This window comes from Thunnus maccoyii, chromosome 10 (genome assembly GCF_910596095.1).
Source record: "Thunnus maccoyii chromosome 10, fThuMac1.1, whole genome shotgun sequence".
Taxonomy (NCBI): Eukaryota; Metazoa; Chordata; class Actinopteri; order Scombriformes; family Scombridae; genus Thunnus; species Thunnus maccoyii.
This window is the reverse complement of record NC_056542.1, coordinates 33,335,894-33,407,982: the sequence shown is the minus strand read 5'-3', so window position 1 is coordinate 33,407,982 and position 72,089 is coordinate 33,335,894. Positions and strand designations below refer to the sequence as shown.

Here is a 72,089-nt window from a genome sequence, read left to right as displayed (position 1 = left end):
CACTTCTATCTACCCCTGATGGTGTCTGCTGAAATTTTGGTCTTCAATTTATCATAATGCTGTTTGAATTAATAAACAAATACAGAAAACAGAAATAGTCATGTGCAGTCATCCTTCACTTTGTTCAGAGTTCCAAGAGAACCAGTGCAAATCTGTTAGATTTGTGGTGCTTCGATACGATGATACGATGCCATATACCATACTGCATCAGTGAAGACAATACTGCACATCATACAATATAGTAACATACATCAACAAATGCCTGTATTTATTTCCCATGAATGTGTTTATTGCCTCCTAATGTATTAATAATTTGATAAATGCTAAAGATTGTATCATCATTATATGATTGATATTTTGAGTAATAGCCTAACAGTTTTGTCAGGTAGAGTTAAACTGCAGCCAAATTAAGTGTTCTGTAAACACGATCAATAAAATTTTTCTTTTCTGAACTTAGTGACAAATAAACAGCGCCTATGAGGTCTCTTTGACTCACTGCATGCGTCTGGTACCAGGCAGAGTTCAGGAGATGACTGTGTAATGCTGCTATCTTAGTAAATCAGATGCTGATACTGATATGCACATAGAATAGGGCCACAAATTCAATGAAAACCACAGCACGCATTTCCACCATTTTCTTAGTAAAACTGGCCCTGAACAAATTTTTTTTCTTGGTTACTTGTTTGGTAAAAACGTCCCTCTTTGCTCTCTTTATGTCACTGTGATGCAGAGAGGATGCCTGACCTAAAGCCATTTTCTTTCCTTTCTCTGTGATTTCTGCTCAGTACTCCCTCCCTCTGACACACATTATTCCCGATTCCCTCTGGCTGTAGCTCACCTGGTTCACCTAAAGGTGAAAAGTAATCTGTCCAATCTCTCACAGCCTGTTCCATCACATCCTGTCAAAGGGAAGTCCCTTGGTCCTGCACACAGCCTACAATTACATGTTTGTCTTGTGCAACAAGAAACTAATTTATCATCTGTGTGTTACACTTTCTATGTTGCTGAAAAGCTGGCAAACAGCAGAGTTGAATCATGAACTGAAAAAGTCTATAAATACACAATCAAAATCATCTAAATATATTAAGACTTTAATTACACTACATGTTAAAATAAAAACTACAGTTATGTAATGACAGATTTCTTGAGAGGATATGGGTTGAATCAAACACTACACTTCATATCCTATAGGGAATGTGAATGTCATCAACAACTGCACAGCACTTCTCTGCTATATTGAATACAGCACTTCCTTGGCTTTTGCCTTTAATGTGTGATTGAAAAGTCAGTTAAGTAACTAGTTGTACCTCTGTTGTGTTGAGTGGTGCAAAGACTATTTTTCATTTGACTACTTTTCCATCGCTGTTTTAAACTTAGCCTGTTTGACTACTAAAAAAATCTTGATATACTTTATTAACTTAATCAATTCTAGGGTTCACAACGAAAAATGAAATGATCAAGGGTTTAATTCTTTCCGAGGAATACTTTCCCAGGAAAAGTGTAATATCAGATTACAGTTATCTGTAGCACCTACCAGAGGGGAGAAGTTGGAACAGGTTATATCCATGGCATGAGGGGTCTGCAGTGCTACGTCCTGCCTGTTTCCTGACTCTGATGTGTCAGCTGTGGGAAACACTGTCTGTGAAACAACAAGGATCCTGGACAAAGACACTGAATGAACATCGGAAGCAGACAACATTAGCTGCCTGTGAACATCAGACCAAAACCACTGACAGCATTCACCAGGAAGAGGTTATTTCTGCAGTCTTCACTAGCTTGTACAATTCCAGCATGAGAGCTCTTGAGAGGTTATAAAACATAATTGTTACCATTGATTTCTTTACCTCAACCCGAACAGAGCCCTAAGTTCAGCCAGATGTTGCGGAGATACTGAACAAAAACAAATGTTGTGTATCCTGATACCATTTATGGTCAAAATTCATTCAACTGGTTAAAATGTTGTTGCCTTTCCATGACAACTCATTGTTTTTCAGAATATTTTGGACATTTTTATATACATACAGTACCAGTCAAAAGTTTGGACACACCTACTCATTCATAGGGTTTTACTTTTTTCTACATTGTAGTACAATACTGAAGACATCAAAACTATAAAGTAACACATATGAAATGAACAAAACAAAACAAAATATGTTTCATATTTTAGATTCTTCAAAGTAGCCACTGTTTGCCTTGATGACAGCTTTGCACACTATCTGCAATATCTTAACCAGCTTCATGGGGTCATCGCCTGGAATGCTTCTCAGTTAACAGGTGTCGAAATTAATTGGTGGAATTTCTTGCCTTCTTAATGCATTTTGAGACCATCTGTTATGTTGTGCCATGGTAGTGTTAGTATTGGCTTTGTTGGTGACAGTGTTGGAGAATTATTTAGAATACAAGGCAGGCACACTCAATCAGCATGGTTACCACAATATTCTGCAGCGACATGCCATCCCATCTGGTTTGTGCTTAATGGGACCGTCATTTGTTTTTCAACAGCATACTGGCCCAAAACACATCTCCAGGCTGTGTAAAGCTATTTGACCAAGAAGGAGAGTGATGGAGTGTTGCATCAGATGACCTGGCCTCCATAATCACCTGACCTAAATCCAATTGAGGTGATGGTTTGGGATGAGTTGGGCCACAAAGTGAAGGAAAAGCAGCCAGCAAGTGCTGAGCAGAAAACCAGGCTGCTGCTGTCCACTATACTATGCAGTTCAGCAAACTCTGCTAATGGGGTCATTAGTGGAGCTGTAATTTTAACAATTTTTTTTTTAAAAGGAAGACTGAAACATTAAGCTCGGGGCTAATAACTTAACAAGACAACACTCGCTAAGACAGAGTCAGACAGCCTGCTTACAGTCACCACTCCGGCAGTAACACAGAGACTTGTCAACGGAGTTTGGACAGCAGGATTTACTTGGATGTTGTTCCCAGACAAAGCTGACTTGGGCTGAAACTTACCAGAGCTGATACACCTGCAGTGGGCCCAGTCCTGTGCTCTCAGTGGTAAGTGTTTTATCTATTTCCTGTATTGGAAATCTGCTGTTTCACCGCTGCAGGCTCCTACGGAGTCCGAGCGAGTAAGTTTTCTCACTCTGTCTATCCCTGTCATTTGTTGGCTGTGGTCGTCCCTCTTTTACAGCTCCACTAACGACCCCATCAGTGGAGATTACTGAAATGAAAAGTAGAGTGGACAGCTGCAGCCTGGTTTTCTGCCGGCCGCCCAACAGCAGCAGCCCTGCAGCTAACTGTCCACAGGCCAGCAGCAGTGCCTCAAGTCCAGCCCGTGGCCTAGAAGCAGCAGCCCCACACCCCAGCAGTAGCAGCAGCAGCCTCGCACTCAGCTCTTGCGACCCAGCAGCAGCCAGCCTGTTGCCCATTAGCAGCAGTTTCACAGCCAGGCAAGATGTTGTTTGTTGTTTATTCAAAATATTCAAAATATTCAATAACATTAACACCACGATTGATGAAGCTCTGCAATGTCAGGCTCAATTGTGTTCCAACTTAGCTGACATCCAAATTGACTTAACTGAGGAACCAGTGAGACCGCTGATGGTTCAGAACGTTTTACTTGCCTTTTTAGCCTGCACTGCTGGTTACAGAACTTCTGTTTTGCTACAGGATATTGTTTCATAAGCATCTTTGTTTTGTTCTGGCCCAGAGAGGACCTGTACAAAAAGGACAGTATTCATCCAAATAGAGTGGGGGTAAAGCAACTGACTTCAGGCTGTTTTAATTCTATAGCATCACTGGCCTGATAATTACCTACATCTGAAAACAGTTTGTCAAATCGCTGTTGCCCTGTCCCCCTTAGATAACACTTATATAACTGAATCTGTGCCTGCTGACTCTCTGAGCCATAATTCTGTTGTTATTTCCTGTAATTCTGATCCTTCTCTAAACATTCCTAACTGAGCCTACTCCATTCTGTCTAAATAATCCATATACGTTTAAAACCAGAAAAGGCTTAGGATTGATTCATTAGAATATTAGACGTCTACTCCAGCACCAGGAACTTGATCATATGAATTTACTAGTCTCTCAAGCAGATCCAGATATTTTGGCTCTTTCCGAGACATGGTTTAAGAATAGCATTAGTGTTTCTGAGGTAGCCGTAGATGATTATAATCTCTTTAGAACTGACAGAATTGAAATTGAAAAGAGGCGGCAGGGTGGCCATTGATGTCAAATCTTTTTTTTCAGTCTCTATTCAACACGCTGTTACATACACAGATGTTTTGAATTGATTGCCCTAAACATAAATAGTGGGTCTAATAATTCCATTGATGAAATAGGGATTTCTGGACTTCCTTCAGCTGATGCTAGGTCTATTCATTATCTAGTAGAGTTACTTTCTCAGTATACCAACTCTGATATAATTCTGGGAGATTTTAACTCTGATTGGTTGACTGAATATCTTTTTGTATAATGGTGTTCCTCAGACTTGGCATTGATTCTACATGTCTCTGGAACTCTTCTGGAGGGATGAACACCATTCTTCTAATTGAGTGTTAAATTGGGTCAAGATCTGGTGACTGTGAAGGCCTTAGCATATGATTCACATCATTTTCATGCTTCAGTGACCCCTCGTGCCCTATGAATTGAGGTGTTGTCATCCTGGAAGAGACCACTCCCATCAGGATAGAAATGTTTCATCATAGGATAAAGGTGATGACTCAGAACAACTTTGTATTGATTTGCAGTGACCCTTCCCTCTAGGGGGACAAGTGGACCCAAACCATGCCAGCAAAATACCATCCACAACATAACAGAGCCACTGGATTCCCTCACTGTAGGAGTCAAACATTCAGGCCAGTTTTCCTTTTAATTTGTCAACCATCTGTATGTTTGATTGGTCATCTGGACCACATCACACTCGGTCTAATGACTAGCTGTCACTGCAAGTCTCTAGAGTTGCACTGAGCTTGGAAGATCCACTTTTTCTTTAGTGTCTGACTGCCTGGAACTCTTTGCAGAGCACCCTAAAAATTGGTACTTTAGTAATCCTTGAACATTTTAAATCTGTGATCACCAACCACTTAGCTTCAGTTTGTACTTGTTTAAATTGATTTGTTTCATATTGTGTATCTTTTATTATTGATATACTTGTTTTAATTGATTTGTTTTTATATCTTTTATCGTATGTCCTTTATAAACATAAAAAATTCCCCCTCTCATGGGGGGTGGTTTGTCTGTCTCAAGCTTGGGTCCCCAACAGAGGCCTGGGAGTTTGAGGGTTCTGCCAGTATCTTAGCTGTTCCTACGACTGCCTTCTTCTGGACAGAGACCTCAGATGTTGTACCTGAATCTGCGTATCACCACTGCCTTCTTCTTCTGTTGTTTGTCCATCAACACAATGTCTGGTTAGTTAGCCATCACCAGTTTGGATCTGGATCTGGAAATCCCACAGGATCTTAGCTTGGTCATTCTCAACCACATTACGAGGTGTCTTCCATTCTGACCTTGGGACTTCCAGCCCATACTCAGTGCAGATGTTCCTGTACACTATGCCAGCCACTTGGTTATGGCGTTCCATGTACATTGTTCCTGTCTGCATCTTACACCCTGCTATTATGTGCTGAACTGTCTCAGGAGCATCTTTGCACAGCCTGCACCTGGGATCCTGTCTGGTGTAGTAATCCCCACCTCTATTGATCTTGTACTAAGTGCCTGTTCTTGTGCTGCCATTGATTAGTGGCTGTGGATTAGTCTTATCTTCGTCAAAGAAAACATAACTGTTTTAGTATAGCTGTAGTCAATGAAAACTGTTGACATTTTAGTCTTTTTTTTTTAGCCATCAGCTTATATTGAACATTTTAGTCAATCTAGTCTAGCCAAAACCAATATTTTTTTGTCATTTTAGTCAAACTTATTTCACATAAGATTATATCTTATCATTATCTGATGACAAACACAGGTTGAATGATTGAATACAGCTCCGCAGAAAGTGTCTGGTCTGATGGTATCAATTTAAGGAATACATCCAGACATGGAACATGTTCTGATTTGCATATTTATTTTGAACCAACACAATTGAACAACTGGGGCCCAATACTCTCTTTACAACTATTATAAAACAAAGAGAGATGTACAGAGAATAAAACATTTTGAAACTGAGTTTCTGGTTGCCCATAGTACATGATAAACGTACCTTTCTGTTCTGAACAACGGAAATAAAAGTAGTTAGCCTAATTAAATTGCAAAGAATACTGTACACACACCTACTGCAATCTGCTTGCATCAAAAAATAAAATAAATAGATCTGAGGTCAGTGTTAACAGGAAAAGGAAAAAAATGTGCCCCATGGACTAAATAATGATATAAGGTTAACAAAATTGCTGTCTAGTAAGCTAGTTCACATGGCATCAATATTAGAGGTTAAACAAGGCAAAGATTGCTAGAATACCAACAACCATGGTAAGGAAAGGTAACATTATACACTGCATTTTTACTCTACTTTTCCTTGTACTAGGGATGTGCAGAGGGCCCAGTATTTGTATTTCTATCTATATTTGTTGAGGCAGCAAAATTATTTATATTTGTATTTGTATTCCAATAAAAGTGGAAATAGGTGTAAAAATCCAGTTTTTGTTTTTATTACGCTTTTAATTTTAGGATATTAAAGTGTTAAAATAAGTGTTTATGAATAAACTACCTTATGAAGGAGGTCCCCACACCAGGTCTCAAACCTGAGTCTCCCAGATCACAGACAACTGCGCTGACCACTGAGCTAAACCAACTGCATTACTGACATGCAGACAGACCTCTACTTATTTATACACCCATAACACAGAGACAGCACAGCATGTAACACGTAGGGAGGAACTTCAAAGGCGATTCTTGCTTTGCACTTTTCATTTATTGCCTATATTTTTTACAACCTAACTTTGTGGAAAGGAGAAGGGGAACAACAGGTTATGGAGAGTCCCTTGTAAGCACTTGGCTTGTGGCAGTAGCTCAGCTTTATCTCTGGGGAACACCCCCAACTCTGGGAGTAATGTCCGAATAAGGAAATGTGCATCATGTAGCAGGTGGACGTGACTCCCCTAGTTGAGACCTGCTGATAGATGTAACAGAGGAGACAGAGTGAGATGGCGATGTAATTGACCTGCGCACTGGTATTTAACATGTTCTTTTTTTTTTCTTCCCAAAAACAAATAATTTTTAAAATATTTCTATGAAGTAAATGTTCGTTTTGCTAAATAATGTATTTGGAATCGGGCCGATACAGGCCTTGTAATGGCTCGCATTTTACTCATACTATATACACATAAACGTGACGTGGAGTCTATTTTCCTCCATTTTATGCGTGTAATTACAGTTATTGTGTATTGGGCTCTGAATGCTTCCAGGTGACCTACACTGAACACTGCACCTGAATGCCTTCAGTGTAGACCATAGACGGAGCACTCACTGCTGCTGCTGCTCTGTTAATGTGCTGCTCAGGCTACGCCTCCTGTGAGTCTAAAATATTCTGTCTCCACTTTTTTGTCAGTGAAAATAAAGAGAAAGTTTGGTAAGGTTTTTTTTTTTTTAACTACATTTTAGTCTCATCTTTTTTCATCAACAGTATTGCATGTCGATATAGTCACAGTGAGTGTTTAATGACATCAGTACCATCTAGTCATTGTCTCATCTTAGTCATTGAAAAAAAGTTTGTTGACGAACATATTTAGTTATAGTTTTCAGTAATGAAATTAATATTACTGGTTGAGAGAATGCCAAGAGCATGCAAAGCTGTCATCAAGGCAAAAGGTGGCTACTATAAGGAATCTCAAATTTAAAACATATTCTGGTTTAACATTTTTGGTTTACTAGATGATTCCATATGTGTTATTTCATTGTTTTGATGTCTTCAGTATTAACTTTAAACATACCAACTGGGGTACACAAAGGCCCCAGAGGTTAACTTTTTGTCAAATCTCACAGGTGCTTTATTCTATCATTCCAGTTTCTCATGACTTTGTCAATCAATTTGTTCTGATTGACTTCATATCATTGTTTTCTGTTTCTATTTTAATTAGTGCTTTTTAAAAAATACCAATGTATTGTTCTGGGGGACCACAGTCAAAAGCACCCAATTCCACCTGCAATTTCTATTAAAGAAAAGTATGTATTTTTTACACAATATAAAAATTAACTGTAACTGTCCTAAAATAATAATAATTGGTTTGTTTCTTTCAGATGACATTAATTACAATCACAACATAACATTAATCACAACATAAATAATGTTTTGAGAAGAAATAAGTTAACATTTTCCTATGACGGTTGTTTCTTACAGTAGTTTATTCTTGGGGTCCCCAGTCAGTAGTCTTTGTATGTTAAATATGTTGGGAGGATCAGGGTAGATTTTCTACATACAATGTAGAAAATAGTAAAAAATAAAGAAAAAACATTGAATGAGTAGATGTGTCCAAACTTTTGACTTTTGTTGTACATGCACATGCACAACATAATAACACAACATAAAGACTTCTGTATTTTAAAAAAGGTTTAGGCAAAAGCTACAGCTTCTTGTGGCAATTCTTTTTACAACACATCCTATTTCACATCAACAGGTAACATAAAACAGCAACAAAAACAAACAAACAAGACAAATAATGACCAAAATAACAGTGGCAGATGTGGAAAGACTGGAATTAGTGTTGTGGAGATAGACATTATACCAAATTTATAAAGACATATCAAGATGAAGACATGGGGAATTTAGCATTACCCCGGGGACAAGGCAAATTTCAAATATGTTTAAATAAAGGCCACTGAGGTTACAAGTACCCAGACATCTATTTGATAATTTACAGCATTTAAGAAACTTTTATAATCTGCTAAATTATTGAATGCCTACTAAAAGCTATTACAGGTAAAGGTATTACAATGCAAAAATTAATTCACAGTGATCCAACAGGAACTTGAAAGGAGACTAGTATACTTCTGGGTGTAGAACATGTCCTTTTCTTTATCCCTGCGTGTACAGGTCAGCCTGTGAAGAATGAAGTGGCCATAAACATGTTTGACTGTGACAGCACAGCTGATAGCAGTCACTGTGATCCTCTGTCAGTGGACCTGCATGCTGCTCGGCAGCACTTCCAAACTTATCAGCAGCCCTCATCTCTGTTTCAATACAACTTAATTTTGTTTTCTTTGTTGATGGAGTTTAAAGCTGCACCAGGGAAGAGTTTGACAAGATCATAATGTGGGCTTGTCCTATTTACATACTGTAGCTTTTCCCTTTTGTCCTAGTGAGATTCTGTTTGGACATTGGTTGGAAACACACACAGAGTGTGACAAACTGAAACTTCAAAACAACTAAAATATGCTTTCAAACGGCAGTGATCATTCATAGAACAGACACTTCAACAGCAGCTAAATGTAAGCCTCCAATTACATTCTGAGCAGAAAACATGTTTTGGTTTCCTGACATTCTGGGACATGATTTATTGGGATGAAAGTCCTCATAATTCACACCTCTGCAGATCTCTCAACATGCAAACTAGCAGCCAAAGAGAGTGCCAGCTGAAGCAGACATTTGTTATCTAACCCATTTCCACAACACTAACTCCTTGGGAAGCTCATTCACCATGACACAAGTTATCAACTTGACATTTTTTGGTTTCATGTTAATACTATGAGAAGCTGCAGCTGTTTTGGCTCCAGCCTAGTTTAATATTTTTCTAACTAAAAAGCAACATTTGAAGCCTAATTCCAGTTTATTTTAACCGGATTTAAATATGGACATTGTGGCTATATTGGTCATGCTAACTTTGCATTCTCCAGCTCCGTTATAGAGATTTGAGGAAACAAGGACTTGTGCAAAACAAAATATATCTGGGAAAGCTGCTGAGCATCCTACAGCTTTCCAAATAAACATGATTTATGCAACAACCATTTCCAAACTTTGTCTCAGAGTCTGAATGAAAGTAAACACAGAAAAGCTGCCCGAAACAGCTATTATGGATAGCTGCATAGGGATCTCCTGACCAACACAACGACCTGTTACCCCTGCAAGTTACCCCTACATCTGGGGGTCAGTTTGTTTACATGTGAGGTTATGGCTAGCTTAGTGTGTGTTCGTGGTAGCGAAGTAGACAAGTTTGTCCCCACAAGTTTCCTAATTGCACAAATATGGCAAGACACAAACTGCGTATTTTTCATTGATTTACATATTGTTATCCCTCACACTGTGTTTTACATGTTGCAGATGATGTTGATAAGCTCTGCAAATTAATTTGTTGTATTATTCAGCTGGGATCACTCACATCCTGGACACTTTTCACACTTGATTTTCCAAGTCTGGCACATAGCCTGAATATAAAAATGGACGTAGTGTGTGACATCACCTGTTGGTTTCATTGATGCTGGCTGAAGCCCAGAGTTGTATCTTATAGTCGGCACTACCTATTCCATTTAGAGCCAGGACCTTACATATAAGGAGTGTGGGGTGTTGCCTTTCACACTCTGGAAACATGCCACACTACCTCAGCCCCGAAGCTAATGCTAGCTTACTGGGAACACTGAGGGCTGCCGGAGCCGGGGAGAGCAGCAGGTGAACCAAATGTCAGCTGTCAGTCAACATCCACGACAGACATCAAAGCCACTATGAGTCTTAAAATCATATTAATTGAACAATAATTTCCAAAATGACCACCAGAACACCTATTAGAGGGCTTGAAGAGATTGAGACCATAATGACTCGTTGAAAAAAATTACCGACTTGGTATTTCTAGACAGAAGTTGAAGCTTTTTGAATGGGAGTCAGTTAGAGCATCTGATGGCTGTCAATGGCACTGTAAGGTTCATCAACATTGGCTTCAGCCTCAAGCTGTGGTAGCTGCCACTTGGTCTGGCATCAACAGGTCCCACTCTGAAGAAAACATTTTCCTCTTCACTTGGCAGGAGAGCAGTGATCACAGGAAAACCTACCTCTGCCTACATTTTTCATCTTTCCTCTTCCATTTGATTTAGCTCCTCTCTATGTATTCCAGATGGCCATAAAAGTGAACTCATTCATGATCATCCTCATAATAGTCTGCAGGATAACCCGTCATTGCATTTAGCTTTTTGCCCTGATACACAGTACTGTGCAAAAGTTTTAGGCACTTTGATGTTTAGATTCTTATCGATACTGCAAGGTGTCTGATTGGTCAAGCCCAAACATGCAGCCAGAGTTATAAAGAACTACCTTCAGCGACAAGAAGAACAAGGAGTCCTGCAACAGATGGTATGGCCCCCACAGAGCCCTGATCTCAACATCATGGAGTAAGTCTGGGATTAACATGAAGAGACATAAGCAGCTGAGACGCCAAAATCCACAGAAGAACTGTGGCAACTTCCCCAAGATGCAGGAACAACCAACCTGCCAAGTGCCTGAAAAACTGTGTGCAGGTGTATCGAGGAGAACTGCTGCTGTTTTAAAGGCAAACTGCTCACAGCAAATATTGATCTCATTTAGGATTCTTGTGTTTACTGAACTTTGTATCAAGTTAACTGATAAATGAAAACTATTTATAGCAATATTTTTGAAAACATCCTCACTTTACTTTTAGTGCCTAAAACCTTTGCATAGTACTGTATGTTGTTTTGTGTGAGTCCTCGTTTCCCTGAATGTCTATAAGTGAGCTGTCGTGTGCAAAGTTAGCATGATCCATATAGTCACAATTTGATGGGAAATACATAAGGTTGAAATAAACTGTAATTATCCTTTAATACTGAACGTATGGATCAGTGGTGAGGTTATTAGTTTAAAGAATAAGTTTAAAGTTAAGTTTGTCTTAAAACAACATTGTGTACACAGAAACACTTTTTGGCTGCTACAACCACTCTGCCTGTCCATACTGGTTCATAGGAGACCCTGTCACAAAATCCAAACAGATCCACACTCCTCGGTGTGTGTGTGAAGAGGGCATTCTACATCATCTAAAGGTCCCCTGAGGTTTGACCTTAACTGGGTTAAAGACATCTGATGCAGTCCGTTGCATTATGGGATACTGACCATACTGGTTATGAAGCGTGTGGTACACAACAAGCTTATCTAAGATTAAACACACAGTATGTAAATTCTGTCGTTAAGAATCTCTCAGTCAAAACAATAAATGGAGTTTGATGACGTTATGAAGTAGCGTGGGATCATGGGAGTTGTTATCTTCATTGTTAAACAACCAGCTTCTCCCAGGTAGGATTCCTTCAATGTTCATCATTCAGAAGGTTTTTACTGTGAGCTGAATTATCCACAGATGTCTCCTCCTCTCCAAAACAATCAGACCCACTGATTAAAACCAGTGAAAACAGTGAATAAAGCAGTTTCACGTTAAAAATCAATGTTTCTCTGATGCTGTTCAGTGGACACAGGACATCCAGGAGGGGCTGTTAGCCGAGCTGCTGCTAACGCTTGCTCAGTTTGTTTCTTTGATAACTTAAGATCCAGATGTCCGATGACTAAAATCCTTCATCCAATTAAAAGATATGGTTAAAAACAACCAAGATCTAAAAACTTTTTCATAAAACTGTGGTTTAAAACTGAATAAGAGTCAATTTATGACAGTTTCTGGTGGACAACCACAACACTGACGTATTATCTTGTGTATACTCTTTGGTAGATGCCATTGTGGCAACCACAATGGAGATGCATGTGCATACACTCTTTGGTAGAGGAGGTATGATGCCATTGACAGGCGACCAAATGAAACAGACCGTAACTTTGATTAAAATTTCTCTGGGTTTGAAAATTGTTGGAAACTCAACAATACATATGACATAGGTCTAGTTGTTTTTAAACATTTTAATGAGGAACAGTTACATATTGTAGCTTTAAGCTCATTATAATCACACAGTTTGTTTGAGTAGCACGATATCATATATATATATATATATATATATATATATATATATATATTATACAGACTGAATATCATTGTATGTTGGTCTCTGATTCTCATTCACCCAGTGTCCTTTGCTTGCAATTCAATTCAAAATGCATGAATACACTGTGTACTGTGGTTTGCACACACGTTGTGTCTGTGTGTGGAAGCAAACTCACTGTTTTCCAGCATCTCTCTATCTTGTTTTTGCTACCTGCAACGTCTGCAGTGATAGCAGCTCTTTGACGTTTATCTCCACCAGTGAATGATGGGGGTCAAGTCTCCCACTCCTCCCCTCTCTCCTCACTCACACTATAGCACAACACCATCACCATCCTAATCAAACAACACACTCTGACTCCACCAACACAAAACATCCAGTGAAAACTAACCCTGAAGGTAGTAATAACTGGAAGCTTCTATGCACATATGTGCATGTATGGTGGCCCTTAGGTGTAGAGGATAATGACAAAACAGCCATTCATATCCAACATGACAGAATATCTTTGAACAGAGTCAGGGGTTATGATTTTATGATTGGAACATGCTATCGCCATGAGAAACACCCAACGCTTACAAACAAAGGTAACCAGTTAACAGGAAAACCAGCTGATTTTTAACACCAGTGATCACTTCTTCCGCCATACTCTCTTGTGCCCAATTCCACAGCATGATATTCAGCCTCATAACAGTAGTGGCATCATAGCCTATATATGACTCCAACATTATATCTTAAAACTAGTTTGTTTATTTTCAAATACATTTTAGACTTTTCTGTCCATCTGAGAATCAAGAGTTTCTCCTTTGTCAGCAGAATCATAGACTTTATCCAAAAAAAATAAGCACCATTTAGTTTGTTGCAGAGTTTTCAGTTCTGTCTCTGTCATGGTTCATCTGCCACAGACACAACATAAGCCATCATCTGGCACCGGTCAATGCTGCAAAGCCACTCCGGCTGCGAGGCCCTTATTTCAGCTGCAGCTGTAACGTAGCTCGTGTCATAATAGTTGTGTCTGATACCATATACCGATACAAAATTTGGCTCTGTAACAGTAGCACCACATCTCTGATTCCAACATCATATCATGAAACAGCAAAAACAATATAAAATAAAATATTCCTCTTCATGCAGCTGGATGAAGATACAGGGAAGACAGAGGAACCTTAAATGTCATTCATATATAGGTACCTGCCACAGTAGAACCATAGGAATCATCTTGAAAATTAGTGAAGTCACCCTTTAAAAACACATCAATAAGAAACTGTTGCACTGGGTGACATGTGGATGCAGTGCTTCACTGGCTTCTTGTGCTACATCTCAACCTCTTGCCTTTGTATTGAAGTTCTTTCAGAAAATAATGTAGCACAAAGTTAAGAGGTTGTGCACAACAAGCTAGTTAGATGCTCTGTAAACGGAAATGTGTTCCTGCACATGCTCAGTGGCAACTGCCTTACACAGAACTTCTCTCCGGAGACTGAAAATGTGATGCGGTTATTAGTCTTTGGAGCCATTTCTAAACAAACTAACGTGACCGTAATCTTCAGAGCAAAAAAACATGTCACCCAGTGCAGCAGTGTGGCTCACTGACGCGTTTAATAGTTTTGGACAAGGGAGGTCTACGGCACAGAGGAACAAGATAGATCAGGCTTTGGATGCACACACAGTACTTGTCGGTAGAATTGATTCAGTGTTGGGTCACATGAGAGTTGTTTGCCAGCTGTATCCTTTAACATGCATATGGCATACTGAACAGAAATAGCAAACAGAATTTCTTGTAGCAAAATAATGGCAGTCCCGCTACCCTAGGGAAGATACACTCCCTTGTGCATAGTCAAGAACAAATTTAACTTAACTCAATCTTAATCCTGATTGGTTATGACAGGTAGCCAGAGCAAATCCTATCCATACCTTCCAGTGGGGGCTCAGCAGCACAGAGGAAACATACTATCCACATCTGTTGAGGAACTTGACAGACTTAATTTATTCCACTTGTTTATCAACCACACTGGGGGTCAATCAGAGGCAAGATCATCATTCACTGCCTAAAATGAGCAAGTAACAGAGTAACTGCTTGGTACAGTGATGACTTTCCTGACTCTTACACCACTGAACTGAAGAGGTAGAAAAACTGTGAAAGACGCCACCTACACTACAGTTATCCCCAAATATTTCTCATCCTGCCAGTGACAGCCTTCTCACGTGAGTGATCTTTCTCTGCCATGAGGAGGATGACATTTGTCAGAGCAGCATGAGCAATTCACAGGCTGACTCTGCTGCATGTTCACAGTCACACAACTCTGGATCTGGAGAGGGTTCTGATCCAGCACCCTTCATAAAGGGTTTATAAGTATAAACAAAAGATTTTTTAATGGTTAATAAATCATTTACTGAGCCTTTACATCAGTTATAAGCCATTAACCCTCTGATGGACAACATGAGTCAAAAGTGACCCAAGGAAAAGATTGTGTTTAATATTTTCCTCTTATTTTAATGTTATTTTTGCATACAAAACATTTTTGTATCACTACCCCATAAATGCACAACATAGGTCAAAAATGTATGTATTCTCAATGGAATTTGATAGGAACCCTTCATTTTTTTACATGTGTTTTAGCTAGCTAGCTGATGGCCTGTTGTGTTTTAGCTGTTAAAGTGAGAGAGAGAGTTCTAACACTCTTGGCAGCAAACTGTTGACCTGTTGTATCCTACCAAGTAAACATACATCCAAAAAAGAATACAGTTCTTTGAAAATATGATGTAGGGGTCCACTTGAAAATACTGTACTGTGTTTTGTTCCATATTGACAGTGTTGCATGGCTGATCAAAATCATATCAGATCAACTCCTGACATGGTTATAGACGTGCTGCTTGCTGGACAAGTGCAAGACGAAGACACAATTCAGAGCACAGATTCAGTGTCTGAAGTCTCTGAAGATGATCTCAACTGTGTTCCACAGGGTCCAAATGTAGTGAGTGTGCCTAGGGGATCGGCTTCACATGATGACTCCACTGATGGAACAGAGGATTCCTCTGATAAGTCTTCGGAAGAGGAAGTACCCCCAGCTCACTCTAATAGATTGAGTAGGAAGGGGTCTTGTTGGAAGGAGGATCCCCTGCTCAGGCAAGAACACATGACAACCTGAGGAGCTGCCCAATGCCTCTGATAACTTTATGACTGAGAACATCACTGAGGAGGTTGTAAAATGCACCAATTCAGAGGGACAGAGAGCAGCTGCAGCAGAAGTCATAGAATGGAGATTCATTAGAGAAGAGGCATTTCTTGGTTTGACCCTCCTTTCAGCTGTGGAAATGAGACGTGTCCTAACAAGAGCTGTTTGTGGATCCAAAGCAAAATCCAATGTATAAGGCCACAATGAGTGTCAGGAGATATGATGACATCTGTTGCATATGAGGACATCCAAAGATTTCTGTGGTTTGATGACAAGAGGACCAGGGATTTGCGCCAGCACACAGACCACAAGGCAACTTTTAGGTATGTGTTGGACTGTTTCCTGACCAACTGTAGAGTGAAGTTCATCCCCAGTTACTGTGTCACAGTTGATGAGCAGCTTGAGCCATTCCGAAGCAGGTGAAAAGTAATTGTAAAATACCATGTCATTCAAACTAAACTAAAAGTGTCTTTTTTTTAAACAGAGTCTTGAGAGCCACCAGAGACCAGAGAGTCCTGGTGTCTTCAGAGTCAGTCCAGGATCCTGGACATACAGAGGGCTGAGAAAGAAGCTCTCATCCATCAAACAGAGAGGTTGTGTGTTTCAGAGAAAGCATGCACCAATGCTGTTCTGGATAGACTGGAACTCCCCATCCAGCTGGCCATCTACCTTTACCTCAGACCCCACAAGTGGTCCCAGATGTAGGCCTGAACCCTCTGTTCCAGGATGGAGGATCAGGTCTATTTCAGCTGTACCTCCTTTTAAAGAGGAAGTGGTCAGTAACAGCTGGATGCCCAGGACCCAGAGACACCAGAGGAGTCCTGAAACACAGTATGAGGATGTGGTGAAGGTCCATCTTGGCAGTGACCAGAGCTCCAGCCCAGCAGCTTCCATCAGCTCTACACACTCAGCTCAGTGGATACTCAAACTCTCAGTGAGCTGAGGGTCCTCTCACTGATTGGAAGCCCTGTTGAGGTGTCACCACCTCAGACACCCTTCACTCCTACTCCTCCTCCTCCCCCAGCAGCTCCACGACCCTGGAGAAGAGTGAGCTACAAACTTTGAAAAAGTCCTAACCAGGAACCCCAGTTTCAGTTATGCTTGAGGATTATTTTACTCCTTTTTGTTTCATTCTCTGTTGGGGTCATACAGCTTGGATATTTTTCATGTCTTCGCCTCAGTTATCTAAAGACCCCCTTTTAAAGGGTTATTCATACATTTGCACACCTCTAAGCCCTGCAACTGATATTCAATCAACCTATATGAGGGAGATAAATTCTCTAACCTGATTTCATATTGGTGGCAGAAGGTTTCAGAGGATTTTCTTAAATAAAAGGGGATATAACACCATATAAGGACAAGGTACTGCAGTCTCTGTCTAACCCTGTGGAGAGTCTCTCCCTCTGCTTCAGGCTGCTCAGGTCAGACGACTGCTAAGACTCTGACATCACACAGTCGGATACTTTTCAACCTGCAGGAAACAGCTGTCTCTTTTACCATCTGAACATGTGTTTGACCTAAAGTCAGGGTGTTATGCTTTAAATACTTTGGGAAATTATGATTTGCTCTATTGTGTTTATTAGTGAGCTTTACAGTTGCAAATGTATGAGGGACATTAGTGTTGTTACAGTTTAGTTCTATAATACTGTTACCTAAACACAGGAAGAAGGAGATAGAAGGATTGGGAAATGCCTGAGTTCTGGCACAGCACCATCCAGACACACTGAAGGTCAAATTTCATGACATGTGTCTGGCTGTTATAGAATGGGTACTGTAGACATTTTCCTCTTTGTCTCTCTGTTTGTGTCTCTTTGTTTCACTCACTTCTCATTTGCCCTCTTGTGCACATGTCTATGAGTGTGCACACTCCAGTACATGCATCTGTGTCAGAGGTATGACCATTGACTGGTGATGTTCATTCTTATTCTCCAGGTTAATAACCTGCGCTCTTTAGTGGTCTGTGCAGCAATGGACACCATCAGTGATCTTTATGTCCACCTGCAGAGAGACATAGACACTCAGGCAGAGAGGATAGGCCATGCTCTGCTGCTGAAGATTGCAGTCAGCTACAAATGTCCTGAGTCCTGAGCACTCTACTAATGCAGGGCTGAGGTAAAGAGGTTGAGAATTTATGACTGAGTGTAGCTGCAGCATGATAAATTAAATGAAATATAAGGTATCTCAATTCCCTTAATTGCATGCATGTTTCCCTCATGTGTGTCTTATCCTCACATCTTATAGTTCCTCACTGAGGAGAGAGGGAGAGATTTGAAGAAATGGGGAGTCGAGGAAACATGTTTTTAGTGAAATCAGATGCACATGAGAGAAGTTTGCTTTCAGGGCTTTCTGCCAGAAAGCCTTTCTAACAGAAATCCAACCCCTTTCCTCCAGCCAATAGAATCAAAAAAAGCTTCAGCCAATTATGTACCATTTTCACTTTCACCACAAATCCAGGTCCCAACCAACCATCCAGAGCTTGCTTCATTGGTAAGTATTAAAGTTATTGACGTTAAACAGTGTAATTAAATACAAAATACATATTGGTTGTTGTGTATCTCTGTTATCATTTAAAAGAAGAACTTTCTTACTTTGTTAGGTTTTAAGTATGAAGAACTTTCATACTTAAAACCTAACATTAAGTATGAAAGTTAACAAGCTAACTAGCTAATGTTAGCCTGCTAACTACATTTTTGCAGAAAATGCTAAGTTAACATTAACATTAGCCCCTTGGCAGTTGAAGGCAAATTTAATTGAAAATTTTTGACCAGTCTGCTGAATTAAAAAAAGCGTTTGATCACTGGCAGCTAGTGAGATAAACCATCTTTTGGTAAGAAAAGTTATTGATGTTAGGGAATAATAATATCACTTGTATTTCTGTCAGAAAGGCTAGTGCATTTACTATGACTGGTAGAGGATTAACTATCTTTCATAATCATCCACTACATTAAAAGGCACTGTTTAAATTCAATTATATTCATTTCCAATTTTTGTTGACATTGTCACAAAGGTGATAATTCTGCTTATATATTATTGAGGTTGTAGTGGGTGATGGTGGTTGTGTGCTGGAGTGCATTTTATTGAAAAGAGTTAGATTTCTGTTAGAAAGGCTTTCTAGCAGAAGGCCCCCAGCAAACGTCTTCCATGTGCAAATGGGATGTCTTTGTATGTCATCAGTGTATGTATGGAAGAACTGACCTGCTCTTCTGAGGTTCATTGACATGACAGGGAGACGAGACACTGTTCTCCAGGGTCGTGGAGCTGCTGGGGGCGAAGGAGTGAAGGGTGTCTGAGGTGGTGACACCTCAACGGGGCTGGAGCTCTGGTCACTGCCAAGATGGACCTTCACCACATCCTCATACTGTGTTTCAGGACTCCTCTGGTGTCTCTGGGTCCTGGGCATCCAGCTGTTACTGACCACTTCCACTTTTAAAGGAGGTACAGCTGAAACAGATCTGATCCTCCATCCTGGAACAGAGAGTTCAGGCCTACATCTGGGACCAGTTGGGGGCTGAGGTAAAGGTAGGTGGCCAGCTGGATGGAGAGTCCCAGTCTATCCAGAACAGCATTGGTGCATGCTTTCTCTGAAACACACAACCTCTCTGTTTGATGGATGAGAGCCTCTCTCTCAGCCCTCTGAAGAGATTTCTCCCTCCACCTAAATACAATGGAGGTGAATGGAATGTAGTTCATCCTACTTACAGTGTTGGAAAATGACCTGGTCCTGGTTATTCTGGATTATCCACAGAACTCACTGAACAGAGACAGACAGAATAGTCAATGGGTTTACTCATTATCTTACTTGCCTTTGGTATATCTGAAATACTGTCAGTGTACCATGTAACTCATTTCAAAGTGTTCTTCTGAACGGTTCTTAATGGTTTGGATATGTGCAGGTCTGCTGCTTTACACTCAATAAATCTGGTCAGAGTGCTCAGTGAGATTTTCCCTTTATATGAACTACTAAACACTGCTAATATTATATTCACATTAAATCCTCAACTGAGGACCTTCATGTTGTAGATGGACAAAAACCAACCTTTCCCATCTACTTTAGCAGATTATAATAAACAAATCCATGTTATTTAGCCTATAGGCCTTTTATTCTTTGTGTACATTATACCTACTACATCACAACAAAAGTGAAAAAAGTCATCAAAAGTATTAAATCAAAATAAAAAATATTTTACACAGTATATTATTATTATTGTTGTTGTTTTTATTATTGATAATAATAATTAGAAGTATTCCTTAAATTGTCATTTTATAGCCTCAAGTCTCTTATTTCATCTTTCCTCACTCCTTGATCCTCATTGAATCAGAGGTCATTCTGGTCCACCATCTTGAAGGCCATCTCAATCTTATTTCTGCTCTGAGGACCAAGAAGGATCTCTGAGGAGCCATGAGCAAAGATACACCACATATCAGTTGGATATCAGTTATTGATTGGATGCTGCAGCTGATCGGACTGATCTTATACATCACTACATCACTGCGGTATCATACTGGAGTGAAGACAGATAACAGTGTAAGCTCTAACGTTTTTTTTTGTCATGATCTGTTATTTCCCCCATTAACCTTTATTATGGATAAAGTTATATTCAGCAAGAAACACTTTTTAAACACATTTATATTTTATATAATTTGCCATCATTTCCATTCACGTGAGGCTGAAAATTCCTGAGTGTCGGGTTTGATATGAGTTACATAATTTCAATTTTCCCTGAGGCATTTAGCCAAATAAATAATTTCCAGTGTTCAAAAGACACCCTGATCATATTCTGGGTTATTAAACAATGAATTCACAATCAGAATATCAATAAATAATTTATAAATAATATAAATACATTCTGCCAGTAGAAATGGTTCCTGTGCCTCTGAGCAGGACACAGTACACAGTATAAATACAGAATGCAGGTTTTTATTCATGTGCAGGAGTTTGTTAAACAGGTAACAGGCTGCAGAGAGAAAACAGCTGAGGTGCTGTGCCTCATGAGTTTTGTCGGCTCCTCAAAATGAAGCTAGAGTGAGCGAGGACGTCCCGTTTGATGAATTAAATTCCTCTGTCCTGGAGAGGCAAGTAAGAGACACAAGTGAAGGAAGCGAGGAGACAAGTTAGCATAAAGAAAAATACCCACAGATTCAGCCCTTGTTGTGTCCTCTTCTGCAATGGTTTAATGGCCCCGACTCGAAAATTAGCACCACTAACTCTCGATGACCCAACTCCAAATGTTCTCATAACAGGGAGTGATGTCTGAATTAGGAAATGTGCGTCATGTAGCAGGTGGATGTGACTCCCCTCGTTGAGACCTGCTGATAGACATAACAGCGGACCAGAGGAGAGAGACTGAGATAGCGATTTAACCGACCTGTGTGCTGGTATTTGACATGTTTTTTTTTCTTCCCAGAAAACAAATAATTTTTAAAATACTTGTACAAAATAAATGTTCATAAAAAACCCACTCTTTGTGATTTGCCGAATAATGTATTTGTATTTGGGCACACCCCTAGTACTTAGTGCCTTGAAATGTAGTTTCTGTAATGACCACTAGATGCAGCTCTCACAAACCTCTGACTCTTTACTAAAGTAAATGGTAGCATCTCCACATTTAAAATAAAGTTGAGGTCTACACAGTTAATGTGTTATTTGGTGGCCATAATTGGTTTAATCAAGATGATACTGAGGATATTAAGAAAGGTTTCATGTGAGTATTTCCCCACACCCATCTGTGGTGGTTTTGCTCGCTCACACCAGAGCAGCTCCACTTTGTTGTGCAAATTAGAATTTTGGGCCTCAGTAACTGCAATGATGACAGAGAGCAGTGAACTCCACACTTCTTTAATGATGTCACTGATGCAGCATCCATGTCATGCTCCACACATGTTTGACATGTTAAAAGATTAACACTAAGGGTTAACAAAGGTACAAATTTCAGTCTTCACAAAAAAGATGTGTGTGTGCTTACACATCTTGTGTATGTGCTGTATGTATTAAAAATGCATGTTTCCACTTGGTTCTGCATGTATACAATTCAGTTAAGGGGTGTGTATCCTGCTGTAAGCAGGGATTGGCTGTCATTCAGTCAGTGTATTTGGGGGACAGGTAGGCTTGCACAATAAGAGTTTTGGCCCAATAATGAAAGAGTAAACAGAGAAAGAACTGAGTCAGATGTGAGGATTGCAACACCACAGCTGCTCCTCCTCCTCTCGATGATCTGCTGTCACTTCATCAAGCACTTTCCAAAATGTGTCAACACCACACAAGACCTCAGATAACACTGCACGATTCTGCTTGTGGTTGTGTGGCAGAGCAGCACCCCTGAAGCTGGCAAAGCTTCAATGTCTTGCTCAAAGGTACTGCAGGAGGGAATGTTAAGGGGCTAGAGCTCAAGCTTTCTGGTTGCAGTGTTGGGACTCACACTGTTGATTGCTGACTGGAAGCAGTTCAAACAAAGGAGAACACTGACACCAAGTGGCATGACAGAAAAATACTCCAAGCCAAGAGCTGACTAACCCTGATGCAATGGTGTTATTGTAAGAGTAAAACAGGATCTGTGCACTACATATTCATTAACTGTCTTTACCATTCACTCACAGTGGGAAGATGACACTGTGTTTCTATGCAGTGCTTTAATAAATGAGAGTGAAAGTCTCTTTCTTTCTTCTGTCCTTCCATCCTTTCAGTTGTTTTAGACAGACTTTTAGCTTTGAGACATCAGTCCATAACAGTCTAATTTCAGGACCAAAACAATACTGTGATCAGCAAGATCAGCCCAAAGTTCACTCACATGTAGATCTTCAACCTTTTCATGTATTAAAAAAAAAAAATTCAGACAATTTGGATGAAGAAGAATTCAGTCAATACAGTCAATTTTAGGTGTTATTTTTTTTCCCCACCTGCATTCTGCAAAGACCCGCCCCTACTCTGCCTCTGATTGGCTCTGATATTCTCACCCTAACCCTAACCATCTCACTCCTCATACCTAAACCTAACCAATCTAACCAACAAAGGCAACACGTACTAGCCAATCAGAGGGTCATTGCAGAATGTGGGTGGGGGAAAAAAAGACAATTTTAGCCAACTCATGTAGCCATCATTTCTGAGTGTGATCAAAAACCCATTTTGTGCTTCTCCATCACCTAGTAACAAAGAAGCCTTTTGTAAACATTTCTATTAAATATCAAACTGTCTTTTATAGTGAGGTCCAAGAGGAGCAAAGAAAGATGGTGCTTTTACGAATCTTGTGAGTGCAGAGCTCAATGTATGGACTCTTCAGGATTCTTATGATATGAGCACATCTTGTCTATTGACTGTACAGTCAATAGACAGTCTCCTGTTGCTTGAACTCTTTAGTGTGGTGGACTTCATGATGTCCACCTCCTGTAAAGTTCTCCACAGATACATTCCTTGACAAACTTATCTCTAGACAACCTCACCTCTAACACCACACTGTGGACAAATGTTACGTTTTAGCTCCAGTACTGGAAAGACTTGTACTGTATGCAAAAATCATTCACAAATGTTTATTACAAGAGAGACACAACACTTGCTTTTGGACGGCCTCGCCACTGTCTTTAGACACACTTTTCAAATATGAAATTAGAATTTTGATTGATCTCAAAGCTGCAAAAGTATGTTGATGTCAACTGAAACTAATGAGCTCACATGTTTGTGTGCATAACTGTGACTTGCTATTAAAGATGTGTCATGGACAGTATTGCTTTATATAGAGCAGTGGGCATGTGACCAAAACCATAAAAAAGAGGGAATGTCACAGTTTTGAAGTGAATTAGAAAAAAATGAGACATCTCACTGCTACACATATTTGACTGAATGTCAGTTGTGGATATATTGTACACGATTCACTGTTTTTAACTTTAATATTTCAGCTATTTGACTTAATTAAATGTTATATTCAACAGGAGTAAAGTTAAGTGGATCATTCTGAAATGTTTGCATGCAACAGATATGGTTGCATGAGGTCTGTTTGTTTTCACTTCATTGTTAGAAACAGGAGGAGCTGACACAAACATTAAAACTGTGCTCCCATTTGCAAACAACAATGCTCCAAATGGTCTTCATACCATCAACAGAATCACATACTGGTGTGTAAAAACTAAATCCTAAAAAAGAAAACTCTTCACTAAAGACAGCAAAAAGAAATTCAACCATTTTTCAACAAGCTCACAACTGCAATTATTGATACGCACAACAGAAAATAAAATTAGCAAAACTGAAAAGATATTATAGTTCATGTTTACTACATCATCGTCAGAAAAGGGGGATCATAAAAATAAAACTTCCCTCAAACATGTTTTAAGATGTATATAAAATACTCTGCTTTGAATGATAATGTGTCTGATGTAGTTGTTGTTGTTAAAGTCCTTGAAATTACATCTCCTCCTTCTGCATCATTGAAAAATCCAGAATTTATGAATACACAAATATACTTCATTTCAGAAGTTTAACTGCTGGACACCAGATGTCTCCTACTTCACTGTAAAGTTCATTCTCAGTGTTTGTGCACTGGAGGCTTCAAGTTTCCACATCACACTGGACCAGGATTGGCTTCCAATGTATTTGTGATGTCACAGATCCTGCTTGTAGGTCCACCCCTTAAAATCAGATTTTCAATGAGCACAGAGAAAGTTTCCACTTTCAGCGGATGAATGTGAAAACAAACTCTGCACATACATCATTCTGCACAGTGAAGCTCAAACATCCTACTGTTGGAAGAAGAAGAGAAACACATCATGAGTGGAGGGGGACTTTAAAGCACAGCAGTTTACACTGAAAATAGATTTTCAACAAGTCAAGTAGTCAGTTTTATTGTATATCATAAGTACTACACAATATTATACAATTTTATGATTCTTTTAATGTAGAGTGTTTCTCAACTTCAACTCTGAAATATGATCAGTTTATTTCAGTGTTTTGATCAGTTTTACAAACATTACTGATGAAAATAAACCTTCAGCAGCATCAGAAAAGTTGTATAATAAGTTCAGAAGTTATTATTTAACATTACTCCCTGTATTAAGACCTGTCACCCACATTGAGAGTGATAGCAGGCTCTAATCCTGTGTTTCCAGTTCTGGGCCTACCTTTTTTGGTCTATATTTGGATTGTTCATTCAAGTCTCTTATTATAGTACTACCTCTATTGGATGAAATATGCAGAGATTTCAGATTGTGCAGACTTTCTATAATTACTGATTCCCGTAATAACTACTACAGGTGCAGGTGTTTACTTGTTGATTCAGTTATTTGTACCTGAGTGACAGTAGGTGTATTAAAAGAGGTAGGGGCCCAGATTTCTATGCTATGCTACTGATGATGGAACCTCAAATTAAATGTCAAATAAATAAAGCAAAAAGGTATGCTATATATCATACAACTGAAAAGTTTAAGGACATTATTAAAAGCTATACAAATAATCAAAAGCAGCTAAGTTTGATCATATTGTAGGCTATCAAGTAATAACTGATCAGTATAGGTTAAAACAATGAAAACAATCTAATATTGACTAAAAATCTCATAGTAGAAAAGTAGCTTAATAGTAGTCAAAGATCGCCAATCTGAATGTCACGTGCAGGGCAGCACACTGCTGCACTGGGTTTATTATTAGTGTCAGTGTGAAAGTCATGGGACAGGCACGGGATTATTCTGGCGCGTCACACGGAGTCAAAGATGAAGATTTTTAGTGAACATTTCACAAACTTGTTGTGGGAGATTCTAGTGTCACCTATGACTTGACAATATAGCGAAGTTACAGTAATTAAAAAAAGTGTTCGGTCGAAAATCGATTTCAGACATCATGGGGCGTCACAGGAGCGCTCCAGTGCAAGCTGCGTTCAGGGCCTGTAGGAAATAGACGATACGATAGTTTGCATTGACCGTAAATTACCATAATGTCGAGATGAAATGAAAACTGCCTTTTTGACTCTTTTACATTACATCCTCGGTCATATTGTGCACATATTTAACAATATATACAAAATAGATTTATTTGTATTATCATATCAAAATCCAATCATGTTTTCTTTCTGTAAAACAAAGTATGACATGTGCTTTTGTAGGCTTGAACCAACCAGTTTCAACCAATAATATGACATCCACCCATCAATCAGTCTTCATCTTTTAGGGGCACAGAGCTAAGATTCATTCTATCCTGTTTCACTCAGGAATACATCATGATACGGAAGTTAGACACTCTCCAAATGCTGTTTCATCTGGACTTTAACCTACAGTGCAGTAGGTGAGTGATGCATTTGCGTTTATGCTTTACTGCAAACTCAATGAAAGAAAAACCTTACATGCTTGGCTTGTGTCAGTTCAATGCATATGTTGAGATCATTACTAAATATTGTATTTTAATAAACACCCAATTCCCTTAATTCTAGCTACCCAAGAAATATGTATGAAGCCTTAACCAAACCATATCTTCCAAAGTGGGACAGTATGCTAGTCGGTGTGTGAAATGTAATATTTTCTAGTAGTAATCACAACATTACGTTTAACAATAAACTAACTTCATATTGAAGTGTCGTTTTTCCCACTCTTCTTTCTAACATGAACGCAACGTCAAACCAACGTCGGATTAGGGCGCTGGACGTGTGACGTCAGACGGGTTGGGTGTTCTAATTCTGATATAATTCATCTAGAGGATTTGGAGCAACAAACCTGTCGACGTCAGCCTCGCTGCAAAGTAAGATATTTACTGTGAACATTGTTAACATGTAGCTACATATTAACCGACAGAGAGAATAACACTAATGTATCTGAGCTGAAACTGATGCAGACACACTGCGACTATTATTAACGCTGAATAACGACTGCAAGGTTTATTCTGTTCACTGATTTAGTATTATTTGTGTCACAGTAGCTGTTTTTTTTATTAATGTATACAGCTAAAATATGTTTTTATTCTTTTGTTCGCAAAGACTGCCCGCTAATCTAACCTAGTTGGTTTATTTTCGCGCTGGCCTGGTTTGTTTGTCTGTGTTTATCCTGTGCTAGCTTTTGTTACTGGGATGTTATTCTGGGGATTCTCTACATATGCATTTTTGTCTCATCATAACAGTTACAGGTCTGAGGAAAGCAATACAGGGCAGTGACATGTTTGTACTCCCATCATATTAGATATGAAAAGAAACACTGAGGTTAAAGGACATGTTCACAGTTTTTCAAGTGTGACTTAAAACAACAGTCAGAAGCCCAAATGAGCAGTGAAGCATGTTTATCTTCCATCATTCCTCCTGTTCATACTGACCATTAGAAGATCCCTTCATAATGCACTTATAATGTAGGTGATGGGGAACAAAATCCACAGTCCTCCTTCTGTGCAAAAATGTATTTAAAAGTTTATCTGAAGCTAATATGAAGCTTCAAATCAAGTAAATATCTTTCAACGTTACAGTCTTTTTAGTACCAAAGTACCTGTTTTTGTTACTATACTTCCACCACAGCTCAACAGGGAAACACTGTCTGAGGAAACACAAAGAGGGAATTTGATTCTAAAAAGACTGTAAATATGTCAGATATCCACTTGATATGACTAACTCAGACTGATGAAGCCCCATATAAGCTTCACATCTATTTTTAAATGACTGTGTGGACACACTGTGGATTTTGGCCTCCATCACTTACATTGAAAGCACATTTGAAGGAGATTTTTTAATATCCAGTATGAATAGGAGGAATGATTACAGTGAGGAAAACCTCTGTCACTGTTCATATGGACACCTGACTGATGTTTTAAGACACATTTGAAAAACTGTGAACCTGTCCTTTAAAGTAGGATACTGTCTCTCATATTTACTTTGAGGGTTTTACAGTAACTCTAGATTTACCTTGGACTGAAGTTGGACAAATTAACACAAACCTAATAAAGTCATATTAAATATACAAAATTATTGACCGCCTGAGTGAAAGTCCCTTTATTATTTTTGGGTTGTTTTAGAGCTCTTACCGACCCTAGAAATTGTGAAAGTTTATGAAATTGATGATAAAGTAGCCTCTCGTGGATGGAAGTCTGTCACTTAATTTTTGTGAAGATGGAAGCTTTAAAACCAGATTTTACAGAATCCAGACTGTGTAATCAAGTATTGTTTTGAGGCACTTGTACTTTATACATTATACCTCTTTATTTCAGAGTCAAATGTTGTACTTCACTAAATTTATTTAGCTACCAGCTAGCTAAGACCTACAGTACTAGAACTTCACTGATGCAGATTTTAGAGACAAAATGTATGATGAGTTTGTAAAATTTGGTGCACGGTTACAGATGAGACCCAATATTATAGTAAGTACTTTAAAAAAGTGACAAAGGGAACAGATTAATAAATGAATAAGTAAATGACCATGCATGGCTTTTATTTGTAATGGAGTATTTTTACACTGTAATTTTTCTACTGTTACTTGTGTTAATCTGAATATTTCTTCCACCGCTGGATAGAATCTCTAATAGCTATAATATATAAACAGGTTTCATAATACAGTATAGTGTAATATAATAATATAATGTATAATATAACCAGTCAGTCGTCTAAGTTTGACCTCAAAGTATCCTTTTTTTATAAAGTGTGTTATTATTTTTGGTATTGTGCAACAATAAAAATCTACACATGAAAACAGAGATCCAGTAAATTGATTCTGCTAATCGTATGTGTGTGTGTAAGACAGACTGTGTTCCTGAGCAGTGTGACAGGCTGGTGGTCTACAGCAAGGATGTCCTACATGAGAGCAGACAGCAGCCGGTCCCAGCCGCGGGACTTCAGCAGCCTCATCCAGACATGCAGCTCAAACATCCAGAAGATCAGCCAAAACAGTGAGTGCTCAGTGTGTCAGACACACAGCCAGTAAAACTCTCAACACATGAATTCATTGCATAGAAGTTCAACATATTTAATTCCATAAGTGCTTGATTTTGTGCTGCAGCTGGCCAGATCAAAAACCTCCTCTACCAGCTGGGGACAAGACAGGAAACCCCCGAGCTCCAGGAGAAGCTGTGAGTACTGACTTGTGATTGTCAGTTTCCCCTTTAATGTTACATATTGTTATTATCTGATCAAGTGTGTGACCAGCCAAAGCTTTTGAGTGAGGTCTTAGCAGCGTGTGTGTTTGTTTCCCTGCAGCCAACAACTCCAGCACTACACCAACCAGCTGGCTAAAGAAACCAACAGACACCTGAAGGAGCTGGGCTCACTCCCTCCACCGCTGTCTCCATCAGAGCAGGTCAGTCATCGTCAACCGTAGTTTGGATATATAAACACAAATAAATGTAAACATAAATATCAAAATTTGAATAAACATACAATACATGAGGACACCCAAACAAAGTATGTGAAGAAATGAACATCCTATTTCATTCTACAGCCATCAATCTAGTATTGATTCCAAATGTTTACTTATTAATGGAAAAAAAAGTGAAATGTGAGTCATGTTCATCCAAGTGTTGGAGGGAATGTAGAGAGGATCGCGCTAATTGTGCTAACACGTCTGTCATGTGAAGTGGGAGAGGGTGGAACTTTTTTAAAGCCTGTAAATGTGAAGTGTGGCGACTCAGCCATGTGCTGTCTGTAAAGCACTTGGATATGGTTTGAATCATATTACTGGAGAAAATCAATCTTTTTGTGTCCTGCAATGTTGAATCTACATTTTCTCTTTAGTTTGTCCAATATGAATCCTTATAACTAGGATTATTTTCATTATTGATTTGTCTGCCAGGTTTGTATTCGTTTGTTTGTTTGCTTGTATTTTGTGTTTAATCAGTAGATCAGTAATAATTCAAACAGTCCAAAAGTTAATGAATGACATAAGCTGTTAATGTATCTGAGCTATGAGTATATCTCCTGTCAGGATGAAACACATACATTATGTCTGTAAGGTTCTTACTCATCTAAAAGCTAAAACTGTGTCTGTATGACAGAAGCAGGTGATTTTCCAGTATTTCCATTGTGTTTTATTTATCATAAATTTCAGACAAACTGGCTGCTCTTTCAGCAGCTCTGAGTGTAGCAGCTCAATGCTGTCTTTGTAAAAAGCTCCACTGAGGGATTTATTAATAGTGCTGAGCTCCTTTCTGTAATGTCAGTGTTGAGCTGTTGTTTGACAAGCTTTTATTTTTAGCTCAGGTGGCTAAAACCATCTGAGTGTCATCTACATGTCCAGAGCAACATGACACTGTGTTGATATTGTGCTCCATGCTAGCGCCTGTTCATCTGTAGAACAACAACAACTGTACATTTACAGTACCTATGAATATGCTTTAAAAAAAAGATTTAAACCATTCCAAGTAAATGTCTGATTTCTCTGACAGTAAATGAAAAACATGAAAAACAATAATGTTCCAAAACACAAGTTGTAAACCTTTAAGAGCATCTAAGAGTGACCTCACTCTGTCTTGTTCTATTTTGGAAAGTTTGAATTCTCACTGTGCCACAAATAGCAACAAAGCTTCAATGCCTTGTACCTGCTACCCAGCAAAACGTTACAGGTTACTATAAAAGTGTTATTCTTCTGCTAATGATATGATATAATGCCTATTTCATTGTTCATTGGTTCATTTTGTTGAAGGTTGAGATAAAAATGGAGTTAGATGTAGTGATTGTTGAAGAGGAGTCAGGATGCTCTAAGTGGGTTCGAAGGAGTTTTGAGGAAAAAGAGCCGGAGTTTAATTTCACTCACTAGAAAGTCTACTAATTAGACAGTAAGAATTATAAACGGCTTCTCAATCAAGTATGACTGTTTGATGAAAGGTTTCAGTAAAGATCCTGGTTGTTGTTTGTCATTTCTTTACTGTTGCTATCAAGTAACAGGGTTTGGTTTTGGTTGGTTAAGGTTAGGTAATGATTGTGATCGTAGTGAAAAGAAACCAACATTGACTGACTTTCAGCAAACAGGAAGTAAACAGCGGTCTCCTGCGTGTTGACCCATCCATTCACCATGACCTCCTCCCTTAAAGGTTTGGTGGCATCACATTATTTCCTTGTTTGCTCCTGACAGACAAGGCTCATAATTCAGATGACCACTGGAGGTTTTGTCATGAATGTACACATGTTGCATTAAGCATTTGAACAATTTAAAGACTCCTGTGAAAGCATATTTGGGATGTTGTATATTATACTTTCACTCCATTGATTTGCTTTAAAAGCATGCTTTTATTGTTCTGTGTGTTTTTGAAAATAGAGGGTAATGCTTCAAAACTAAGCAGAAAAGCTGTAGTATGTGGAATTCTGAATTTTAATACTTGGGTTGCTGTGTATTTGTCCAGTGAAGGGCAGTTTTCAGTTTAGACCAATTCATCTATTTTCCATCTTCAAAGGAGATGAGAGACTGTGTCAAAATGCTGATACTGTACTCCTGCTGATAATAATGTATTTATTATCCCTAGTTTGTGCGACACTGTGTGTAGGAACTTAACATTTTAACAAAAGATGGAAATTGTTTTTATTTATCCTTTCCTCTTTCTTACAGAGGCAGCAAAAGCTCCAGAAGGAGCGTCTGATGAACGATTTCTCTGCAGCCCTCAACAACTTCCAGGCGGTGCAGAGGAAGGCAGCAGAGAAAGAGAAGGAGTGTGTGGCCAGAGCTCGAGCTGGATCCAGGGTCATGGTGAATATCCGGCTTTCTATTTGGACGACAGATGATGAATCTTTACAACCAATAACATCATTTTCATTCTTAATTGATTGAATCACTATTAATTCATTTGCATCCATAATGGACAAGTGATATGTGCTGATGTTGATTCATCTTTTTTGTTGATGTCAACAGGGAGATGGAGGCAATGTGGATGAACAGCTGGTCACATTTGAAAAGTAAGTTCATCACATATTGTACATTCAGTCTATTCTCTATCCAACATTTTGTTCTTGATGCTGTTTGGTTTAAGAAAGCCACAGCATGTTTAAAGACTTTTTTACACTTCACAATATTATTGCCAAAATTCACTTTGCTATCTATCAGTCTGTGAATGTTTTACTCCTCCTTATGCTTTACTTTAAATGATTATTTGAGCTGTAGATAAAATTAAAATGTAAATGAGCTGTATTATTGCAGGGAGGATGAGTTGAGTCAGACCCAGACTCAGCTTGAGGAGCCCAGCATCACTGAGGAGGACCTGGAGATCATCAAGGAGAGAGAGACCAACATTAAACAGCTGGAGGTACCAGCCTGAACAATAGGACATCCCACAGAGGCAGGAACACTGTAACATGCTCTGTTCATCCGTTAACCTTCCTCCTCCTCACTCTCCTCTCCAGGCTGACATTATGGATGTGAACCAAATCTTCAAGGACCTGGCTGTTATGATCCATGACCAGGGAGAGATGATTGGTAAGTCAGAGGAAACACAGGTTAGCTCTGAGCTAAATAATCACACTTTCTTACTCAGATGTGAGACTTCATGTCAAAGCTCTTCCTGCATTCTGATTGGCAGACAGCATCGAGGCCAATGTGGAGAGTGCTGAGGTCCATGTAGACAGAGGCGCCGTCCAGCTTCAGAAAGCAGCTTATTACCAGGTGAGATAGAATGTGGGGCAAGAGGGGTTGTACAAAACAATGGAAACACTACATGGAAGGACTTTAAAGGAATTAAATCACATCTATGAGGTCAATAATCCACAATACTGTCATGTAAATTAAGGTGACACTTTATTTTTCATGTTGTCAACAAATAACATGAAACGACAAAAACATCAATGAATTGATCTTCCAACAAGTATTGTGTGTGTATCAAAGCCTGATATATCTTATTCCTCTGTGCCATACACTTCAGTTGTTGTCCAAAGACTACTGAAAACATGTTAATGAGTCACACTGTTGCACTGGGCGACATGTTCCTTCATTACCATGAAGGAACATGTAAATTAAAGAGTACGGTCTTGACCTGCTCTATGTGAAAAGTGCCTTGAGATGACTTCTGTTGTGATATGGCGCTATATAAATAAAGATTGATTGATTGATTGATTGAACACGCAATGTAGTTTATTTAGTGTAGTTTATAGAAATACTCACTAGAACACCAAATGTGAATTAATGCGTTGCTGAAAATAGTCTCCAACAAATGCACTATTTCTTGCTATTTGAGTAATGTTTGTTAAAAACTACAGTGAGTAGCTGTTCCAACAAATTGTTCCAACAAATTACTGAGACTTTTTAAAAATGAAACTAAATATTTGTGAGGTGTTTTTAAAGATTTATATTTTTAGTTGGAACCAATGGACTGGACTGGACTTGGTCTTTTTATGGGAATTGTTGACAAGAAATAAGATATAGAATAACATCAGACTTACCCTTTAAGTTGTATTTACATGGTACACCATGATTGATAAAGTTTATTATTATCAAGGTACTTTGACTGCCATGTAAAACACTGGTGCAGTTTAGTTTCCTTTCATCTGTTTAGTCTGACATGATACTTTGTTGTGTGCAGAGGAAGTCCCGTAAGAGGATGTGCATGCTGGGCATGGTGCTGTCGCTGGTCCTCACCATCCTAATCATCATCATCTGGCAGGCCATCAAATGAGAGGAGAAGCACAACTAACTGATCCCTTCAAGTGACTTCCAACGTGTGTGTGTGTGTGTGTGTCTGTCTGTCTGTCTGTCTGTCTGTCTGTGACTGTGTGGATGTATTTATGTGGCATAAAAGAGTGGTGACAACAGTGGGTTTCACATGATATGGGTTCTCTTTCATAGCATTCTTTTCATATCTCACATTGGGAACTCCTATGACATGATCTCATCAGAAGCTCCTTTTGAATTTTGCCTGCCAGGACTGGCAGAATTCTAAACCATTGGCCCCATCTCGGGACCTTCCCAGTGTGTTGGATGCCCTTTCAGTACCACCTTGTGGTTCAACACTGGAATAAGTGGACTTGAAAATGCAGTCTCTTGCTTCAGCTAAACAAGTGGGTGAGATTCATGCTCTTTGGCGCAGGTTTTATGCATCTACATGGACAGAACCAAAAGCTGTAGGAAAAGTTTTGGGCAAAGAACCACGTAGGGAAACCAGTCTCAAAGCAGCAGCTCTCCCACTGGATTGTGGGGGACTATTGCTTTAGCTTATAGCTCTAAGGGTTTGCAGCCACCAGAGGAGCTGTGTGCACATCCTACCAGGGATCTCACCACCTCATGGGCCCTTTTCAGAGGGATCTTCATTCAGGAGATTTGCACTGCAGCAAGTTGGGCCTCCCCACCTTTGCAGGGTTCTACAGGCTTAATGTTACAGCTCCTCCAGTAGCCCATTTGGTGTTTACTGTGGCAAAGCCTTGGTAAAGTTGGTCCCCCAATAACATTTGCTCAGAAATCTGGGAGTTAGCATTTCCCAATGTGAGACACAAAATGAATGCTATGAAAGAACTTAAGGTTACTTGTGTAACCTCAGTTCTCTGGGTAGAATGAGTATCGCACCAGACCATTCCGCCTTGCTCATTTATAGCAAGGAAGAGGTGAGTGTTTTTGAATGACTGGCAGCATAGTGTCAAGCCCTTTCATAGGGGTAGGGTCTCTACCCTCCCTGTCACTGACGCACTTAGTTCCAGCCAATCCTTGCTGGCAGAATGCAATGGGAGCTTCTGATGAGGTCACGCTGTTCCCAATGTAAAACGCTCACTCATGCTGCTCAGAGAACCGCGGTTATGCAAGCAACCTTATGTTTTTCAAGGCTGACAGCACATGTTAGGAACAAATCTGGCAATATTTAGTGATGATATTCACTATATTTTATTTAGTCCAAAACTTGCAAGTATGCAGTGTTTCTTCACCTAGTTTGGGACAATAAAACTGAGCTCTGAGACTGAATATGACTACTACTACCACCACTACCACTGCTGCTGTTAGAGAGCCAAAGTCCTGACGTCACCTCCCGTGTAGCCTCTGTTGCACTAGCTTCTGTAACTCTTTCAAGATTTTCCAGTGCAGCAGCAAGGATGTTATATGTCATTACATCTCTTGCGTGGATGTCTCTATTAAACTTGTAGGGATTTTTTTTAAGTATTTTAAGTATTTTCATTTTTACATCACATTCATATGTCTTTTATTTTCCATTTCAAACATACTTCCAGACAGTTGGATCAACAAATCAGCTTGCTTGACACTTATGCATTGAGATTTGGGAGTTGTTCAAGTTGTCTCTTAGCCTCTGAAATCTACCATTACCTGTTTTCTATAGAGTTTTATGCAAAAGTTTGGGCACCCGTTGACATATAACATATTTTTGTGATTTTTTTAATTAGAGGACATAAACACAGCCTCTCTAGGATATGGAACATAAAGCACAACATTTTCAGCAAACATGAATACATTTTTATGTCATAAATTGAACAAAAAATAATAATATATATATTTAAAAAAAACATCATTGTGGCATGTGCAAAAGTTTGGGCACCCTATATAGTCAGTACTTAGTAACACCCCCTCTGGCAGATAACACACTTTGCAAATGCTTTGCAAACTAAAAGTCTTTCAGTTCTTGTATTTGGGATTTTCTCCCATTCTTCCTTGCAAAAGGCCTCTAGTTCTGCAGTATTTTTGGGCTATCCTGAATGCACAGCTCTCTTAAGAGCTACCCACTGATTTTCAATTATGTTAAAGTCAGGGGACTGTGAGGGCCATTCCAAAACCTTCAGCTTGTGTATCTTGAGGTAGTCCATGTGGATTTCGAGGTATTTTTAGGATCCTGTTGTAGAAGCCATCTTCTTTTCAGCTTCAGCTTTTTTACAAACGGTATGATGTTTGCTTCCAGAATTTGCTGATATTTAGTGGAATCCATTCTTCCCTCCACCAGTGCAATGTGTCCACTGGCTGCAACACAACCTCAAAGCATGATAGATCCACCCCTATGATAAACAGTTGGCAAGGTGTTCTTTTCATGTAATGCTGCTCCCTTTTTCTCCAAACATATCTTTGCTGATTGTGGCCAAAGGGTTCTATATTAACTTCATCAGTCCAAAGCACTTGTTACCAGAATGCATCAGGCTTCTGTAGGTGTTCTGTTGCATACTTCTGACGTTGGATTTTATGATCAGGACACAGGTAAGGTTTTCTTCTACTGACTCATCCATGACGGTCTTGTTTGTGTAAGCATCCAGCAGTACCAGAGTTTTCTTGATCTTCCAGATCTCACCTTGACCTCCACAGCTGCCCTAAACTGCCATCTCTTAAATACATTTTGTACTGTGGAAACTGCAAGCTGACAACACTTTCTTATCTTCTTGTAGCCTTCCCCTGCATTGGGGGCATCAATAACTTTCATTTTCAGAGTCTTACACAGCTGTTTAGAGGAACCTATGATTGCGTGTGATATGAGTGTTTGCACAAGGTTTGGAGAGTCAGAGTATTTGTAAAGCTTTGAAATTGGCACTAGCTGACATTTCCTAGTGACAATTGTTGACATGGCTCAGGCCTAACGAGCTGATTAAGGTCTGAGACCTCGTCAAAAGAATCTAAGACTTCAGAACTCAGGATTCCCAAACTTTTGCACATGCCACAATGCCATTTATTTATTTATATATTTTTGTTCAATTTATGACATAAAAAGTATGTATGCATTAATGTTTGCTGAAAAATATTGTGTTTTATGTTCCACATTCTAGAGAGGCTGTGTTTACATCTCTTCAATCAAAAAATCACCAAAATATGTTATTTGTCAAGGGGTGCCCAAACTTAGCATATTCTACCATCCCTGTCTGGATAAATGGAGTGAACCACAACAGCTTAATTTCAAAAGGGGTTTTCTTCTGGATCAGCGCTCAGACATTGTGGTTGCACTTCATAACAATACAAATAACCAGAAGGGGATGACATGGACTGAAGGAAATTGTAAAAGTTTGACAACATTTCAGCCTCTGTCAAACAAGTCAGATATTGTCTAACCACATGACTGGCATGTTCCTGGTTCACAGTGGAGGCAGGCTCTATAAGACACCAACTCATGAATGTTGGAGGATGTCTATGCATGATTAAATATTCATCTCAAGGGGACAGTATGCTGCAGCTTTCTGTGTGTGTGTATCTGTGCATCTCTATTAATTATACACCTTACATTCCAATGCAACAGAAAATCAACTTTTCCTCAGTGTAGCCCTTACCACTATTGTAAGACTGTGTCTTATTAAATGCAATGTTGCACAATTTTGTATACAGTAAGTACATATGGACCCCGTCTTGCTCCTGTTTGGATATGACTTATGTTTCTGAAATAAAGAGTGTCTTACATATAAGAATGTTGAAGGAAATGTCAATTGGTAGCAGCTGGCAGAATGTCTGTCTTTGGTAAACAATTTGTTTCACTAGATCAGCCCACCTGACTGGAATTTAATACATTTCCTCCTAATGGAGTGCTGCTGGTGCCATGTCTCCTTTTGTCCATCAGAGGGCAAGCTAAGCATGATAAGAGTCAGCCGGATGTTTTCAGCATAGAGCTCAGGGCACCTGTTATAAATGACCAGCACTGGGAATAATACTTCAGTCCTTCAGTAATTGTAGCAGAACCACGATAAAAACTTGCTCCATTAAAAGTACACTACTTCAATAATTTAAAAGTACTATCTAGTATGAAAGATTCACACGTAAATGAGAGAGTCCCTTATTTATTAAAGCATAAACCTATATAAAATGTGGGAATGTTTCAAATGGTTGACATACGATATATGCTGTTGGCCACTTTAAACTATAATGATGCATCACTAGCTTATTGTTTGATGTGAATGTAAAAATATTAATCTGAAAGGTAAATACTATCTACAACTGTCAGAGAAATGTTGCGGAATGAAACAGTATTTCCCCTGAAGTGTAGTAAGGTTAGTACAACAAAACACTAAAAAAATTGTGATATCTCTCCCATCCCAATACAATGGAGGTAAATTTAAAATGAATTCATTTATTCATTCATTCATTTTGCCATGGTGGCAGAAATACACTGCTGTACCACTAGAGGTAAGTGAGAAATAAATATGTTTGTTGTCATTTAGATGAAAAGTTCCAGGCCTTCAGACTTGTATATACTCACTAGTAGCAGTGTGATTCCACTAGTACACTTAGTGCTACATGGACTTGGTGACGATACATTTATAACAGAAAGCTGGTGTTACAAACTCTATTTGGATCTGGATGGGGTTTGAAAGACATGAGTGTTTAACAGGCACCGATATCCATTATCCCATAAATTGCATAATGGGAATTGGAAGATCCAGTGCTTGAGCCATACTGGACAGAAAGACAGAAAATCTCAGTCTTTGCTGCTCAGATTTTTTTTTTTTTTTCTGTTTCTTGTGAGTCCACAAACTTTATGGAAATACAACATTAAATAATCGCAGTACCCCGTTAATATTACCCTCAAACACAAATAAACTACCCTTTTATTGTTAAGGTTATTGAATTTATTACAGTAAGTGGAGTGTTCTACTGTTTTGGAGAGTGAGTTGTCAGTCCCGCATATATTCCCTACACCACCCCTTGTACTTAGGTTAGCCAATCACTGGGATGATTTGATTGCCAATGAAATCAATCCTGAATTGCACCTGAGCCAGTGAAGTGAAGCTTGAGTGGAAGTAATAAAAAACCACAGTAATTGTAATCTGGATGTACTCTGCTGATTGAGACCCAACAGTAACTAAATGTAGACTATACTCTGTTGTGTATGCTGAGTATCCATCTTGTTATTGTACTGTAGATAAATAATCTGTCCTTTACATCAGAGCCGGTGTTCTCAGAGTTAAAGTCAAGATGTTCAAATGAAATGAAATGTCTGAATGAGACACTTCATGAGAGTGGACAGAATAGCTAAGAGGCCAGTAATAAGAGAGTGTGGTGGGATGTAATGAGGCTAACATGGGGGTTGTCTTGGTTACACGCCGTCTTGCAGCTGTGGAGGAGCACCAAGTGGTCCTCAACATCTCTGGAAGGTCATCGGGTCCCAGCGGCTCTGCTGCACCCCCGCTGCCATGACTCAACACGACCAACATGAACTTTGTTCTCTAGCTGCCAGTCTGAGCACGCTCACACTGGCATTTTATTATAGATGAGGTATTAGCCAATCACAGCCATCCAGACCTGGAATGAAGACAGACTAATTTAGTTTGATCCAAACTTTGCTTACAGGATGACACATGTTGATTCACACATCCATGCATGTGTTTGTCACTGCTTTTAGCCACACTAGCAGTGTTGCCTCAGGATAGAAATATTGGTTGGTCATTCCAAAACTTTGGTCTAGATTATCTCAACAACTATCGGATGGATTGCCATAAAATACTTTACAAATATTCATTGGCCCCCAGAGAATGGATCTTGAGAAATGTATTGATTCTCTGCCATTTATCAAGAAAAGCAAGAATGGCACACCTAAATTGCAAGCTGCCAAAGACTTTATAATGTAACATTTCCCCCTTTAAGGTATATAGCAGGCTATATATACAGACAAACAAGACTGCATTGAATTAACATGATGCAGTAAAACACAAAAAAAACATTTTTTTTAAAAAAGTGAGGAAAAAACATGTGCAATTATACACAAGAAAATAAAAGGGTTTTATGTTTTTAAGGGTTTTATGGGTTTTATGTGTATTCTTGACTGGGAGAGTGAGGATATCTGAGGATGGACAAAGGGTGGAGATACTGGCTTTAAGGAGAAGATTGCAAAGATTGGGGGACTGTCTGAAGGCCAGTTTTAGGGATCCCTGAAGATGCGCATTAGTTTGGGATCTGAGTGATTTTCCCAATAATGGGTATTTTTGTGCAACACAGGCGAATGTCACTAAAAGCACTCTGTGTCCTCTGTGATGGAAAACACTCCATTTGGGACATGTTGGTGAAGTGCTGCTGATCTAATTATTCCTGTCAATCTTATATCCTTTCTTCAAGTTTACTAGTAAGACTCATCCAGTCTGCTCCACCAGGACTGTGTGTGGGTGTGAGTTGATCAGATTTGATTGACAGTGTCCTGGCAACATAAGCAAACAACCCAACAATTGTGAACTGTGTGAGATGTTGCAAGTGCCCCTTTAAAACCTGTGAGAGAAGCTCTGAACAAAACACAAATACAGAAATTTCTATGATTGAAATATTTAGCATTCATTATTCATAGCAAGAAATTGAATAAGAAACAGGTTTCCAGGGCCTCTAAGTGGAGACATGAGGTGAGGTCAGTTTGCCTCTTTTATACACTTTCAATTTATTTATATAATGCCAAATTACAACAGAAGTTATCTCAGGGCACTTTTCACAAAGAGCAGGTTTAGACCGTACTCTTTAATTTACAGAGACCCAACATTCCCCCATTAGCAAGCACTTGGCGACAATGGCAAGGAGAAACTCCCCTTTAACAGGAAGAAACTTGGAGCAGAACTAGGCTCTACGTGGGCAACCATTTGCTGCATTCAGAGTAGCTACATCATTAGATAATGTGTTTTAAGGAGTTTAGGGCCAAGCACAATCATTTCAGTTTTACCTGAGTTTAGTAGCAGAAAATTACAGGTCATCCAGGTCCTTATGTCCTTAAGGCATGCTTGGAGTTTAGTTAACTGATTGGTTTCATCTCGCTTCATTGATCAATATAATTGGGTATCATCTGCATAACAATGAAAATTTATGTAGTGTTTCCTAATAATATTACCTAAAGGAAGCATATATAAGGTATATAGTAGTGGTCCAAACACAGAACCTTGTGTCATGTCTAACTTTTATATGTATGGAGAATTCATCATTAACATGTGCAAACTGAAAAAGATCTCATAAGTAGGACTTAAACCAGCTTAATGCAGTTCCAAATACATGTTCCAGTCTCTGTAATAGGATGTGATGGTCAATGGTGTCAAATGCAGCACTAAGATCTAACAAGACAAGTAGAGAGAGAATTCCTTCGTCCGATGCTGTCTCTGTGCTATAATGCACTCACTGACTGAAAATCCTTGAACAAACTAGAGAGAGAGAGCTAACTAGACTAACTAACAAACTAGAGAACTGTGTGGCTGCTGAGCTCACACTGTCCTGTAACAATTTTTATTTTTGGGGGATAAATCGATGCCTGTTGAGGGCAGGAGGGGATGAATTTTGTCTCTAATAGTTGGAATTTCATTATGAAAGAAGTTCATGAAGTCATGACTCTTTGTCAGCCTGGCCAAAGTGCTGAAAAGGAATCTAGGGCTGTTTTTATTATTCTCTTCTATTAATGATGAGTAATAAGCAGCTCTGGCATTACAGATGACCTTCCTATATGTTTTAAGATTATCTTGCCAGACTAAGCAAGATTATTCCAGTTTAGTGAAACACCAAATCCTTTCAAATTTCCACGACATTTGCTTTAATTTGTGGGTCTGGGAGTTATACCATGGATCTAACATCCTTGTTTTATTATCTTCTTTTTTAAAGGGGCAATGGAGTCGAGTGTCACTCGCAGTGAGCCTGCGGCACTATCAATAACATGATCAATTTGGGAGGGACTAAAGTTAGCATAAGAGTCCTCTGTTGTATTGAGACATGGTATAAAATTCAAGCACGTCCTGATTTTGCCAAGTGGTTGTTGTCCTGAGACCAACATTTTGTATGATGGCCCTTGGCCTACAACTGCCTCACCCAATCAGTGTTTGTGATGTCATCACAGAGAGCCCTGCTGCCAATTAAAAAACAAAAAAGGGAGGTTAAAACAGCTGTGCAAAGATCAAGCTGCAACCTCCGGGGCTGAAAAATGAAGCCAATGCGGAAGTGCCAAAAACTGCAGTACCTTGAATGGCCACTTGAGGCTGGCTCCAAAAGTGAGTCATTCCCCATAGACCCCCATGTTAAAATGCCCAACTTTAAGCAGAAATAAACATGTTTACAGCCTATAGGACTACAACTCTACCTCCTGGTCTCAACTCTGGGTTGTCATGGTTTTCATCTAATAAACTCAGCCATATTTCTAGATATCAGAACAGCTCCATCCAAAGTGGAATGTATGCCATCTCTCTTAATCAGACCAGACCTTCCCCAGAAAGTTCGCCAATGATCTATGAAGCCCACATCATTTGCTGGACACCACCTCGACAGCCAGCAGCTGAATGATGACATGCGGCTATACATGTCATCAATGGTCAGAATAACAAATCTGACCATGTCACCACTGGTTAGATTTGGCAGTGATTACATGTACAGCTGCATTTCACATCAAGAAGTTGATACAATCTTTGTCATATTCCATAGTCCAATTCACTTGAACATGATCTGCAACATAGATTCAGTCTGGTGAACCTGCTTCATTCTGCCTGAGGGAGCTGCTGAGCCACCAAACAGAATTTAATGAGCGAGGCTTGCAATAGGAATATTAATTTCCTGTGATGTTGCAAATGGTTTTTCAGAGGCTTTTAACTGTGACTAGAAACACCATGTGGAGGAACACTGTATACTTGTTTGTTTTGGAAATGTTTGTTGTCACATCTACAGATGCACAGAGCCACCACAGTGAGGGAAAAATAAGTTACAGGACAGATGTCACTTTTTTAACCAAAGGGGAAGAATTCTTTATACAATACAACAACAGTGTAGACAAAATCCTACACGGTGTCCATCTGTCTCTGACTTCTCTAATGTCCTAAAACAACTGGTCACTGTAGTTTTTATCAAACATTACTCAAACAGGAGGAAACAGTTCATTTGTTGGGGCACTATTTTCAGTGGCGGATTAATCCAGATTTGTTGTCCAAATGAGCATTTCTGGCAGCAGGATGGTACTAGCTTGTACAATACAATACAATACAATATATCAGGCTTCGGATACACACACAATACTTGTTAGTAGGATGAGTTCATTGTGGGTTTGGCTCTGCACATGAGATTTGTTGACAATATACAATAAGATAAATACAGAAAATTGCCAGCCTTGTCCTTCTAATTTTTGCCAATCTAAGGTATTAAAAAAAGTATTGCTTTGGTACTTATCAAATGAACTATATCAAACACTTTTCACATGATACCCAGTCATAGTCTTCCCAGTGGTCTTATTTATTCATCACAATTCTGCTTAATTCTGAAAGAAATATGGTAGTCTAATGTATATGGATTACATGCAGCTTTTGTCATTATGGTTTGCAGGGCTCATATGAAGAGGTCCATGTAGCAATGTGAGCCTCCTCTTTCTCTTCTCCCCTGGCCTTTAGAGCAGAGAAAGTCTGTGCTCTCTGAAAGAATGGTTGTCTCTAGGGTAACCCAGAAAAAAAGGTCCAATAGGAATCACCTGTCTGCTCGTCTCTCATTATGTGGGGAGAATAAAAGGAGGGTGAATCTGCTTTCCATATTCTCTTTTGTTGGGGGTTGAACCCATCTTCAGTGCTCTTCTTTCATTTCCTCTGTTATAAAGACTTGAACACACATCATCAGGGCTGATCTGTCCAACTGATGGACAGACATCAAGCATCGGGAGCAAAAATGATTTCACCTCTTATGAAAGAGAAGAGGCAACAGAAGGTCTTTTGATTGTGGGAAATGAAAAAGAGTAATGGGCTCCTATTTTCCTCCTAGGGAGAGATTTTATGCTTCTTGATGGATGTTTGATGGGGTTGGTCAAGGGAGGAAAGGTTAAGAAATTCTGTGACATTACCCTCACATCAGATGGCAAATGGGCTCTTTCTGTGCACTTATGCTGAAGCATTTGCCTTTCCCTCACACAATCAAAAAGCTTTTAAAGACAGAATAATGGGTAGTCCACCACCACCTTCCTGTCACCTGCCTCCTACTCTCTGATTTCAGCCTCATATCTTGTCTGTCTCTTCTGCCTACACCTTGAGCCTACCTAAAGCCCCTGCTCAGTCACCATGTATGTCACGCTTTTCCTACACTGTAGGAACTGCCTGTCAAATCACATCTGTGGACTCCATAGACGGGCTCTTTCCAGGCAGAAGTGCTGCTCATTGGCATGCCAGAAGTTGCAAGTGGGCGTATATAGTACATGGGCTTAATAGGGACGTTTACCCTAGTTTGTTGTCATTTTCTTGTGTATTTGCATACACAAAAGAACAAAATGCTGTTCCTCCCAGCCCACAGCAATGCAACAACAACAGAGAGGATAAAGATGTGCTGTATATCTAAAAATTCCCTTTAAAAATGATAAAAACATATAAATCCCAAGAGATAAAAACAAAAAACAAAAAAAGAATGAGCAGTTAGCATATTGTGCATTAAAGTGAATTAAGAGAAAAAACTACTCGAGTTTGACCAGCACTGATGGGGGAGCTATATAATCTACTGTCCAGAGAACATCGGAGAACATTAGGCAACATGACTGTTGGAATTTTCGGTTTGTATGGGTTAACAGTTAGCCTAGCTTGCACGCCTTGCTTCCACGTCCTGTCGCATCGCTTTAAGTGTTTGCTCTCCGGCACAGCTACAGGCAAGGCTGTGGTCTCCTTTGGTTCCACTGGACATAGCAAACCAAGTGCGCTCAGCTGATTTAGTTCCCAGCCAGTATTTCTCATAGCAAAAGTCTTTGTTTGTCTTTGTATATTCCCATCACACTACTACCACTCTGATTTCCCAGTTGGGTCTTATTTTGGTAGTTTCCTTTGTTTCTATTGGGTATGACACTGTACTCCCCAAAGTCTGGCAGGTCAAGAAACACAAGCAAGTCAGGACAGGTTCAAACAAAAACAAGTCAACAGTAAATCCAGATTATCTAAACCATTTTATTGGGAGGTTAAATTTTAAGTGAGCGTTTTTGAAATGTAGCTAATAATCCCGCATTGCATACAATTACAGTAAGTACAGTAGGTTAAAGTTGAAGCAGGAAGTGGGTCTTAAATGTGTGATGGATGGCGAATACAGTGCTAATATTACTGAAAATTACTTAGGAAGGATGTCCAAAACTATGAAAATAGTTTGTAAAACTTTATTTTTTATCCTTTAACACATCATTTTCCTTTAATATATTATGTCTAAGAGGGATGTAGTCTCTGGTATCAAAGTTGGACCCCACCACCACCCCTCATCCTCTGCACCCTTGATTTACTCCTCATCCCATTAAGGAACCACTACTTTCTGTTACCTTTCTTCGTTAACCATGACCTTTCCCTGTGTTAAGTAGTTTCAGTTCCCTACTATTAACTATACCTTAACCTTACTGTACTTTCCATGTCTAGATATTGTAGAAAGTAATAATTAGAAAAATACTGACAATTTAAGTACAAAAACATTGTCATAATCGAATAACCATGGTGCTTATGTACATTCTAATTCATTAAAATCATGTATACTTTACTGTACCATTTCAAACCATTTCAAAGCATACAACATTTTAACAGATCTAAATTTGCTTAATTGGTTTCCAGTCATTTTGCTTGTTATGGAAATAGACTCAAAACATGCTTGAGCTGCTTATCTCTGATTTTTTCATTAATAAAAATTTGGTTTTGAAGTTATAATCCCTAAGGTTTTCATGGAATTTAACAGTTTTTGATACAATTTAAGGTTTATTGTTAGTGGTGGAGTCTTCCATTCCTGCACAGGATTCAAGTTACCTTCTCACACATGAGGGATTCACAGGAAATGATTGAATCCAGTGTTACTGTTTGTAATTTGATTCCATTGATAACAGCCCTAAAGTTTACTGTTCACTCTCTACACCATGTGAAGGTTATATTACAGTGAAACTGCAGACTGGACAAAACAACAATAAGCTAAAAGAAGCTGCAGAAGGGGACTGCAGAGCTGATGATAACAATGATAACACCTTTCATGTTATTTGACCCATTCTTGATATGAAAATATTGATTAGTCCAGTTTTAAGTATTTTAAAGATACATTCATGGATTTTGGTTGTAGCTCCAAAAATCAACTTCAACCCTAAGTTTCCCAAATCTCATTCCTCATGTTTTAAAATTCAACACGGGTTACAGTTGAGTTTTGGGAGGACTGCTTACACTGCAGCACAATCAGGAAATTTACCTTTAATGTGTGGCTTAATGTGAATCAGTTACTTAAAGTGAATAAAGCCTTTCTTAAATATCCCAGTGCTGGAGTGATAGAATGACCCAGTCTGGTCTCAGTAAGTTCAACACTGATAGCTGTAGTGTGTGACGTGAAACGTGACACCTTCTGGCACCAGAATGGATCTCTGCAACTGCTACCCTGCCAAAAGAGATAGTGTTCTATCTAGGGATGGCTATAAATAAGAGCACTGGCAGTTAACACCAAAGCTCATCTGCTGAAGGATATTAATTATTGCTGTTTGTCTCTCAGGAGTGTGTTATGAGCACAGTGGTGTGTGATTGGATGCATCTGCTTCCCAACAGCAGTGGCCACATAACCTTATTCCCTGCATACACACCAGCATGAGTGCTAATGTCGTATATGGCTGTCTGAGCTCTCTGGCTGTTACTCTGACTTACAAGCAGGTACGCATGTGCACACACACACACTTTCCTACTTGTGCACAAAATGACATGTACATACACTGAGTGTCCAAGGTGGAAATTCTCTATAAATAGCTGGTGTTAGGTGTCTGGTCATATCTATGAAGACAAATCCCTTTATAAGAGCCTTATGCATGTTGTCAAACATGTATGTACACACCCAAACACACACACACAAACCTCAACAGTTCAAACATAGTCTCTCACCCTAAATAAAAATAGCTCCAAAGCTGGCATCCGATGCCCCCTGGTTCTATTGCTCTCATTGGTCATTAACCCCTCATCTGAGAAAACAGGGCCAGACCCAGTGAGAATGTTCCTGCACCAACACAACTGTTGCTCCTTACATCTGGCATGATATGAAATACAGCCAAGGGGTTTCTATCCTTCTCTGCTGCCCCAGATACATCACCCACACTCACTTTCTCCCACCCAGTAAACAGTCAAAGTCACCTTGATTGGGTACACAGAGGGAGAGCTGCTGCTATTCTGGCCCACAAAGATCACTCAGCCTCTGCCCATGGCTCTGATTAATGAGGAAAAATCAGTTCACTGGTTCTCTGACTCTCTCTTACTCACACTCAAAGACAGACACAAGCTGCTGCTAACTTTGCCACCTACCTTTCTTACTATTATTGTATTTTATTCTATCCATCTTTATTTTTCACCACACTACATCACATTCAATATGTCGTATTTGGAATCAGGAGGACAGCAGGACCAAGTGGATCACTGCTATCATTTCAACCATGTTTTATAGCTGTATCAAGTCAAAAATAGACAGACAAACCAGAAGTACGGAGACTTGACTGTCAAAATAAAATCCTTTTATTTAGATCATTAATTGCCAGTATAGTTTGAACATGCAGCCACTTTTTAATCCAACATTCTGGCTTGAGATTTGTCTGGAGTCATGTAGCCAGTATCAAGCCAAACAGAGAATGGTTTGATACTAATCACCTACTAATTGAGGAAGTTTTTGACAAATACAATTAACACCTATACACCTCCACAATATGCACCTAGATTGGATGGAATCTGCAGTAATTTATATTTACAACTGTGGTTTTGTCATCCAAACATACTGTACACACATTTCAAAGTCTCAATGGAAATACGTATTTACACAAGATGAAGCCTGTCAGAAATGAATCAAACAACAAATTTAAACCAGAAGGTTCACGTGTTGAAGGGGGTGTTCAAATAATTAATTAAACCATAAGCAGGCAAAATCTATAAACACTACAAAGAATGAGAGAAATACATTTCTAAATCTATAAAAAAAAAAAAATTCACATAATTTAGCCTTAACTTTAACCAATTCGTCCATAGTGACAAATAACTTTTTATCTTCTTTCTTCAGGATTTTTTAAAGTATGGTTTGCAGCAATGATTTGTTTCTGTTTGGAACATGAATGTCAATCGGTGGAAGTTATTTTTATGTTGTATTATTCCATGTGGGATGGATCATTTTTAATGAATATAAAAATGTATTCATTCATTCATACATCATTAAATATTAACATACATTTTAAATGTTTTATTGCTCTACTTATTTGACTCACTTGATTAATTTGCTTACTTGTTTGTACCATGTTTGGTCCTCCATACATCTGATCTGAGCTGTAGTTGAACATTGGCAAACGCCTCTGTCCATACATTTCGCTTTTATCCAGTAATCTCCGAGTCATTTGACTTCTTCTGTTGGGACCATTTCCGGTCAGCTCTTGGCTATCACAGCGGGTTTGGCACAGTTAGGTGTCACTACCAGGTTGACGCGTTACCTGTCTGTCGCCTTGTATTTGCGGTGTTTTTAATGAACGTTTCATGGCTTCCGAGAAACTCTGGTGACTTTATGTGAAATGCGCTGGTAGTTTTAATCACTTTAGAAAAGATGGAGCCTCCGGACTTCGAAGCCATGAACTTCACGGTGGAGCCGACGGTGGCAGCTTACCCGTTATGTGAGAAATGGGGAGACGGCTCGGAGGGCTCCGTGTTCCACCTCGCCAATGTCTTCCTCTTCCTCGGCTTCATGGGTGGCAGCGGGCTTTATGGACTTCTCTACCTGTTCACCTTCCTGACTCTGGGCTTCTTCTGCTCCGCTATCTGGGCTTGGTCGGACTTGTGCACCACGGACACGTTCCTTTGGTTTTTCGCGCTCTTCGGGGTGTGCTTGGGACAAGCGCTGCATGTTGCCTACAGGCTGAGAAGCGTCTCCTTCGAGAAGGAGTTCAATGAGCTTTACGGCTGCATGTTTAAGAAGCTCGGAGTGTCGCTCACACATTTTGGGAAAATAGTGGACTGCTGTGACGGACTCATCCACACCATCGAGAAGGACCACTGTTTCGCTATCGAGGGGAAAACCGCTATTGATAAGCTGTCGGTGCTCCTGTCTGGCAGGTGACTGTCATCCCCGATCGCTTCTTAATTTACACATCTGAACATTGTCTAGTTTAAAACTAAAACGTTTAACAAAGATCAAACAAAACTTCACACGGAAAGAGTTTTGCCATTCTCCTCAGTTCGTCATTGATATTTAAAAAAAATAGTTTAATAATTCAATCCTTATTGACCAAGGAGCCTGATTTGAGAAATATAAATAAACAAATCATAAAGTTAAGTTTTATTAAACCAAACTACCAGTTTTTTGGAATATAAAGACCTCGTTTGAGATTTTAGGTGCTTCATATTTTAGCATTTTACCTCCCATATGCACCTAAAACACCTTAATACACAGTTAATAATTAGTCATTACAATGACGCCATAAGTGCTCCATAATTGCACCCTATCATCATCTAGATTTAGTATCCCTGTCATAGCCTACATTTGTCCCTATCATAACCTGTGTGGGTGAAGATGCAACAGCTGCTAAATGAATGTTTGGAGTGAAAGCAGGCTCTGTGTATGGCTTGCTATAATTGAACTCTCCTCGTGTCACTATTCTAAATTTACAGAAACACCAGATTGTGTCACTGTTTACTTGCCTGATATGTTATGTCATCATGGATACTGAGCACATGCATACAATAATGTATGTATGTATTTATCACACAGTCAGCCTGATACAGTAGGAATTGCAGTAATAAAATATTGGGGTGTGAAATTATGTATCTGTGGCTGCCATATTTTCAATCCCCACCTTATTGCCTTATGTGTTGTGTCTGTATACAACACACACATACAGGCAGCTAGATAATATACAGGCTGCTACTTCTTAGCTTTCATTTAGTGTCACTAAAGTTGAGCAGATTGCAGATAGATGCCAGTATTATTGGTTTGTATACAGCTGATTAGGGGCAGCATCAGCATCACTTCGCCTATGATTGTAACTCTGTAGCTCTTTAGCTGAAACAGGTGGTCTTCGGGTAGAAACCGGCCCTGTTTATTAACTGATTGACTAAAAAACAATAAAGTACAAATTGTTATTAATATACCGTTGCTTCAGCCCGTCAGTATGGAGCACTAGATGGCAACGTCACTGCAGGAGCTCATCAGATTGAGTGATTGAGGTTTGTATGTTCTGTTCATTTGATGTGGTAGATATTTGCAGCGAATTAGGGAATTAATACTTCACACATTATCAAAGTTCTTTCAGTTCCAAATAGTCAACTGCACACGGAACAGTGTTTTTCTCAGTAGACATTTTGACATGTCACAGCAGGAGAAACACAGGTGGAATCAATCATATTAATAAGTGCATTCCATTTAGATTACTGCTGTTGTGCATGTTGCTGTTTCTGCTGCTATGACAAGTCTTAATATCTGCTGTGAAAAAGGCCCAATGACAGCCCACTGATGAAAGGGTTACCTTATTCAACATTTAATCACACTACATAGCATAAAATCTATGCTGTAAGGGATGAAGCTATCTAGGCTGTTGCCCTTTAAGCCATGCCACATCACTGATGTCACAGCAGGTGTTTCCCACAGCTGCTGAGGGCAGGACACCTGCTGTGATTAGTGTGTGGGCAGAGGTGCAGCAGTTCTTCTTCTTCTGTCCTGTATGAGATGGTGTCGACCACTTTATGTTACAGTGTTTCCTGTTGCAAAGCGGATCAGATAATGTCAGTTCTCTATTCATTCTCCTACAGAGTGCGTGTGACGGTGAACGGGGAGTTCCTGCATTACATTTACCCCTTCCAGTTCCTGGATTCACCTGAATGGGACTCTCTCAGACCATCAGAGGAGGGCGTATTCCAGGTTACCTCAGACTCACATGCACATGCAGAAACATTTCAGGGATTAATAATTCAAAATGTCTATTCACGTCATAGTCAACTGCACGCTTGCAACATTGCGTACTCTTCTCCTTGTCAATAAATCCCATGAAAAACTCAAACTGACAGTGAAATAATCTACCAACAAGTATTGTGTGTGAAATATTTAAAAATATTTATGTAAAGCTTATTTAAAAGCTGATTTCAAATATCTATATCAGCAAAGGAAATCTGCATCAGTAAGGGATCATGACTCAAAGGTCCATACATGTAACATCATTATCACCAAAACTGTCAGATTGATAAATTATTAGACCTAGGTGATTAAAATACCAACTTTAAGGGAATATTTGTTCTGAATTAGATTTTATCTGACCACCTTTAAAGGTTAATTACACTTTCATAGTGTGTCCACCTGTTACCTGCTGTCAGCACTAACTTTGGTTGTTTCCTGCTTGGTTCCTTTTCAACATGATCTCTTTGCAATCATTCATCTCTCTGTTTGGATCTCACCAGGTCACGCTTCGAGCTGATAACCCCTGTAGGTACGTGGCGTGGAGAAGGAAGAAACTCTACCTGCTTTTTGCCAAGCACCGCTACATAGCCAAGATCTTTGCCCTGGTTGTGCGCAATGACATCGCAGAGAAACTGTTCTCTCTTAACGACAAGGCTTTCGACAACTCCGGGCACCGCTATGACCTCCGCTTACCCAGTTACTGTCACGTACCAGGGACTGAATTAGAAAAGGCAGATGTCTTCCTGCAAGTGCCGGTGCAGGGAGGAAGGACTGCCTGAACACACACACACAAACAGGCATACACTGCTGCAGCCCTGCGGACAGGAACGGTTGTCATTTGGGTTGGGCTGTTATCTGCACATGTAGAGTAAGCAGCTTTCCACTGATGTTCTCGTTATTTCCATTTGATTTGATGTCAATTTGCAAATGGGGTCAGCAGAGTAGGCGGACGTGTCGGCAGATGTGATGTCTCTCAGGTGCAGGGAGGAGATGCGGGTGACTCTCAAGGTGAGTTGCAGTGATGTGCAAGATGAGGGTCACGTGACTGACAGAGACAACAGAGCATTGCTAACTAGGTTAACATCTTACGCTGTAGGAAGGTAGCATACTGACAGACAGCAACATGTTTGGACAGATTCTTTTCTGAAGAATGTGGTCGCATGGTACGCATGTCATTTACACCTGGCTGCATGAAATGGAGAAATCATGCTGAAAAACATTGACCGCTCAGTCCGCCCTTTAGGACCAATGTGTGCTTTAAAGGAACAGTTCAATATTTTGGGGACACACAGCTTCAGTGCGTGTTGCCAGATACAGTCTGTGAACGCAGGATTTGTTTTTGGTGTCTGAACAGGTACGATGGTAACAAAAATCTAACATCCTCACTGTGATGACCTGGGGTCTATTTCAGAACACAGGTTGAACAAACTGTGAGTCTAATAATAAAACTGTGATTCCAGAACATTTGATCAGAGTCAGTTCAGCACATGCGTGGTGAATGAAAAAAGCCATTGTCAATGGAGCTCTGATACTACTCTTCACCATGGCAACAGGTAAATAAAAGGCAGGGCCTCCATTTTAGTCCAGTAACATGCTGAGCTGTGAGGTGATTCGCTATTGGAGGCTCAAGAGACTCATACTGGCCCATACATGACTAATTGATTTGATTTATTGAACGGGACAGTGTGCAGTATTAAGCATAAATGATGCACTGCACTGGAGTTAGCTTGAAGCTAATTTGCATCCGTAGTCCACCACAATCAAAATAGATAGAAACACTAACAGAAAAGGAATAGCTGTAAAACAGTGGATACATTCTTCTGAGGTTCACAAACACCCTGTTGGTTTCCGTTCTCTTAATATATTCATGGCACACAGGAACTGGAACTATTGGGAGTTACATGCTGGTCCTCTTTATGCTAAGCTAGGCTAACTACATCCTGATATGACATGAACTTACAGACATGAGATGGACACTGATCTTGTTGTCTCTCTCTCAGAAAGAAAGGGAGTAAGCATTATTTCCCAAAATATTGAACTATTCCAAAAGACTGGTAGTTTGTTGAATAATGTGTTGTCTCATTATCAGGGCAGTACTAAAAATGTTGTTCCAAGTGAAATGTGATTGGGTTTACTGTACAGTGATAGAACAGCTGCTCTTGGCTGTGTATTAGACGTTCTTGTTTAGCTGTAGTAAACTTTGTAGCTGCTGGTTCCTTCCTGTTTGGCTCTACAGATCTTCTAGCATTTAATTGTTACCTCAGTTAGAAGAGAGACAGTGTGTTGAGCTTGCCATTAGCCTGAAATGTTATAATTATAAGATGGGAATTTCTTTGAATGTCATTGCTGTTTACACAAGTCTGTAGTTGACTTCTCAATTTTAGTTTTTTGTTGGCCTTTCTGAAAAGCTGAAACATGATAGTCTGTATATAGTTTGTCCTTACTGAAAGTTAAAGGGGATACTGGACACTAACACAAGAGCATCTTGTAGGCAATTTAAAAGATTACATATAAAAAACAAATACTACAGCTGATAGTGAGCCTTGTTCATCACATAAACTCAACAGATCTTCACTACACAGACAGGCGTCTTGCCACTTGGATTTCAGTCTCCTTTTCCTCCTCTGTAAGTCTCATTTCCAACATCCACTCAAACATCACGCAGTCACACAACAGTAAAATCTAATAAAATGCTTAAAGCTTTGACTGAGGAGCTGAAATTCATCTCGAGACATCCTGACCTCATGGATATGAAGAGAGTTAAAACGTGTGTGTGTGTGTGTGTGTGTGTGTGTGTGTGTGTGTGTGTGTGTGTGTGTGTGTTAAACTAGACCTACAGTGAAGGCAGATTGACATTTTTTTGAAAAGCATGAATTCATGCTATTTCTAATAAAAGCAATGACTTACTTAGATTTATAATTACATTATGAAATTATAAAGTGAAATCAATACATCTGCTGTTTAACTGTTTAAGATAATGTAATGTATAATACTGACAGATTAGATCAGTGCCTATTGTCAGTGTATCATTGTGTAAATGTGGATGTCTATATGGAATGCGAGTCCAGTATTCGTATTTGTATCTGTATTTGTTGAGGCAGCAAAATTATTTGTATCTGTATTTGTATTTGAATAAAAGTGGAAAGAGGCCTAAAAATCCTGTTTTTGTTTTATGACACTTTTAATTTTAGAAAATTTAAGTGTTACAATAAGTGTTCATAAATAAACTTATGAAGGAGGTCCCCACACCGGGTCTGGAACTGGAGTCTCTCAGATCATAGAAGACTGTGCTGACTACTGAGCTAAAACTTTACTCATCCCCTTATTGTAAACAGACCTCTTCCTATTTATACACCCATAACACAGAGACAGCACAGCATGTAATGTGTAGGGAGGAACTTCAAAGGCAATTATTGCTTTGCACTTTTCATTTATTGCCTATTTTTTACAACCTAACTTTGTGGAAAGGAGAGGGGGGACAACAGGTGATGGAGAGTCCCTTGGGAGCACTTTGCTTGTGTCAGTAGCTCAGCTTTATCTCTGGGGAACACCCCCCAACAAGTATTTTTTTAAATATTTGTACGAAACAAATATTTGTATAAAACCCACTATTTCTGCTTTGTATTTGTATTGGAGCACACCCCTAATGTCTGTATTGTAATGTAAAAATAAATGATTGACTGTGTGGATTTTTCTGTTGTGGCTTGTCTGTAAGTAACCACATATTGTCACATCTGTGTGTGATGTCATTCCCCTGACATCAGTGCAGATAACATAACAGTACAGGCTAGAGCAGAATACAATATACTGTAACTTCAGCATGATGTAGCTTTCAGCTATATTTCATGGTCTTTATCGGTGGATATATTGAGTTAAAATTATTTTGTTAAAATAATGTAAATTAAAATATATACATACATATACAATACATACATTAAATCACCAAATATATGTTACAATATATTGAATATGAATTATATATAAATATGTAAAATATACTGTGAGGTTACAAAATAAAGGCTTACAAAATAATCAAAAATATATTTTGAAAAAGTAAAAATGTTTCCAGTAAGTCCAAATAGATTGACTTTGAAATTGTTTAATTCAATTAATTAATAAATCAATTTTCAGCACAGCTTCAAAATGTTTTTGCAATTGCAAATTAAAATGCAATTTTATTCAAGTTTCAACAGAGCTACAGTGTGTTAAAACACAGTCAGTACATTTTGCTAAATGGGAAGATATACTGTAGGTTATGATGAATCCTAAAGTAGGCTATTTGAAGGGAATTTACCAATCTTTATTCCAATGCAAATGAAAAACTCCAAACAAAAGAAAGCCTTACAGATCTTGTGGGTGTTTAAACGGACAGATTGGTCACTGCTTTCATACAGGATAACGGAGTCATGTGCTCTGTCTCTCCCTGTCGGAGCGTCCAGTCACTGCAGCTGCACCGCTCTCTCCGCTTCTTGTCCATTTTAGTCTCTCCCTGTCAGCTGTGTGGAATGTGCGACACACATTGTGCAGCCCCCTGATTGAAGGTCCAGCCTGCAGTCTCAGCTCACTGCCTGCGGTGTCTCACACAACTCACTCCTTCTCTGCTGCTCTCATTTCACCGGCTGCTGCTGAATCGGTGAGTAGAAGCCTTTTTTTTTGTCGGTACTTTAAAGAGCAGTTAGAAAGTTGTAGGTGAGAGAAATTCCACTGTGCAGAGTCTGCATGTGTCCCCACATCTATTTTTACACCAGAGCCCCCCGGTGCCTGAGCACATCAGCCTGAGCCAGAAAAAACACAGCAGCTGATCCTGAGGCAGCGGGAAGAGATCCTGAAATTTATGATTGGAAAGTAAAAATGTGTATTTTTCTCTGAGAAATGTTGAATGTTATTCTGTGTGTGCACATGTACTTCAATTAATTTTTGATTGGAACAGATAGAGACAAATGTTTATACAGGAGTGTGTAGGCCTGTAGTGAGATGTATCAGGATTTGATGTGACATAACTGTTCTTAGACAATATAATATTTAATCCAAAGTCTAAATTCTGCTTTTGCAGACAGTAAAGACAACATATTCAGGTATAAAATCAATGAAAATAAATGTATTGGTGAGGTTTTGTACTTTAAAACAAACAGAGTTTGCATTTGGGAATCTTCCATGAGGTTATTCTTCATCCCCTGGGGTTTTCTTTTTATTGCAATTATCTTTTTTTTCCACAGAAAGAGACTTTTAGTTATTTTTAGTCCCAGACTGGGAATTGGGGCTTTTTCCAGAGCACAGCAGATGTATATATATTTGGCAGGGAGACTCCTTACAGCTGCACTAATCAATATATTTTTTAAATTTTTTTTACAAATGTTTTTCAAAAATTTTTTACAAAATCCATTTAATGGTTAAGGATGAAAGGTTAAAAACTAGAAAGGCCAAAAGGCAACTTTGTTTTATGTATCATTTTTAAAAATAATAACAATAGTAGAGCTCATCAAGAGCATTTGAGCCTTATTTAGCTTGTTGTTTTGGGTCTGCCCTGATAAACCCACAGTACACTACCTGCCCTGCAAAACAGCTGACATGCAAATGCTATGTTCACGCCATGTCATTAAGACCTTAATAATGAGCAGCATGACTCCAAATGACAGAATGCTAATGTTGCTCAGTGTCTGCTGGATTTGGAGCAACTGTCATTAAATATGTTAGTCATATAAACTTTATAATGTGATAATATGTTGTGCCTACAAATTGTTCTGCTGCCCCAAATGGACAAAAAATAATTTAATGCAGCTTGAAAACTTTTGACTTTGGGCACTAAGGAAGATTATAATCAACAATATATCACTTTCTTCCAAAGAATAGTTTCAACACAAGCTGAGATCCACTGTGAGCAGAACATTACATTTTTCAGCGCTAAGCGATTCATCATCATCCAGTCAGCTTTTGTCCATCTCTGCCCTGCACTTCAAGGTGACCTTGCTGCAGGATGTCTTCTACCCCAGAGCTGCCCCCCCTCCTCTTCACCACGCTACCCCCCCTTCCCATCAGCCACTCCGGGACTCCTGACGGTGGAGCCCAATGCCACCTCCTGCCAGGAGTGGGAGCAGGCCCACCACCTACTCTTCCACCTGGGGAACCTGTCCCTGCTGCTGGGCCTGGTCATCCCCACCACCTTGAACCTGCACATGATCCTGCTACGCGTCTTCCTGATGACAGGTCAGCCCCCCTTGCTGATGGCATTCCTTCTGTGATAATACAGCTGGGGATATTAGAGGATGCTAAATTTATCACAGCCTCTTCATGTGTATCTTTACGCTATCAAAAGTGTCCTGTGTCCCACTACCATAGGATTGTTGAGGATTTAGTTTTCGACATTTGGAAGTTTGGGATTTTGTTGAAAAGCTTTTCATGCTCACACTCTTCATCAAAGCAGAGGCCATAAAAGCTTCTGACAATGGAAAAAGCACTTCCAACATGTTTATCTTCAACTTGGAAGGAGAGAGGAGACAGGAAGCAGCAGGATTCATGGGAAATGTGGTTGTAATTTCAAGAGAGCCATTTATTTATATTGCCCTTTAGCACAGGGACGTCTCAGCTGGGCTTTACAGAGAAAATAAAAAGGAAAGAGGAAGAGAGGGAAGAGTGTGGAGTTACAGCAGTTAATCTTGTCTTAGTGACCCTGCAACATCAGCCTCAAACAGCCACACTGTTCTGTTTTTAAGAAAACCATCTGTTTTCTTAGATTGAAGTGTGTTAATGTCAGTTGAAAGGAAGTATGTAACTTTAAAGCCACGGAAATATTTAATAAATACATTTTCCCGTCAGAATTTTATTTCACTTTGGTAGTGAGGAGAAGGCTTTGAAACAGCATGTTGGAAAAAAGAATTTACAGAAGATATCAGTCTGTGTTAAATAACTGAAGCATACATTTTATGAAAGTTATGAAGGTTATTCAAATAAAATAAAACTGAATTGGTTGTTTCAGTCCACATGTATGCAGATTAGACTTATGATGCATTTCATGTAGATTAATTATAAATTCCAACTGGTTCCACTGCTCTGAGAGCAATCAGAAACTTTTAGTTGAAAGTCTCCCTCATGCTTATAATGTCTCCAACTAAATTTATATTGGGGTTTTTTTCAGTGCACTGGTTTTATTTTATTCTACAGCCTTTTAATATGTGAAAAATAAATAGTGATAATTCTTTACACATCTCCATACACATTTTAATATGAAGTTGCAGTTATATTAATATATTTCTCTCATTGTCTTTAAGAAAAGAAGACATTCACAATTTAAAATGACTTTGAAAGGTTTTTGCATGTTTAATCTTAGGGCCTTGTTGCTTTGACAACAGCTCCATGCCAGCTTCGAAACACTGTAACATCCAGTTACATGCTATTTTTATTTTGTTTTGTTTTATTGCATTCTTTGCATGTAAGTCTTTAGTTTTCTCTTTTGGTTATCCACGTTTTTAGTTATGTGTATTGTCTATATTAGGACAGGGAGACCTGTTGAGTCTCTGTTGTTGATGATTCAACACAAGCCTGGATTTTTCAGTTTTTCAGAGCTGACTTATCTTGTCATAGCAACAGGGCCTTCAGCCCAAACCTGCAAAAGCAGAGCTTATTTACATTTCAAGGTGAACAAAGATGAAGTCATTTTCAGATGTGAACGTCTTCTTCCCTCAGAAGCAAGGAGAGAAATATATTAACGTAATTGTGACTTTACATGAAAATGTGTAAATTACTGAGAAATCATCAAGATGTGTCAAAAGAATTGGAGAAATACGGTCTATATTTCACACCAAAGAGTACATATTAAAAGGCTATACAATAAAATAAAACCACTTCACTGAAAAAGAATCAATACAAATTTAGTTTGAGACACTATCAGCAAAAGGGAGACATTCAACTAAACTAATTTTATAACAAAGATTTTGGAACCAAAGGAACCAGATGGGCATTTATCACGGTGTGAAATGCATCATAAACTGTACACATGTTGACTGAAACAATCTAAATGCTGTTTCAAGGGCTTCTCCACACTACCAAACTAGAAAACGCTAAAGCCTTTAATCATTTAATATTTTGTTGATTTAAAGTGGACATATCATGCTTTTTGTGATGTGATTTTCTGTTTAGTTTGCAATGTTACCTCTACTTCCTCCTTGTGATGACATAAGCCCCTCTTCTCATTTCTCAGTTTGTACATCCTCCATTCCTTTCCTCGCCTCCTCTCCTCACATCTTCCCTCCCACCTGAGATGCGAGCGGAGGAGGCAAGGAAGAGACACGAGGAGAGAGGAGTCGAGGCAACAGGGATTTAACAAAATGAGACATCCTCGAAATATAACATGCGGCACAGCTGCATCATCTGTCCGTTGTTTTGTTACAGCCTACCGCTGTAGTTTATGATCTCTGACAGATGAGCATAACAATGTTCATGGAAACTTATATATTTACTTTTAATTCAAATCACAACGTAATAATATTTATGATATAACAAGAATGTACGGATGTCATACATTGTTATATTTTATTTAACACACGTGTGCACGCAGACACACACACACATATATACATACATTATATATATAGGATATATATATATATATATATATATATATATCCTTTATATATTTTATTGCATGAAGCACTACAAATGGTTGTATATTCCAGCTGTGTGTCACGCCACTTATTATTTATATTTAATATATATTTATTAGGTTCCCCGTTAGCTGATGCAGAACATTGGCTACTCTTCCTGGTGTCCACACAAAACAAAAAGCATGACAACAATAAGACACTTACAGACACAACAACCGAATGACAATAAAATCAGAGAAGTATAACAAACCACTTTCTTTCTCATAAACATATTACTATGCATATTCTTACTCATTTCCACTTACATATATTAATATACACAAAATGTATAAGCACTGAACATACACACAAAGTGAATCTTAAAACATATTCATATACATAAAAAAATAAAATAATAAAAAAATTACAAAATATGATTACAGGTGTAGGGATGTTAGGTGTTGCTTCACTTGTTTTTTGAAGCTTGCTTTATTGGGTGCTTTAGTAATCTGAGCTGGAAATGAGTTCCATGCAACCATAGCTCAATACAATACCGTGCGTTGTTTTGATTGTCTTCTAGATTTAGGAACTGACAGGAGCTAAAACGGCCTGTTTCAGACAGAGGCTGAACTGAGTGGCTGCATAAAGGACCAGTATAAGATAAATAAGGAGTTTTTAACTGTAAAGATATTTCAGTATATCAACAGATTAAAAGTAAGGACCTAAAAATATGAATGATACGTCCGCTTTAAAAGTTCCACACCGCTCTGCAACTAATATGTTTCTTAAAAACAAAACAGCATGGTTGTACAATGAATGAATGTCTTGACATTACAACCACAGTAACTGTACATGATTATGTCTGTATGAGAGGATATTTAAGTAGACTTTGACATAACCCTCCTCTAACCACTGTGTTCTGTTTTGTCTTGACCCCTTACAGGATGTGGTCTCTTCATTGTGTGGGCAGCGTTGTACAGATGTAACCTGGATGTGATGGTTTGGAATTTGGTCTTCCTGGTGGTCAACTTCATGCACTTGTTCTTCCTCCTGTACAAGCGCAGGCCGGTGAGTTCTGTATCAGCTTACCCTTATTCACATTCTCACAGTCGCTTTACATTCAGGCCATTCCAGTGTTTCACTTAATTGAAATACTGGCTTCAGGCGTTTGGGGGAACAGCGTGTTTATTTATGCAGAGGTTTAGGGTTGAGTTTTTCTCATTGTCTGTGAATCGAGGCAGTATATCCCCCTGGGTTTGGTCCTGCTTTATGGTAATGAGATGCAAGTTTGATCAAATCCATGGGTGTCACTGGGGGGTTTAGTGTAAGGGTCCTCCAGCAAGCTGACAGAATCAGACCAGGACTTTTCATAATGAGACAGGAGACCCATCCTCCTCAGTCAGTGCTCCTTAACCAATTCACCAACAGTATGTGCTTTCATCTGCATTGTTGAAGTTTTCTTTTTACTTGAATGATAGCTTTTCATAAGAAGGATGAGTTAAGATTGCCTGTCTGCTTTGTCAGATTAAGATTGACAGGGAGCTGAGGTCGGTCTACAAGCGGATGTTTGAGCCCCTTCATGTGCAGGAGGCTCTGTTTCAGAGGCTCACGGGCCAGTTCTGCACCATCCAGACGCTGAAGAAGGGCCAGGCCTACGCTGCTGAGGACAAGACCTCTGTGGATGAACGCCTCAGTATTCTCCTCAAAGGAAAGTATGTGCTGTACTAGCAACTACTATGTGAAAGTTGCTCTGTGTGGTTGGAATGATGTAACAGGATGATTGCAACTGTTATTCGTTTATTAGTAAGAATTTGATATTGTCCTGTTTGTGTTGTCCACCACATATGAAGGATAGACTCACTCATACTGGCTGGTGGTTAGCTTAGCTTAACATTAAACAGGTGGAAACAGCTAGCCCGGCTCTAGCCAGGTTCCATATTAGGCCCTTTACTGCGCACCGAAGAACTTAATCAAATTTTTTTCTTGGTGGGCCGTGAACCAGCTCGGTGAAAATGCAGGCCTGTATTTTTTGTTTATTTGTTTCGATTAATTTAAGAATAAAATAGATTTATAACAGTGTTTAGGGTTGTATTGAAGGGCAAATGTCATGTTTCCCATCAGTAAGTAAGCGCTAACAACTTATTTTAATACTCATTTGGCCAAAAATGACCATATATGCAAATATATAATCTGTGTTGCACTTTGAGACTTGAGACGTACTTTACTGGTAATTCACTCACAATAAAAAACAGTAGCCTGCTTCATTTGTGCTAAAAAAAAAGGCAATTTTCTATTCAACTACCATGTATTTGTGTTTGTGAAGAACTGATCCGTTCTGGTCCAACAGGCTAAAGTAGTGGAATTAAAACAGTGTTAGAGTTCACAAGTTAAAATGTCTTGTGGTAGGTTAAGTAGATTAAATTACAGCAACATGCGCTGTTCATCTACAGTATATCTGTGAAAAACTGTGTAAAGGTTTTGGTGTAAACTATGAAAGTTAAAACTTCAGTTGTCATCAGGAGGCTTAATATTTTTGCTGGAGGGCTGGATCTGGCCCACAGGCTGCTTTTGCCTACCACTGCTTTAGGGTCTGTATAAATGACATGCCTTTAGCTTGTCCTGAAATTCAAACAAAAATGTATGTAGATGAAGCAGTGTTGTATGTTATGGAATTGTTGACATCCTCTTATGCACTGGTAAACAGAGAAAAGTTATTGATAACTTTAAATATCTTAGAAATTGTTTTAGATTCAAATTTGACTTTTAAGAAACAAGTTGAAAAGGTTGCTGAAATAGTTCAGTTTTACTTGCATGCATGCGATGATTCTCTCAATGCCTCATATTGCAATTTAATTTAACAATTGAGCATTAAATATTTTATATATTTTAAGATTTTATTTAAACATTGGACATCTTGAATGTTGTTTTCATTTAAGACCATGGGCAAAAGTTCCTTGCTGTAAGTGTTTTACAGAATATATGGAAAGCAAAGTTTTTTAAAAATTTTATTCTATTTTTTTTGCTGATCTGAAAAATGATCCGATCTGTGACTCAAATCCGTGATGTGATCTGAACCGTGAGTTTTGTGATCTGTTGCACCCCTATCTCAAACCTCAGCTGCTGCCTCACAAGTTGGTCCCAAACTGGAGTTTCCATATTAAAGCTAATAGACTGACTCTATAAACAAACACATACAGTACTCTATAAGCACCCAATCATTATCACCACTGTGATGTCCTGCAGAGATATCATTAATGTGGTTTGGAAAGTTTTAAACAGTGCATGAACATGGACATGGATACTTTAAATTGTACATGTAATGGCACCCCCTCCTTTAAGTCACTTTGTTAAACTCACTCAATACCTCCACAAAAAACAAGGATAGTTGCCATGGCGACTGTATTATCAATAGGTAACTGCACTAAATACAGCATTTTTAAAATCAAACTTGAAATATGGTTCAAACAAGTCCAAATTAAATGACTAAATACGTGGTTTGACCATGTGACTCCAGAACGACACATAGGAGTGTTTTGTAATTTGGCTAATCAGGCTGACAAACTGTTCCTTTAAAATGACTTAAAATGGATTCATTTTGACTTTAATATTTCTGTTTGACAGGATGAAGGTGTCATACCGAGGCCATTTCCTCCACAACATCTACACCAATTCATTTATAGACTCTCCAGAGTTCAGGTCCACTGCGATGAACAGAGGAGAGAAGTTCCAGGTAAGTACAAGTCACACATGATGTAGATAAAAGAACGGATGAAACTCTGTGCCGTCATTGTCTTAACAATAATAAATTCTTAATACTTCTTCTTATGACTAATGTGCTCTTCTCATCTCCACATAGCCTTAATGGTTGCAGTGGTGAAATGAATAATGGATTAAAACTTTCACTTCCTGCTCATTCTGTTTCATGAAGAGAACAATCATTTAAAACAGATGTGAGGTGGCTTTTTATTTGATTTGATGAACAGGTGACCATCATGGCAGAGGAGAACTGTAAGTTTCTGTGTTGGTCTCGAGAGAGGCTCACCTACTTCCTGGAGTCAGATACATTCCTCAATGAGGTGTTCAGGTACCTCATTGGCAAAGACATCACCAACAAACTCTACTCTCTCAATGACCCCACACTCAGTGACAAGGTGGGTCAAGATCTGCTGTCTGTCACATTATGCTTTGTAAACACAGACACTGTAAGCATTAAAGCAAAAACATCACACTGGATGATAGTGGTAACAGTAATAATTGTGGTGGTGATGATGGTGGTTGATGTGTCACAGGCAGTGAAGAAGATGGACCGCCAACCCAGCCTGTGCTCTCAGCTGTCTATGATGCAGATGAGGAACAGCATGGCCAGTACCAGTGACACTGATGATGTACTGAACCAGATCCTACGAGGAGGATCTGCTGGCTCCTCTATCCGTAAGTCACATGATCATCCAGCAAGGTGTTGCAATGTGTTTCTAGCTTACAGGAGGGCACCAAGTTTATGGCAGATTACTCCATAAGTCAATGTCCCTGCTCTAATCCCAATGACTCTAGCAGTCCAAACCTCAAAGAAACCTATTAGATGTGTTCTTAATCATACAATCAGATCTAGTCGTAAAGTCCCCCTCCACTGAAAAATATGTTTTTCTTCTTGTTCCTACAGTTGAATGTTTGAGCTTCACTGTGCAGAATGATGTATGTGCAGAGTTTGTTTTCATATCATACACTGATTTTAAGGGGTGGACCTACAAGCAGGATTTGTGACATCACAACTAGTTTGGAAGCTAACCCTGGTCCAGTATGCAACTTACACAAGTGTGATATGGAAACTTGAAGCCTCCAGTGCACAAACACTGAGAATGGACTTTACAGTGAGATAGGAGGCATCTTATTTCCAACATTTACACTTCTGAACGGAAATATACTTGCATATTCATAGATTCTGGAATTTTTAATGACGAAGAAAGAATAGATGTCATTTTATGGATTTTAACGTGGTAATTACACTTTTTTTGTGGAAAAACCACATCAGACACACATTATTGTTTCAAGTATTTATATATGACTCAATACATGTGTGGAGGGGCTCTTTAAAGTGTAGTGTCAGTAAAATTAATGATACAAGCTATGATAATAATATTAGATAACGTTGTAGGATCCATACTGACACATAAGCATTGGGACAGTCTCTCAGAACATACAGTGCTGCTTGAAAGTTTGTGAACCCTTTAGAATTTGCTCTATTTCTGCACAAATGTGACCTAAAACATGATCAGATTTCCACTCAAGTCCTAAAACTAGATAAAGAGACATCAGTTAACAAATGAGACAAAAACTTTACACTTGTTCATTTATTTATTGAGGAAAATGATCCAACATTACATATTTGTGCGTGGCAAAAGTATGTGAACCCCTAAGATTATCAATTCATTTGAAAGGGGAAATTACAAATGGGTGTTTCAATCAATGGAATGACAATCAAGTGTGAGTCTGGGAGGCCCTGCCCTATTTAAAGAAGAGAAATCTGGGTCTTCATTGTTAAACTATGAGCTTCACAACACAGGTTTGTGGAAGTGTGTCATGGCTCAAACAAAGGAGATTTCTGAGGAGCTTAGAAGAAGAGTTGTTGATGTTCACCAAGCTGGAAAGGGTTACAAGACCATTTGTGAAGAGTTTGGACCAGTCGGCTGCCAGGCAGATCATATACAAATTGAAGACATCCAACACCATTGTTACCCTCCCCAGGAGTGGTTGAACAACAAAGATCACACCAAGAGCAGGCGTGTAATAGTCCAGGAGGCCACGACGGACCCCAGGGTAACGTCTTGGAAACTAAAGGTCTCTCTTGCAGTGACTACAGTCGATGTTAATGAGTCCATCTTCGGGAGAACATTGAATGGTGTGCATGGCAGAGTTGCAAGGAAAAAAGCCACTTCTCTCCAAGACTACTACAGATGCAAATTAGCTTCAAGCTAACTCTGGTGCAGTGCATCATTTATGCTTAATACTGCACACTGTCCTGTTCAATAAATCAAATCAAATCAAATCACAATCAGAACATTGCTGCCGTCTCCGGTTCGCTCAAGACCACATGGATAAGCCAGAAGGTGATTGGAACAATGTTCTGTGGATGCATGAGACCAAAATCAAACTTTTTGGCTTGAATGAGAAGCGTTCTGTTTGGCGATGAGCAAACACTGCATTCCAGTATAAGAACCTTACCCTATCTGTGAAACATGGTGGTGCTAGTATCATGGTTTGGGCTGCTTTGCTGCCTCTGAACTAGGACAGCTTGCAATCATTGATGGAGCTATGAGTTCTGAGTTGTACCAGCGAATTCTACAGGAAAATGTCAAGGTATCTGACTGTGAACTGAAGTTCAACAGAAAGTGGGTCATGCAGTAAGACAACGACACTAAACGACAAGTCGTTCTACCAAAGAATGGTTAAAGCAGAAGAAAGATAATGTTTTGGAATGGCTGAGTCGAAGTCCTGACCTTAATCCTATAGAAGTGCTGTGGAAGGACCTGAAGCATGTAGTTCATGCAAAGAAGTCCACAACATCCCTGAGTTGAGACTGTTACGTAAGGACAAATGGGCTAAAATTCCTCCAAGCTGATGTGCAGGGTTGATAAAACAATTACTGGAAACGTTTGATTGAAGTTATTGCTGCAAAAGGGGGTCACACCAGTTACTGAAAGCAAGTGTTAACATACTTTTGCCTCACACAAATGTGTAAGATTGGATAATTTTCCTCAATAAATAAATGAAAAAGATGAAAAAAATTATTTTTTTGTCTCATTTGTTTAATTGGGTTCACTGTGTCTAGTTTTAGGACTTCTGTAAATATCTGATCACATTTTAGGTTATATCTATGCGGAAATACAGATAATTCTAAAGGGTTAACAAACTTTCAAGCAGCACTGTATGTTCCTAAAAGACAGCTTCCAACAAAAGCAGCACCCATCCTTACTATATAAACATTACCATTACTAAGTTGTAATATGCACAAGGTGTAAATTAAAATATATTGCTTGCTTGACAATGTAATGACACCCTTTCCTATTCTTCATCACAAAAATATTTTCTCTAGTGTCTGGTAACAGTGTTTCCCCTATAATAGTACAGGCCTGGCGGGCCGCCAGGCCAACAAGAACCCCCGCCAGGCCAAAAAATATTTTTTCAAATGCCAACAATAATGCCAAATATCCATTCATTCGGAAATCAATAGCGATTAGGAGAACAGAAACGTGAGTCAACGTCTGTGTCGTTGCCTGAGAAACTGCAGGTAGCGTAACTTCTTTTAAGGAATAGGGAAGAGCGTAAACAAGTGAGTGGTTAAGCAAGAGAGCAAGCGTCAGAAAAGTGACAGTGAATGCTCGCGGAGTAGAGGAAAAGGTTAGCAGTAAGTTGTCAGTCTGACAGTAAATGTACAGTACAGACTACAGTGTGTCAGTTAATAAATGCTGCAGCTTGTCAAGACCATGAAAAGTCATGTCTGTTATTTCCCCAACTGCTGGAAAAGTGAAGAGGTTAGCTCCAAAGTTAGCAACAATGGGATAGCCTAACCTGACGACGCTAAAAAGAGAAATAGAGAAGGGAGAAATGTGTGGCTGCTAATCTAAATAAGGCTAAATATGAAATATCTGATATTTAGTGGTAGTAATATGTCCTGTGTCCTCTGTCCTGCTAACACTTGAATATGTCAGCTTGTCAACAGCTCTGTTAAAGTGGCAGAAAAATACACCAGAGCAATTATCACCACAGTAATAAGTAGTCAGAGGTGCTTAAGTACACCTGCATACCCACACATTAACGTTTCCTCTTATTAACAGTCAGACTATTGACTGCTATCTCATCATAAAGAGTGTATGGTTATATCCATTGACTAAATAAATACATATATATATATATATATATATATATATATGCCAAATCAAGATGAATATTGATACCTGCTGAAGCACGTTTACACCTCACAAAATATATTTTTGTCTTAATCTTTAAACATTTAACAGATTTTTGTTTAGAATTGCTGTTTTATACAGTTACTAAGCATTACTGTTGCAAATGCTAGGTCTTGCTGCTAAAATATAATATGTTTTGAATGTGCTATAAATAATCTGCTGATAGTCACAACAACACTACAACATGTATTAGACCAGCAGGAATGATTTACCTTTTAAAATACTATATTATGAACAGACTGACACATCTAGGCTAGTTTTTGCTCCACACATTACCTTTACTGTAATTAGATGCAGATGCACCAAATTTAAATCACAGCATAATAACATTAGTGTACAAAACCACAGCTCACGTGATTTTATTATTATTTTATTATGTTTTATTTAATCCTCTTAACAATAATGAATGAGTAAAAGACACACCATCTCTGTTTTTGCCTTGATGTGAACTGCTGCAACAGCATTGAGAATGGGACATCAGGTTTTTGTGATTTTTTTTTTAATGTCAAAACATACATGGAATTATTTGATATTACACAGTGGAAGCAGTTTGTTTCCTGACCGGTTGCATGCTTTTCTAAAAAATTATGTCAGCTTTTCTCTGATGTGTTCCTCCTGTTGCTCCTCCAGCTGGGACTCCTCAGATTCAACCATTCCCTGACAGGGCTGTAAGACCACCTCTTTTATCTCAGCCCTCCCCCAACCACCACCTCTACCACATCCCAAACATCTGTCCTGATTCTCTTCTCAAGTCACTGTGTAACCAAATCATTACTACTTTAAACCAATCAGGATTTAACCTGGAAAGCTCCATATTCTGCCTGCTCTTAAGGTGTGCTTTGAACCTGTGTGGTATTTTAACATCTGCTATTACTGCTTAATCATTGCTTAATTTCATTAGACTGATACATTGGTTTGAATTATTGTTAGAATTATTAAAATCAATTATATCATTAAAATCAAACATGTTCATTTACATTTTGTTGCATCTAATTATGACATCTAAATATTTTTATTGAACATACAGGTACAAAGACAAGACATGTACATAAAATAACAACATATAACATTTATCTACAAAATAAAATAGCCAAATAACAGAACATACATCTGCGCAAAACAAAACCAAATATCACCAGCTGCATACATCTAACTTATGTGCAACGCTGAAATTTTGGACCAGTAGAGGCTCACAGGGAAAATTTGTTGAGTGTCCAAAATGGGAAATGTTTATTGCACTCCATTATGTTTTGACATGCTTTGTGTTGAAATGAAAATTCTGACCTGCAGATGTGGAAAGGTATGGCAGTGACTAAAATACTAAGACTTGAGGACCATAAATACCCACAGTAACTGTCAACAGCTTTTTAGATGCTGAGAGACGCTGACCACGATGAAAGTATAGGTGTGAAAGAAAACAGTATTGATAACCCTGAAGAAGACTGTCATGTCAAAACGTTGGTAAATTATTCAAATATATTTTTTCACACAGTGGCTACAAGTGTGCGACAACAGCTTTTTAAAGTGTTGATGTGGTGGAAAATTTCTGAAGGTCAAAGGTTTGTAAAAACTATTACAAATCATCCTCTGGAGACCATGTCAATAACAAATGTCTTGGCAATCTGGCCAAAAAAAGTTAAAATATATAGAACAAATCAACATCACAATCATTAACCCTCATCCTACCAACATATTTCACATATATGCTTTTCTTTAATACAAATTGCCCCTACCCCGCTGATAATGAGTGATACTTTAAATAGGGAACCATGGCAAACATGACCTCTATAAATAGTTCCATCTATTAAAACTGCATAGGCGACATTGGATGCTTTTGACTGGGGTCCCCCAGAACAATACCTTTGTATTTTTAAAAAGCACTAATTAAAACAGAACAGAAAACAATGATATGAAGTCATTCGGAACAAATTGATTGACAAACTCATGAAATATTTGAATAATAGAATAAAGCACCTGAGAGATATGACAAAAAGTAAACCTCTGAGGACTGCGGGTACCCGTGGTTAGCATGTTGCACTTCATGGTCGCAACGTTTCTCTCTCACTCTTTTTAATGAGGAACCATCAAAATACACGGAGGAGGACACAAGGTTAGGTTTGCTTAGGCTTGGTTAGCAAAAGTTGCAGCTAGGTTCAACTTTTTTGGCAGATGACCCTAGGTTTTTTTTTTCCAGAGCCTTTAGTTTTAGCAGCCCCACTGCACCACTGCACTGACTGGCCTCATTAGAGCTAAAAATTGGTCTGAATGCATCCGAAGACTGAAGATCTCTCAGTCACCATCGCACAGATTTTAAACATTCTTTTTGTAATCAGTCTCTTGTGAGTCCCCCAGCTTTAAGGGGGACCTTTAAACAATACTAATTTACATTATGTCAGTGGATAGCCATTGATCTTACTGTTTGTCACATTTGATCTGATGTGTGATTTTACTGATACAGCATCTCAGTACAGACTTATACTGAAAGAGCTGCCTCTAAAAAGGTTTTTATTCTGACAATATTAAGTAGAAAATCTGAACCAAGGGAAGTATTTGCACAACAGCACTCATTTTAAAGTAAAACTTCAGCTTAACAGCTTTTATCTAAAAATATCCATCGCTTCCTTCAACAACACATATTTGTTGAACCCAAGTGACATCACTCATTCATTTTCTCCAGAATAGAGTGAATGCAACACATGCATTAGGAGGAGACTCTCTCTAAAAACCAAATATTTGCATCTGTTGCTGCCTGGGTACAGACTAAAAGCACCTGTAGTGGAGCATTGCTCTTCAAAATGCTTTTAGTGCAGAGGAGCAGCTCCATTTCTATTCTGCACAAGAGCTCTTAGAGTTTTAATGCAGCAATGTGTTAATGGAAACACATTGACAGGATGTTTTCTGGTCTCACAGTATCTGTTCATCCACTCATCCATGTGCTGGGGTCCGGGGGTGTATGTGTGTGTATGTGATTGTGATAATAACTCCCTCTAGTTTGGACTGTTTGCTACATGGAGGGAGGTTTGTGTTGTTTGTGACATGTGACTACTTGTATTGGTTGTTGAGCTGGGATGATGCATTTTTTTCATCCCTGTGTGCATACAATAAAGAGGACTTTAACTCTTTATGTGTTAAAAACATTGAATAGAATCAACTGTAATACTGTTGTTTTTTTGGTGTTTTTTTTTTAGAAAAATCACCTAGCACCAAAACCTCCTCAAAAATGAAGCCCATAGAAGAAGGCATGGAGGACGACGTTTTCGAAGAGTCTCCCTCCAAGCCTCGCCGTCTGTCCAGCACCTCCACTGAGGAAGTGTAGCCTGCAGGGGAAAAAATGTCAAGAAACTGCAGTACAGAAAGATATGTTTCAGGTCATTTAGAAACCAGTGTCTCCATGACATAGTTTGTCCTCCAGAGAGCGCTGAAAAATAGATTTTCACACTGTAAAATGTCCCAAGACAATGTCCCGGACACTGTTCTTTAATAACCAAATTTAAGGGATCCTCATCAAAAATGTTTATGTGCTAAAAAGAAAAAAAAAAAAGAAAAACCAATTTTGGCTGATACACTGAAAATATTGTTCATTCAATGCACATTTTGTAATTCCAGCCGTCTAAAACTCTTTGTTTTAATTTTAGAGTTTGACCAAAGTGTTTTTCTAAATTTGGATTAAATGAAGTTGGTGGAGGAGGACAAATATTGTAGCTAGCCTAATATCAGTAGTTTGTGTGCAGTATGTGGTACAGTAGGTATGTAGGGAGGCCTCCCAGCATGCAACTGGACAAAAGACTCATGGACATGTGTCTCATTTTATTTAATGTTTCTGTATTGTTACTGGTGTTGTTGCGTTTTACACTGTGTTCACTGTTTCCACACTTCCATTGTTGAAAATATACAAAGGTATAATACTGTAATATTTTACATGATCATAAACTTTAAAAATGACTTATTTCAGTTGCAACAACTCTGCTAAAGTGGTTTGCCTTAATTAAAAAAATTGCTGCGATGCTAGTAGATAACTCTCAGAACAGAACCAATATAAATTCTTTCACTGTTTGTGGAAAATGTAAGCTTTCTCTGTTGTGTGATCATGTGTTGATGCAAATCCATTTTTATTATATATTTTTTTCCACATAGACACAGCCAGCTTTAGCCACAAACTCATTAAATGTCACAACTTTCACGTCAGAGTCTTTGCTGAATTTACTGGTGTATTGTTTTGAATGTGGGTTGACGTATAAGCCAGTGCACCATGTGTGTTTAATAAGTATTTGTATTAAAATGTCTTGTCCTACTGTTTGCTGCAGCAGAACTAAAGTCAGTTGCTTTAATGGGGAGTAAAGGATGTGATATTGTATTTGTAGGACTAGAGTGCCCCCCTGTGGCCATAATGTGCCATGCATGCTTGGTTCATGTAATAAAGTCACCGATGAGCAGTCAGTGCTGTCGAGTAAAGAAGACAGCATCTTAACAAGTCACTTATTTCTTTCTCAGCCCAAATACTTCTTTCAGGGAAAAAAGCAATAAATACTTACACTAAATTTGACAAGGCATTTTTACTCATTTCATGAATTTGTGAGAAATATGTGTCAGTATAACAAGATAGAATATGTTAGATCACTGTAGTTGTGTTTAAAAAAATTATAATCATACCAAATTTGAAGATTTTATTTATTAAATATTTTGTGAATCAATACATGTATACATTAACAGTAAGATTTTAAAATCAATAAAATAACTGGAAGCCAATGAATGGCCGCCAAAATAAGAATTATATGCTCATACTTCCTGGACCCACTTAGAAGCTGTGCCACTGCATTCTGGATCAGCTGTAAGTGCTGTAAGTGCTGTAGGCTGTCTTGGCTGAGCCCACAGAATAATATATTGCAATATTTTGTTAGGTCATT

At 38.9% G+C, this 72,089-nt stretch overlaps 3 protein-coding genes across 5 annotated transcripts; all 3 read left to right on the top strand.

Annotated features, from left to right (window-relative positions):
* The first annotated feature begins 19,536 nt into the window (after window positions 1-19,536).
* Window positions 19,537-35,030, top strand: stx12l (syntaxin 12, like). Of its 3 annotated transcripts, XM_042424131.1 has the most exons (13): window positions 19,537-19,553; window positions 26,216-26,289; window positions 26,435-26,502; window positions 26,636-26,739; window positions 28,716-28,860; window positions 28,971-29,040; window positions 29,168-29,267; window positions 31,509-31,646; window positions 31,809-31,852; window positions 32,094-32,199; window positions 32,297-32,369; window positions 32,473-32,555; window positions 33,469-35,030. In XM_042424131.1, the coding sequence occupies exons 2-13, from the start codon at window positions 26,225-26,227 to the stop codon at window positions 33,559-33,561; spliced, it is 1,089 nt and encodes a 362-aa protein (XP_042280065.1). In that variant the 5' UTR covers window positions 19,537-19,553; window positions 26,216-26,224; the 3' UTR covers window positions 33,562-35,030. The 3 variants fall into 3 exon arrangements, with proteins under 3 accessions (XP_042280065.1, XP_042280067.1, XP_042280066.1); XM_042424133.1 differs by lacking the exons at window positions 19,537-19,553; window positions 26,216-26,289; window positions 26,435-26,502 and having other exon boundaries at window positions 26,661-26,739; window positions 28,733-28,860; XM_042424132.1 differs by lacking the exons at window positions 19,537-19,553; window positions 26,216-26,289; window positions 26,435-26,502 and having other exon boundaries at window positions 26,661-26,739; window positions 28,712-28,860.
* Window positions 35,031-47,905: 12,875 nt separating this feature from the next.
* Window positions 47,906-53,790, top strand: popdc3 (popeye domain containing 3). The gene is made up of 3 exons (XM_042422667.1): window positions 47,906-48,811; window positions 50,504-50,612; window positions 51,146-53,790. Exons 1-3 carry the CDS (start codon window positions 48,306-48,308, stop codon window positions 51,422-51,424), a joined length of 894 nt encoding a protein of 297 aa, XP_042278601.1. The 5' UTR covers window positions 47,906-48,305; the 3' UTR covers window positions 51,425-53,790.
* Window positions 52,189-71,640, top strand: bves (blood vessel epicardial substance). Its single transcript, XM_042424786.1, has 8 exons — window positions 52,189-52,198; window positions 56,604-56,849; window positions 60,165-60,289; window positions 60,746-60,933; window positions 62,843-62,951; window positions 63,205-63,372; window positions 63,511-63,652; window positions 70,374-71,640. Exons 1-8 carry the CDS (start codon window positions 52,189-52,191, stop codon window positions 70,499-70,501), a joined length of 1,116 nt encoding a protein of 371 aa, XP_042280720.1. The 3' UTR covers window positions 70,502-71,640.
* Window positions 71,641-72,089: the final 449 nt, after the last annotated feature.

What these genes read in the sequence shown, in the direction of transcription:
- stx12l (XM_042424131.1), top strand. Translation starts at nt 26,225, where the DNA reads ATGATACGGAAGTTAGACACTCTCCAAATGCTGTTTCATCTGGACTTT. An exon ending in CCAGAAGATCAGCCAAAACA is followed by an intron (nt 28,861 to 28,970) that starts GTGAGTGCTCAG and finishes TTTGTGCTGCAG; the next exon opens with CTGGCCAGATCAAAAACCTC. An exon ending in CCCGAGCTCCAGGAGAAGCT is followed by an intron (nt 29,041 to 29,167) that starts GTGAGTACTGAC and finishes GTTTCCCTGCAG; the next exon opens with CCAACAACTCCAGCACTACA.
- popdc3 (XM_042422667.1), top strand. Translation starts at nt 48,306, where the DNA reads ATGGAGCCTCCGGACTTCGAAGCCATGAACTTCACGGTGGAGCCGACG. An exon ending in TCGGTGCTCCTGTCTGGCAG is followed by an intron (nt 48,812 to 50,503) that starts GTGACTGTCATC and finishes ATTCTCCTACAG; the next exon opens with AGTGCGTGTGACGGTGAACG. An exon ending in CAGAGGAGGGCGTATTCCAG is followed by an intron (nt 50,613 to 51,145) that starts GTTACCTCAGAC and finishes GGATCTCACCAG; the next exon opens with GTCACGCTTCGAGCTGATAA.
- bves (XM_042424786.1), top strand. An exon ending in ACGCGTCTTCCTGATGACAG is followed by an intron (nt 56,850 to 60,164) that starts GTCAGCCCCCCT and finishes GACCCCTTACAG; the next exon opens with GATGTGGTCTCTTCATTGTG. An exon ending in AGTATTCTCCTCAAAGGAAA is followed by an intron (nt 60,934 to 62,842) that starts GTATGTGCTGTA and finishes TCTGTTTGACAG; the next exon opens with GATGAAGGTGTCATACCGAG.